Source organism: Nansenia antarctica (genome assembly GCF_963989245.1).
Source record: "Nansenia antarctica genome assembly, chromosome: 18".
Taxonomy (NCBI): Eukaryota; Metazoa; Chordata; class Actinopteri; order Argentiniformes; family Microstomatidae; genus Nansenia; species Nansenia antarctica.
The window spans coordinates 16,350,333-16,416,530 of NC_137691.1; the positions used below are offsets into that span (position 1 = coordinate 16,350,333).

At 47.3% G+C, this 66,198-nt stretch overlaps 1 protein-coding gene across 1 annotated transcript; it reads right to left on the minus strand.

The window, feature by feature from the left end:
• Positions 1-44,983: 44,983 nt before the first annotated feature.
• Positions 44,984-57,265, minus strand: LOC308173024 (uncharacterized protein; the record flags this gene model as incomplete). The annotated part of the gene is made up of 6 exons (XM_080547990.1): positions 44,984-45,010; positions 50,069-50,275; positions 53,423-53,530; positions 53,896-54,804; positions 55,782-55,894; positions 57,130-57,265. 6 exons carry the CDS (start codon positions 57,263-57,265, stop codon positions 44,984-44,986), a joined length of 1,500 nt encoding a protein of 499 aa, XP_080404116.1.
• Between the last annotated feature and the right edge of the window lie 8,933 nt (positions 57,266-66,198).

A 66,198-nucleotide genomic window follows, 5' to 3' on the forward strand; every position in this document is an offset into this window, starting at 1 on the left:
ACGTACTCCAACACTGTTCCTCCCCCACATTTGTTAGATTGGCCTCTAGCCTGCGTGTACAGATTGTTTAATGATGTTTTTTTTTAATGTGATTTTCTTATTTTTGATGTTATGAAAGTTTAAAGGTTGAAGAGCCTCAATGTAACAAACAATAGTTTTAACATAACTTACTTTTACTCATAGTTTGTAGTCTCAGTGTTATGTTTGTATTTCAGTTCAGCTGTGTACGTGTTTTTGTAGTCCACTAAATCTAGGACTACAATTCCCCAAACATCTAGCCATTAGGTGACATATTTGACACGTGTGTTGTGTGGTAATAAAGTGATGTTGTTTGAACCTTTTATACTCCTGCATTCACTTGTCACTGCTTTATGTCAATAAGATAAGAGCAACCGCAAACAAAATAATATCCATGGAGCAAAACGGTGGGATGGCACAAAAAAACTGAAAAAATACACAGATACATAGCTTTGAGACAGAAATGTTGTTATGTTTTGATATGTTTATTGTGTTTAGAAGTGCTAACCTGGGCCCTATTCCATGAAGCTCGATAAAGGTCTAAGCCTCGATAAAGTTTTAAGCCTCGAAAATGTTAGCTTGCGTTCGGTGCCATCAATGTGGCTCAAATAATTCGCTGCTTGGTTGAGCTCCTTCTGAGTCAGATATAATTAGCCTGGTCCCGACCAGGCTAAAACACAGGCTATAGTCATCCGTGCGTCAAAAAAGGCTCACAGGCGGAAACTAAACCCTGAACGAAAGTTCCTCATGTGTCTTTTAGGAAATATTAGTTCCCACTTCACATGAGATAGATAGATTAGATAGTTTGACTATGTGATAGATAGATAATTTGATATTTTGAAAGTGTGATCGATCGATAGATAGTTTGATTGTGTGATAGATAACTTGATATTTTGAAAGTGTGATAGATAGATAAAGAAAAGAGTGTAAAAAAAAAAAGAAGTAATTGTCTCAACTTGCATTGCCGTCATGACAGCGGTCTAGCTAGCGTAGTGGTTAAGGCTGTGGACTCGAGTTCCAAAGGTTGAGAGTTCGAGACTTGACTAAGTCATTCATTTTTTTTTTTTTTACATTTAACCGAAGATTTCATGCAAAGGTTTCAAACACCATTGTAATCGTGTCAGTTCTTGTAAATTAGCCTGCACCATAATTTTATAGCCTACAATACTTTTTTAGATGAGATTTTAGATTAGATTCAGACAACGAAATGCAGTAAAAAGTGCGCCTGAAGAGGGATTCGAACCACTGATATAAAATGTCGAATAAATCCTATGGCAGCAGTCAATACCACTAGGCCATTGTGGCGATATGATGGTTTGTAGCCTGCTGCGGATATCACCACAGTAGTAATATTCATTTATTAAAATATGAACATATAACAATAACTGGGGCTAGTATGACCTACGCATTTAATCGGTCAGCAATTTCTTGCCAAACCATTTCCCTCGCCTTGTTAATTGCGGCAGTATTGCACTATTTTACATCTTATTTTTCCGTCTTCATAAAAATCAATAATTCGGAATGCTGCGCAAATGTAGTACCCCTGCAGAGTGGAGTATCTTCATTTCGACAGATCGACACTTCAGGGCTTTTTATGTCTGCGTGCACGCGCCCATATCGAAGATTTGTAAGCCTGTCTTCTGTGAACACTGATGACACAAGGCTGATCCTCATTCGAGGAATCACCTGAGGCTTGAATACCAATCTCGAGGTCCCTGAGCGCCGCATTTAATTATAGCGCCGCTATATTAAGCCACCGTTAGTGAAACGGACCCCTGTTGTCTTCCTTGTTGTGTTATTAGTACCAGATGCTGTCTGCTGGGGAAGTGACAACTCAGCCCCCCTCAGAACTGAGCCAGAGCTTTGCTTTGGGTCTCGCTTCTCTTGCTCCTCTACCAGCTTCTAGAACAGCCGTGCCTTTTTACCTCCTAAATGACCCCCTCTTTACAATGCTAACCTGCTACTTTCACACAACCACCACTAGTTGGCCGCTTGTAAACTAGCCTGCCTCCTACACAGAAAAACTGCAAAATAGCTTTATACTAGCTTATCCTGATGTGATTTTGAAAATGTAAGGATACTGGGTGGTAGAACGCACATATCTCGGACAAGTCATGAAAGGAGGGTCCTGAAATGTGATCAAAGTGCAAAGATATCACATTTTTCTTTCCTCACAGGGGGGTCATGACCCCTCATGGCTGTTCTAGTGTTAATAACCTGAGGAGACTTAGTTTCATCACATTGTGTGTCCTTAGGGGTCAATGCTTGTGAGCCTAGCAACTCACGTGTGTCTTTATTAGTGGTTAATTAGTAGAATTGACATGACAAGACACAGCTGTGTGTCACCCCTCATGGCTGAAACTCACTTGATCCATATTCTACAAGTGTTGCTGAGTACAGTGGTAGTAATCATGTTTATAGCCTTGGAAATATGTTGGTGTACAGTCCATTATGGGTTCCCTATGCAATCTAGAGGTGGCACTTTTAACTGTTGGGACGCAGGAAAGGACCAAGAATACTTTGTATCACACCCCTCAAGGTTGAAACTCACTTGATTCATGTCCACTTGATTCATATCCACTTGATTCATATTGACTTGATTCATATTCAATTGATTCATATCCACTTGATTCATATCCACTTGATTCATATTGACTTGATTCATATCCACTTGATTCATATCCACTTGATTCATATCCACTTGATTCATATTGACTTGATTCATATTCAATTGATTCATATCCACTTGATTCATATCCACTTGATTCATATTGACTTGATTCATATCCACTTGATTCATATCCACTTGATTCATATCCACTTGATTCATATTGACTTGATTCATATCTACTTGATTCATATCCACTTGATTCATATCCACTTGATTCATATTGACTTGATTCATATCCACTTGATTCATATTGTCTTGATTCATGTCTACTTGATTCATATGCACTTGATTCATATCCACTTGATTCATATCCACTTGATTCATATTGACTTGATTCATATCCACTTGATTCATATCGACTTGATTCATATTGACTTGATTCATATCCACTTGATTCATAAACACTTGATTCATATTGACTTGATTCATATCCACTTGATTCATGTTGACTTGATTCATATTGACTTGATTCATATTGACTTGATTCATATCCACTTGATTTATATCCACTTGATTCATATTGACTTGATTCATATGCACTTGATTCATATTGACTTGATTCATATCCACTTGATTCATATTGACTTGATTCATATTGACTTGATTCATAAACACTTGATTCATATTGACTTGATTCATAAACACTTGATTCATATGACTCAGTACTCAGAAACACTTCTAGAATATGAGTCAAGTGATTTTCAAACTTGAGGGGTGTCATACGAAGTATTCTAACACATATTCTAACATGATTACTACAACCATGTTTAGCCTTGGAAGATTATAGGTTTACAATCCATGATATGTCCCCTATGCAGTGCAGCAGTCTTTCATCATGGTCATTAGGATACTAGAAGAATTATAAACCCTTCAATGAATGAATGAATGCAAAAATAATACAGTCATAGAGTAGGATTATATTGTAGTGACTACATTATGGGTTCATGTTCTCCTCTTACTGTTGGTTGTGTAGTGGGAGGGAACCAGTTCTGGCACTAGGGGCAGAGGGGAGGATTATTAACGTTGCAACTTCCTGTTTAGACACAAGAGTTTTGGTGATCGATTTCCTGGTCCTGTACGGAGAGTACAAGTGTTATTTTGATTAAACAGTTATCATTACGTTGCCTACGTCTTTCCTTTTTCCTCCGGCACTACACTGGTGACCCCCGACGTGGATTTTTGTTAACGTAATTGTGTACAAAAACCAGCGAGCGAACATTACAATCCTGCGAAATGTCCGGGCGAGGAAGACGTTCAAACCAGCGGCAGCCATCACCATCCCCTGTCAGGGTAACGCGTGGTGCGCACACTCCCACTCTCAAGCTACCAGAGTTCTGGGACTCAACGCCTGCTGCATGGTTTGCTATTGTAGAGGCACATTTTAACAAAAGTGACATCGATGACGACGACGACCGGTACAACCATGCTGTGGCAATGTTGGGCAGCTCCACCGCAGCTCGAGTGGTAGGTTTTTTGTCTGCTCCCCCGACGACGAACAAATATGAGCGCCTCAAGGCCCTGCTTCTAGAGACATTTGAACTGTCCACTGCGGAGAGGGTGCGTCGCCTATTTGCCATGTCGGACTTGGGTGACGAGAGGCCTTCTGCGCGCATGGAGAGGATGCTAAACCTGCTCGGTACAGAAGACCCCATGATCCTCTTCACAGAGCTGTTCATGCGCACATTGCCAGCTCAAGTTAGGATGGCGCTGGCCAACACCGCCATCATGGAGCCCCGCGCCCTGGCCAGGGAGGCGGACCGGTTCGTCTTGGCCATGCCTCAACGGGCCCCCGACCTGCTCGCTCCCGCGGCCGCCCCGCCACCCGACCGTCGCAGGAGAGCGAAGGATGACGCCAGACCTTCTGGCCAGCAGGGTAACGCTGCGGGCCATTGTTTCTACCACGCCACTTTTGGCGCCAAGGCCAAACGGTGCCGCTCACCCTGCACCTTCGGACCGACGGGAAACGGCGGGGCCGGCACTCAGTAGTGGCCCTGAGCGCTGGCGTCACCAACAGGCTGCTCTTCATACAGGACACCGCCTCTGGTCGCAGTTTCCTTTGTGACACAGGTGCCCAGTGGAGCATCATTCCGGCAGAGAGATCGGATGTGGCGAAGGAGGAGCGTGGTCCGCAGTTGGCAGGCGCGGACGGCACACCTATCTGCTCTTATGGCACTAGGGCGGTGGACGTGTGCTTCGGAGGGCAATGTTTTTCGTGGGATTTTGTCATAGCGGCTGTCACATTTCCCCTCCTTGGTGCGGATTTTCTGTGCGCCCACAACCTGTTGGTGGACGTGGGGAACAGGCGCCTGGTCAACTCACAGACTTTCGCTTCCTTCGCCTGTACGCAGGGGGAGGCGGTCTACAGCGGGTGGTCCAATACGCTCGCCGAAAGTGACCAGTACCTTCGGCTGCTCGCCGAATTCCCCGACCTTACCAAGCCCACCTTCTCCGCGCCCACGGTGAAACACGGAGTGGAGCACCACATCGAGACCGAGGGGCCTCCCCTCCACGCCAGGGCCAGGCGCCTCAACCCGGAGAAGCTGGCCATCGCCAGGGCGGAGTTTGCGCATATGGAGCAGGTGGGCATCGTTCGGCGCTCGAGCAGCCCATGGGCGTCTCCCCTGCACATCGTCCCTAAGTCAGACGGCGGGTGGCGCCCATGTGGGGACTACCGCCGCCTCAACGACGCGTCCAAGCCTGACCGCTACCCGGTCCCACATGTCCAGGACTTTTCAGCGAACCTGGCAGGCAAACGCTTCTTCTCCAAAGTGGACCTGGTACGGGGGTACCATCAGGTGCCGGTGCACCCCGAGGACGTCCCTAAGACGGCCGTAATCACGCCATTTGGACTCTTCGAGTTTCTGCGGATGCCGTTCGGCCTGAAGAACGCGGCGCAGACCTTCCAACGCCTCATGCACTCGGTGCTCCGGGACCTACCATTCCTCTTCGTCTACTTGGATGACATCCTCGTCGCAAGCACCACGGAGGAGGAGCACCTGTCCCACCTCCGGGCCCTTTTCACACGGCTCAGCCAACATGGGCTGATTGTCAATCCGGCGAAGTGTGAGTTCGGACGGAACACCATCGACTTTCTCGGGCACCGGGTCTCCGCAGAGGGGGTGACCCCCCTCCCCTCGAAGGTGGAAGCTGTCGCTGCTTTCCCGCGCCCCAGCACAATCAGCGAGCTCAAGGGGTTCATCGGGATGGTAACCTTCTACTATCGCTTCCTCCACCACATCGCTCACATCCTGCGGCCTCTGTACGATGCCCAGAAGGGCAAGACTCTGAAGCAGCCGGTGGACTGGACGGCGGAGCGTGTCAAAGCCTTTCAGGACACCAAGGCGGCCCTGGCCCGCGCTGCCATGTTGGCCCACCCCTCGCCCTCAGCACCCACTGCTCTCACCACGGACGCCTCTGACTTTGCTGTGGGAGCGGTGTACGAACAGTGGGTTGGGGACGCCTGGCAGCCTCTTGCATTCTTCAGCCGCCAGCTGTCTCCCAGAGAGCAAAGGTACAGCACATTCGACAGGGAGCTCCTCGGGCTGTGGCTTGCTGTCAGACACTTCCGTTTTTTACTGGAGGGCCGCGAGTTTACGGCCTACGTGGACCACAAGCCACTCGCGCACGCCATGTCCAAGGTGGCGGAGCCGTGGTCCGACCGCCAACAGCGCCAGCTCGCCTACATATCCGAGTTCACCACAGACATCCAGCACGTTGCTGGGAAGTCCAACCAGGTCGCGGATTGTCTCTCCAGGGCGGTGGTTGGTGCGGTCCAACTGGGTTTGGACTACGCGCGCATGGCTGCAGACCAGGCCGCCGACCCCGCCGTCCAGGCTCTCAAGTTGTCGGACACAGGACTGCGCCTAGAAGAGGTGGTTTTCGGTGACGCAGGGGCCACGCTCCTGTGCGACGTCTCCATGGGTCAGCCACGACCGGTGGTCCCCGCCAACTGGAGGCGCCCCGCCTTCGAGGCGATACACGGCTTGTCTCACCCTGGTAGGAAACCGTCCTCACGGCTGGTGTCAGAGAAATTCGTCTGGCATGGGCTCAAGAGGGATGTGAGGGCCTGGGTAGACACGTGCATCGCCTGCCAGCGCGCCAAGGTGCATCGACACGTCAAGGCCCCCCTGGAGCAGTTCTCTGTGCCTGAGCGGAGGTTCGATCATGTAAACGTGGACCTGGTAGGGCCGCTGCCCCCCTCGCACGGATACACCTATCTCTTTACCATGGTGGACAGGACGACTCGCTGGCCGGAGGCAGTTCCGCTCTCCTCAACGACAGCCCCCGACCTGGCCCGGGCGTTCATCGCGGTGTGGGTCTCCCGCTACGGCACCCCTGCTGATCTCTCCTCTGACCGTGGCTCACAGTTTACTTCAGAGCTGTGGGCAGCGGTGGCGGAGAATCTGGGGGTCAAGCTCCACCGCACAACCGCCTATCACCCGCAGGCGAACGGGCTCTGTGAGCGTTTCCATCGATCCATGAAGGCCGCCCTTCGAGCCAGCCTCACGGACAGCGACTGGCTTGACAAGCTGCCGTGGGTCATGCTGGGGCTCAGGACAGCGCCTAAGGAGGACCTCCAGTCGTCGTCCGCTGAGCTGGTGTTTGGACAGCCGCTGCGGGTCCCCGGTGACTTCATTCCCAAGTCAACGGAGCCCTGGTCCGCCGCCGCTCAGCGCGCCTCCCTGCTGGACAGCGCCAGGACCTTCGTCCCGGTCCCGACTACGCAGCATGGTGTCCCTACTTCGAGGGTGCCCCCGGAGCTGCACTCAGCGAGGTTCGTTTTCATTCGTCATGATGGCCACAGGACTCCACTACGTCCTCCTTATGACGGGCCTTTCCGTGTCATCGAGGCCGGAGCCAAGAACTTCATGGTTGACATGGGGGGTAGGCCTGAGTGTGTGTCCGTTGATCGCCTCAAACCGGCCCACTTGGACCTTGAACTGCCCCTGGACTTGGCCCTGCCACCGCGCAGAGGCCGGCCTCCAGTCCTACCTCCCCTGCCGCGCCCTGGCCATTCCCCCCTCCGACCCCGACAACCCCCCGCAGCTCGCGAGCCCCCGGTCGTCACTGCCCCCCGTCCTTCCCTGCAGGAGGACGTGATGGGCGATGTCACGCCTCCTCCCGCACCTCCTGACTTTACCTACGATCGTAGGGGCCGGGCCATACGCCCTCCTCGCCGTGAGGATTTCCAATATTGAGGTGAACACTGGGGGGGCTGGTGTAGTGACTACATTATGGGTTCATGTTCTCCTCTTACTGTTGGTTGTGTAGTGGGAGGGAACCAGTTCTGGCACTAGGGGCAGAGGGGAGGATTATTAACGTTGCAACTTCCTGTTTAGACACAAGAGTTTTGGTGATCGATTTCCTGGTCCTGTACGGAGAGTACAAGTGTTATTTTGATTAAACAGTTATCATTACGTTGCCTACGTCTTTCCTTTTTCCTCCGGCACTACAATATACATGTTTATTTCCAGATGTAGTAGCATATAATTTGGGTGACTTCATCCATAATGTAGTATTATTTCTAAATGCTTAAACAAGTTTAACGTGGGCGCTTTTAAGTGGGCGGAGTTCCAGAACACAGCTCCGGAAGGACCCGGTGATGACGTCATCAAAAGACGACACCGTGTTGATAACAACTTTCATTCTAGTCCGTCGAGGCAGCTCGCTTGTAGGAATGAGATGTGATTTCTGGATGATAAGACATCCGACAGGGCCGTTTGGAGCAGCGCCGGTATCTCCACATTGGTGAAAACGCAGAAATGTAAGTAACACGTGTTCGTAGCCAAGTCTTGCATTGCATTGTTTCTAGTGATGGCGAGATGAAGCTTCATGAACTGTTGAAGCTTTCCATCCAATTTAGGTGGTGGGCCGAATGCGTTTATCGCGAAGTTTATCTTTTTCCATCTACAGAGTAAACGATCTCTTACATACGATACTAAGTAATTCTCTTAAGTCTATAACAATTTTGTTTGCAGCTGTATTATGTCGGAGATTTTCACAAACTTATTTTTTAATAGTCTGTCTGCTCAGGCACATCGCTGGTCGCTCTAGTTGATAAACCAATCAGAATTCTAGTACGGCTTCATTAGGACCCCGAAATGTAAACAATGGCTGTTAACCCTAGCAACTGACTGGATGTTAACCCTAGCAACCGCGGGGAAATAACGAGATGTGATGAATTATCATAATTATTATGGAGTGTTGTATGCATTTAACAAACCGAACGGACAATATTATAGCATTTTCAGATGCAAGTTGGACCAAATTTGTACATTGTTCTCTACAGTGGGTGAATCTTCACACTGCAGAAAGCCAAATTGCAGAAAGGGCTGTATTATTATTATTTTTTATAACTATAGGTATTATATATATTTGGGAGGGGGGGCTCCCCTGGTGCTAGGAAAAAAAATACTAAAAACAAGAAGGGAAAAGAGCTGGTTTACATAAATAAAGGCTATATACACTATCCACTATACCAGGGGTGCTCACACTTTTTGGAACCAAGATCTACTTTTCAAGTAGCCAGTCTGCCAAGATCTACCAGTCTAGTTTCAACATCGCAAACGTACATGCACGTACTACAAACACACACACACACACACACCAGTGTTTCCTCCAGGAATTTTTACAATGGTGGCGGGTAGTGCTGACCGCGCGCGCGCAGCGTGCACGCGCATGAAACGCGCACGCGCGCTCAAAACAACGACGTAATTTCAGCCAAAACTCGAGGGATGGCCCAAAAAAATAAAATGTTTTCCTGTACTTCTCCCGTGTGTCTCTTATTGTCTGTGTCTGCATGTTTTTCCAGCATGTAATTCCGTTGTCAATAAAAACAAAAACACTGATCTGACGTTTTTTTTACAACGTTATTACTTGTCACTTTAAGCCCAGGAGGGAGTTAGCGATTAGCGATGTTTAGCTTAGCTTAGTTTAACAGAAGTATCTTCACTTTTAACATGACTTCCCGTGGTCGTAGAGGGCTGGTCGACGGCTTAAAATGACCGTGTAGACCTGTAAACCTTATCCAGCTATAGTCTTGTGTTTCTACCCCGGGCATAGCCGGTGTTATTCACGGACAAACACTCCTGTTAGAGTGGTTCTAGTACACTGGACATAGGTAACACATAGAGAGGCTTCTCCTCTCTCTCTCCATCCTACACTACACTACACTACGCATCCTATACTACACTACACTACGCTAGCTCGCGGTGTTCGGGTGACAGCCAGGGCGCGTTCGTAAATACGCTCTGGAAATCTGATCAGCACTCACGGAATGCCTCTTGTCCAATCAAATGACTTGGTCCCTTTATGACGTTGAACCCAGTGTGCGCTCCGGGGCTCTCAGAGCGAATTTACGAACGCAGCCTCAAGTTCAATACTCGCGACACACACGGACTGGTCCAGTTTCAGCGCTTGTGGGTGTGTCTAGCGCTGTGAAGGTCTGAAAAGCGGCCTAAATCTTTTTTTTTTTTTGGGGTTGAGAAATCTGAATGGTGGCGGAGGAAATTCCATCGTGGCGGTCCGCCACGATGAAATGCATGTAGAGGAAACACTGCACACACACACACACACACACACAGTTCCCAGCCTGCATAGTAAACTCACAATACACTTTCCCTCTCTCTGTCACACAGCCACAGGAGAAGACCATCACAAACCCTCCCTCTTTGCTATTCTCGCTCACACACATTCACACACACACACACACACACATTTGCCAGTCTGCATAGGGAGCCATAGCACAAACCCTCCCTCTCTCTCTCCCTCTCTCTCTCTCACTCTCTTACACACACACACACACACACACACACACACACACACACACACACTCACTTTCTCTCACTCACACACTGACAGCCAGTCTGCAGTACCATAGCCAACTACTGATCCAACAAACAGAAAAGTAAACCAGATACAAAACAGGTAGTTCCCTAGTTTGAAAGGAGGAAATAAATGCATTTCTCTACCTTAGTGGGAGACCTGGCACTGGGAGGAGGCAGCTAGTTTCTAATAGTCAGGGCTGTAGGAGCTGGTTGCAAGGTGTCATCAGCCACTGTGGATCTGTCATCGAAAAGGCAATCTGCAGCCTCGAGAAACTTTTTTCACAATTTCGCCGTCTTTGAATGACTTCTTGTGTTTAACAAGAACGCGACTGACGCGATAAGAAGCTATCGTTGCAGCCGTACGTTTTCGCTCTTTTGCCACATTTCCCTTCTTCGAAATAGCCATCGTAGATTTGCTGATCAGACAGACGCATTTCCAATATCACATCGTGTAAAAAAGTCCTCCTCCCATTCTGGATGGAAGTTATACGTTATTGGTTTCTTACTTGGTCCAGCTTCCCCACTCATTTGTATAGCCTTTATTTAGTATTATATAGTAAATAGTAGAAATTGGAAGGCTAACTAGGTAATTAGTCCCGCCGGTATTTTGTATTTTGTAGTTGGTGCTGTTGACTGCGCATGCGTGGTGAACCGCGTGTTAGGTGTAGGTGAAAAGATCAGATGTCAGACTGGCTTACCTGTACGTCAATCAAGTGGCAAAAGCCATAGTGAGGATGGATGATAGAAAAACATATTTTTTTTTTTTTCCCGTTTTGTTCAATGCCATGCGATCTACCCATACTACCTTTGCGATCGACCGGTCGATCGCGATCGACGTATTGGGCACCCCTGCACTATACTATACTATACAAATAAAACACTGTGCTGTACTCTATGCTATGCTATACATATCCTAACATTTCCTATCTCTGAACCTTATGTACCCGAGGGTTGTCATATTGCACATAGTATTATTGCACATTCATTTAAAGTGTCGCAGTTTGCAGGTTTGAAATGTTCACAGTTGTGTTTCAGTATTGCACTTGATTACAATCTAGTAGCTGCCATCAAATTGTCTAGATTGTTCAGGGCCTAGAACCTAGGTATTTGCTGTGTTCAGGGTAGAAGCTGAGCTTCAGTCTATTTGTCCTTGCGGACATGGTCCTGAACCGCCTGCCCGAGGGCAGCCGAACAAAGTGTTCGTTCCCAGGGTGGGATGGGTCTCTGGAGATCTTGGAGGCCTTCCTGAGGCAGCGTGTGTTGTACAGCTCTTCCAGAGAGGGGAGGGGGGCGCCGATGATCTTCTGGGCCGATCTCACGACTCTCTGTGGCTTTGCAGCTGGAGAACCACTATAACCACAATATTGGCTACCATAGACAATGCTATATGCAGTATGCCAACATACGAAACATTGAAAGAGCCCGCAAGAGAAGGGAAAAATCAGTACAGGAGGCTGCAGGTGTGTTTTATAGCAATATAAGTTATTTATAAGAACAATATGATATAAACAAGCTAAGATTAATATGACATGATATGACATGAACATTATTAACAATATGATATAAACAAGCTAAGATATGACATGAACAAGATATGAACAAGGCATCAATGGGTCAGGGTCAGCCCTGCCAGGTCAGGTCCAGAAGATGTGCAGTGCAGTCCAGGGCTGAGCATCTGGGGTTACCTGGGGAAACAGATTAGGAGAGTTGTAAATAAACTAGGCTATAACTTTGGAAGCATTACTATTACAATGCATAGAGTATCATATGTCTCTCTCTCTCTCCCTCCCCCCCCCCCCCTCCCTTACAATGTAGTAGAAGCAGAAGGTCAAACTGAAAATGATACACCACCAAAGCCTAGACTTCTCCGCTCAAAGACTACCACTACGTTCAGCCTAAATAAAAAACCACATCTTCTTCCCGCCCAGTGCATAATATGCAGACGGGACAAATATTTCAGTTTTAGAGCTTGGGAGATGCACATGCAAATCTAACAACCTACCATGTACAGACATGTGTCTGTGTTTGCACTGCGAAAACACACTAGTGTTATAAATGTTCTCTAAACACTTGAATCTTTGTCTAGTCTCGTCAATTATAGGCAAGGCAAGTGAAGATACATTTAGTCTTGGGTTTTGTCTTACCAGCTCACCTCGTAAAAGTGAGACGATTGACAATATCAAAAACATGCTTGCACACACATATACTGTAACATACTCACACACAAGTTAATGTTACTGGTCCCAATTTGGCACAATTATTACTGAAATGATTGAGAATAGACATAGTTGACATTGTTAACTTAGCTATTGTACCCTTTAAAGTTAGATAGCTTGTTAATTCATTAGCTTCACAATCGCGGGTGACGTTTGGTTGGATTTTTCACTAAAATAGCATATTACAGTGGTGCAAACTTGTCACCTTTAGGTGAAATTCGCCGTTTTTACCTCAAAATAGGTGACCTACGTGAATCATGCAGATCTGCAAAAAAAATATTTGGGGAGGGGGGGGGGTGGTCTACATCTCATCTCATCCAAGTCACATGATGCCCAAGCTAACATCTTCCTGTCTGCTAAACTCTGCTGCAGTTGAAATAAAACGTCTTAAAAAGTTCTTAAGATGGATGTAGAAACATAAGAAGTAATCAAATAAAATAACATAGAAGTTACTGTATGTCTATGTTGCGATAACTTCTCAACAGGAATTTACAGGGTTCGTTCAAACTATCGTAATTCTTGAACTATATGTGCAATCGAAAAAAATCCAACAGTTTCTGAAAGCACAGAAGTTGCACTCTCTAGCCATTTAGGGTTATTACGGTAGTTCACCAAAAAAACAAATGCACTGACCTCAAAGTGTCATGGAGTGATTTGAAGAGAGGCAGTATTTTAGCGGTGTTTTATACTTTAGTGAGGTTCTGTACATACAGTATATGTTTGTGATTGTGAAATGTCACAAAGACCATCTAGGCTAGGGTAACCAATCCACCTAAAAGTTTCATCGAGGACGACAATGTAAGTGACGAAGGACTGATTTCTTCTTCTGAACCAGGGTATGGAGGTTAGTTCTAGCGAATTTACCTAGATAGAACATCGACATGCTAGAAACACATAACTACACATAATTAGATGATCATTATAAGTATTTAGTGATTGTTAAACTGTTGTTTATTATATCGAGTGGGTACTTTACAACTTCAAGTTTCGTGTTATGAAAAAAACGAGTCGGCGAGTGGTTTGCCCTAGGCTGCGTTCGTAAATTCGCTCTGGAAATCTGATCAGCAGTCATGGAATGCCTCTTGTCCAATCAAATTACTTGGTCCCTTTATGACGTTGAGCCCAGTGCGCAGAGCGAATTTACGAACGCTGCCCGAGACTGTCTCGGGTCCCCCTTTACCTCGCTTTTAACCTGCTGCTACACTGCTTCTATAACATCAGGATCAGACAAAGGGCGAGACTTTCCATTTTTTTTTTTAATGGCTTCTGTGTGCTTTAGACTTGCGTAGAATTGATTTTATTTTTATTTAAAAAGTCCGACCGGAAAATGTATTATTGTCGCCAGACCCACTGCGTGGGAATACGACGCGTGCAGATGAGAGACAACATATAAAACAAAACTTATCGCACACTTATTGCTCGTGTAACATTGGTTAAGCTGTGCCCAAAACCCCGATATTTTGCCACGTGAAATGATAAGACAAGAGGCCTCGATACGATAATCGCCGTAGGAGGCGATTCGACTGTAGGCATGTGAAGTTAGAATTTCTTCAAACTTGCAGTGGGAGCAACGGTATGTGTGGTTTAGTAAATATAGTGTGTGTGTGTGTGTGTGTGTGTGTGTGTGTGGACCTCCTGTGAGAGGTGTGTGTGTGTGTGTGCCATATCTCAGTATGTAGGCTATGCAGTGTAAGTGAGTGTGAGTAAGTGTGTGAGTTTATTCTGTTATTTATGCTATTATATCTAATGTGTTGAGAAGCAATGGAAATGAATCAAGAAATTGATAGAGTAGGCTAACTTACATTATCATTGTTCTATATGCCACAGAACAGATCACTCAGCATTGCTAATGAAAATAATCAACGAATGTGAGTCTAATACCAATACTTGCTCAATAGGTCTTAAAATCTATTAAAAGTGGTCTTATAAAGGTCTTAAATGTAACTTGTTGAAACCTGCAGGAACCCGCATAATTATTTTGAGAACAGGTTGCTTACATTAATTATGAGGGTGTTAAGGTCAGGGCCATCGCTACTTACACGCGCATCATTGTTAGACCACTGTTAATGATAGAGCTAACCATCTACGGGCAAAAAAAAAGTGTCACCTTTTTGGACCATCACCAGTTTGCACCCCTGATATTAGAACATGTTTGTATTGACACAACATGACATGGACTTGTTCATTAATATGTGATATGAATTAGTATGACGTGCAAATCTTACCTGAAACATTACTTGACAGTAAAGTTATCCGAAACAACTCAGTCTTCTCGTCTTTCCAGATAATACGTTGTTTACTTCCTAGTTCCGTATTTTGAAGGAATATCATTGGCAGACGTCAAGTCAGGTGACGCTTTAACGGGTTTTGATTGGTTAGCGGCATAGTAGCCCCAATCATTCTCCTTATTAACTTATGGATCGTAAGTTTACTTTTCATAAAACGTTGATCGACCAACGTCTACCAACTGACGGAAACATGTTCCAAAAAATCAACTAGTCTGTAGTTGTAGATCGATCATTTCACAAACGAAAGCAGATAGACAGCTTCGGCCCACCGCCTAATTGCGTCACACATGGGCCGAAGCTTCGTGTTGCTTCATTTGCTCCACTGCGCCATCAAGTGGACAATAAATGTCTAGCAGGCAGAGTGATAATGACACCGTGGCGTTGGTGTGTGAAGCTTTGAATAGGCTAGGTGCACGATCTCCACTACTTCCTGAAAGGCACCTTGCATGAACATATCCTGTCTCACTCTATTGGTTTAATTGATTAATCAGCTGTGCGGTAAACTGTTGGAACACACAGTGCACAGCTGATTAATCAATTAAACCAATAGAGTGGCCCTATCTGAATAGGTATGTGCACGATGGAAAACGCTCTATTTTATTATTTGTTCTTCAGCTTCTTGATTAGTGTAAATGGGCACAAATATATAAATATATACGTTTGTTAGTTTTACTGTATATAGGTATAATGTATATCTATATATTTGTATCTATATTGGTGAAATTACTGAACAAAATTTGAAATGTATCTGTGACTGTTTGTGCTTCATTTGTTTTCTATACACAGCTCCACCTCACAGCTACTGTTTCTGAACCCAAGTCCACAGAGTTCCTGCTGTGGTTCTTCAGTCCAGAAAAGCACAACGTGGGGTCCAAAGATGGTGGCCGTGAAGCTGGAATACTGCAGTCAAACACTGGAAGTCAACGTGGTCGTGAAAGAAGAGGAAGGAGGGGAGGGAGTGGAGGAGAAAGAAGTGATGGTGAAAGAAGAAGTAGAGGAAGAAGGAGGAGAGGATGAAGAGATGGTAGATGTGATGGTGAAAGAGGAGGAGGAGGTTAGAGGAGAGGAGGAAGAAAAGAAAGATGTGATGGTGAAAGAAGAAGTAGAGGAAGAAGGAGGAGAGGATGAAGAGATGGTAGATGTGATGTTGAAAGAGGAGGAGGAGGTTAGAGGAGAGGAGGAAGAAAAGAAAGATGTGATGGTGAAAGAAGAAGTAGAGGAAGAAGGAGAGGATGAAGAGATGGTAGATGTGATGTTGAAAGAGGAGGAGGAGGTTAGAGGAGAGGAGGAAGAAAAGAAAGATGTGATGGTGAAAGAAGAAGAAGAGGAGGAAGAGATTAAAGATGTGATGGTGAAAGAAGAAGAAGAGGAGGAGGAAGAGATTAAAGATGTGATGGTGAAAGAAGAGGGAAGAGAATATGAAGTTGTGAAAGGAGAGGAAGGAGAAGAAGAAGAGGAAGTGGAGGATGAAGATGTCATGATGAAAGAAGAGCAAGGAGAAGATGGATTGGTGGACACAGATGGTGAGGATGGTGAGTTCATGTTCTGTATTTGGTAGGGTTGTCCCGATCCGATACTGATATCGGATATCGCTGCGATATTGGTCCTGAATGCTGGATCGCGGATCGCACCAGAAAAAAAAGGCTCCGATCCGTGTGCCCGATCTGGTGTGTCACTCACGTGCATGACCAGGGCGACTGTTTTGGTCGCATTTGCGAGTGAATATATTTCTGTGCGACTTGGAAATACATTCAATCGCACCAGTGCGACTACTGCTGAACTACTGTCATGCGCAGTCAAACTTATGTGTATAAGCGATGAGGGAATGAAAAAAGGTGAACAGAAACGCGTGTCGCAGAAATGCTTCACGCGAGTCCTATATGCGCTTCAAATGCGCATAATGGTTACAGCTCCGGTTTCATTACAAAGAGGTTAACCCTATATGTGCCTGACATCTAACAACATTCAAATGACTCTAACTTCATATTTTTTCGGATTTCAATGTATGACACATCATTTGAAAGCTTATGATCCGTAGTTCCAATCCACAACACGTCGCATTTGTTGCTTTAATAAAGGCTGGCAGTCTTTAATTTAACTGTTGTTGGTGTGGACTATATACTGGGGAGGTATTTGTTATTATTCAGGGATAAAAAAAAATACAAATATCGGATCGGTATCGCAGATACCCGAAGCCCAGGTATCGGTATCGGTATCGGTAGTGAAAAAGTGGGATCGGGACATCCCTAGTATTTGGTGAAAGCCAGACCAGATTAATGAATAGTTCAAAGGGTGCTGGCAGATATTTAGCGGTGTATGCAATCAGACATTTATTTTCATTTTTATTTTCCCCACGATTTCCTCCATAGCAGTTGTTGATTCAGTCAAACTAAAGTTGTTACAATTTCTCTAACTTCTATGACTGATCATGGAACAACTGTTGAGCAAGACAGTGAGTGACAGTTAAACTAGGTACAACGTGAATACTCTTAAACTGAAACGTTAAACTTGGATTCTGTCTACGTTTGAGAGAATATGCTTTAAATCAATTGTTAATGATAAAACATTGATACGGTATCCATTTGTTGTAATATCTCTGTAACTCTCTGAACACTTCATGTTCCCACAGCGTGTGCAGACTCCCGAGATGTGGTGTTACTTCTGGCACTGCTGAGTCTATGGAAGCAGCACTTGTTCTCATGTTGTTTCTAATCCTGTATATGTTCCTATTCTTACAGGAGAGAGCTCCAACCCAGACTCAGACATGGAGCCCAGCTCCACCGCATCAGGAAGCCATAAACAACACAGACGGAGGAGGAGGAGCTCAAGACAGAAGAATCACCACTGTTTAGATTGCAGTGAGAGTTTCATTTGTCCAACTCACCTTAAATCACAACCACAGACTCAAGGAGGACAGAAGACTCACTCTTGTCTTCAGTATGGAAAGAGATTTGGTCATATGAGCGATCTAAAGAGACACCAGAAAATACACACAGGAGAGAAGCCATTCTGCTGCTCCCAGTGTGGGAAGAGTTTCAGTCAGGCAGGACACCTAAAGAGTCACCAGAGAAGACACACAGGAGAGAAGCCATTCTGCTGCTCCCAGTGTGGGCAGAGTTTCAGTGAGGCAGGATCCCTAAAGAGACACCAGAGAATACACACAGGAGAGATGCCATTCTGCTGCTCCCAGTGTGGGCAGAGTTTCAGTCAGGCAGGATCCCTAAAGACACACCAGAGAATACACACAGGAGAGAAGCCGTTCTGCTGCTCCCAGTGTGGGAAGAGTTTCAGTCAGGCAGGAAACCTAAAGAATCACCAGAGAACACACACAGGAGAGATGCCATTCTGCTGCTCCCAGTGTGGGAAGAGTTTCAATGTGGCAGGACACCTAAAGAGACACCAGAGAATACACACAGGAGAGATGCCATTCTGCTGCTCCCAGTGTGGGCAGAGTTTCAGTCAGGCAGGATCCCTAAAGACACACCAGAGAATACACACAGGAGAGAAGCCGTTCTGCTGCTCCCAGTGTGGGAAGAGTTTCAGTCAGGCAGGAAACCTAAAGAATCACCAGAGAACACACTAGTTAACACGACTGCTCCCAGTGTGGGAGATGTTTAAAGGAGACAGGAGCCCTAAAGAAGAAGGGGGGGTCTGCTGGCTGCACCATCATCTACTGTATGTTCATGTGCTTGTTGATCGGATCAGGGAGAAGGTTGTGTCATGACATGAGCCTTTTCTAGATCATCTTCTCTCAAATCCTCCTGTCCTCTTCTCATACCCTCCTCTCCTCCCTCATCTCTTCCTCCTGTCTCCTCCTTTCCTCTCCTCCCCTCCTCTCCTCCCATCCTCTCCCTCCTGGAGAGTGAAGCAGGAATCGAGGTCGTAGGAGTTGAGATGTCCTTGTCCCCTCCTGCATCATGTCACCGCCCCTTCCACCCAAATGTGGCCTTGGTGTTTAGAAGCCGAGTGTGACTGAATACTGGTATGTTGTTATGTTTGCAATAAATCCTCCTAACGTTTCAGCTGGAAGACTGAGATGTTGTACATCACATTATATTAACCAACTACGTGTTTCATGTAACACAATATGCTGACGTGTAATTCATTTAATTAAAGAAAACACTACAGTTAATCTCACTACTGGTTTTATGTCACAATGTAGCAGACGCCTTATTACAAAGCGACTTGCAATCGATACATTCGACTAACCACTCAGTATAACCCACACAGAATAACCTCCTAATTGTTTCGTACTTCCTCTCTCATCTATTCATCCGCTCTTTCATTTAGATTAGATTACATTAGATTAGATTGAACTTTATTGTCATTGACAGAGTTACAATTGGTTGGGTTTGTTTTGGACAAATCATGCTCAAGATACCTGTCACATGTCTTTGTGATGTCATAATGTAATATTATATTATTTTTAAATTATCTTTATTACATTCTATTAATGTTTTATTCATATTTTTAGCAGTTCTCTTTTACCCTTCTAATTCCTACTTAGTTCCATAACTGCTTATGTTACCAGTGAAGACAAGAGCAGGTGATCTCCAATTGATAGCGGGTTTTATTGTGTGGCTCTGTGCGTACAGACAGACACGCAAAATGAGAGAAAATCATTCCCCTTATGGAGGGGAGAGTGGACGGAGGGGGTAAGGCCAGGGTGCTTTTCCCGTGACGTCACGCTCATCACTGTGACGCAATTGGCCCTTTTTTAAAAAAAAATCTAAACCACTTTGATGTCTGTCCGTCACAACAGAGATGACTTCACACCAGAGTTGACGGGTTGTTGCTGGGATTTCACATTTGGGTATTTTCTCCCGACAAATATAAAAAAATAAAAAAATATTTTAGTTGAAATAGGGTGATATTCTGGGCCAGATACTAACTAGTTGTGATATTACGTGGTCTGGCCGTTATCGGGCTGGTCCGAATTCGTCCAGGTCCGTCGGTGCTTGCTGGGTAGGCTACTGTACTTTAAGTGTCTATTTTATCTTGGGAAGACTGCAGTGGCGTCTCTCACAACCAGGTCCGGCTCTAGGTGAGAGTATGATTTGATGCCCCCCCCCCCCTCCAGCAAAATTTTGCCAGCCGGGAGACTTAACACACTGACCCACCGTGCCAGTCATGAAAGGTCGTTGTCAGATACAGACCATAATGATATTCTTCAATTCCTCTGTGCAGGTTGAATGAGCTGTCTGTGTGTGTGTGTGTGTGTGTGTGTGTGTGTGTGTGTGTGTCTGTCTGTGTGTCCGTGTGACTCTGTCTGCCTGTGTGTGACAGGCATGAGTAGTCACATACTTGGAACAAATCAAGAGATACTAAAACACTGGACAGGGGATTTGAACCCCAGCCTCTCGGTCTAATAGACAGGAGACTTTACACACTGAGCCACTGTGACAGAGCTGGGAGAAGGGAAAAAAATCACCTACTTGAAGAAATTCAGTCCCACATCTGTTCACAAGGCTCTGATCAGTGTAGAATCTCGGTCCTCTGTCTCTCTGTCCTATCTGATCATGTGTATCATCATGTAGTCATGTAGTCATGTAATCATATCTGATAGAATCAATCACACTGTCATACAGGCAGCAGCAGCAGCAGACACAGTCTAGAAAAAGGCAATAGGTCATTGGATTTGAACCCTGGCCTTCAGCGTTAAAAAGACAGACTGAGACTTAACACACTGAGCTACTCGGGCAGTCCTGTGGAAAAAAGACTCATCTACTTCAAGATATTTCACATGATGTCATTTCACATCTCACCATCATAGTGAAGAAGTGTCAATAATAAGAGTTGTGTTGAGCTGCAGTACAGTTTTCTGTCCACTAGATGTCACCCTCCACCTGCCTGAGGCTGGGCTCATAGGAGTTCTGTTCCATTCTGGTTCAGTGGCAGACAGACACTGGCAGACGTCCACACCAGGTTGCTTGCATTTACTACTGTAAATCTCACAAAATGGCCCCCACCTTCCCATACTGGTGATGAGGCTGGGAATGAGGTATTTTGACTTATTTAATATATTCATTTCTTTGTTTTGCCCATCTAACTATTATTTAAGCTTAATGGTTTGTCATGTTGTCAAGAGTTAATGAGTTGATGAATGTGTCTTGTACATGTTGACATAATAGCTCATCCAACAATAGACAATGTGTTTCCTATTTTCCTTATCTTGATTGGACACAGACGTGCTTCTTAGAGAGAGTGTGTGTGTGTGTGTGTGTGTGTGTGTGTGAGTGTGTGTGTGTGTGAGTGTGTGCATGAGTGAGTGTGTGCGTGCGTGCGTGTGTGTGTGAGTGCGTGCGTGCGTGCGTGTGTGTGTGTGTGTGTTGTGGTATTCAACACTTAGGAGATAAGATACATAATAAAAAATGCAGACCAATTTACACATTATACATAATTACCCACTAGCCCACAGTCTTTGCCGTGCAAACGAGAAAAACCTTCAGCAATTCTACAGCCATGTGTCCTTTCCTGCTTCTGCGGTGAGACCCTCTCCCCTCTCTCCCCTCTGGGAAGCACCAAGTATCACATCGTAGGGAGCTGGTTTCAATGAGAGCCAATGAACTCTGTTGATTGACGGTTGGAGAGCTGTAGACATGCTAACAAGCCTGTCTGGAGGAGGACACAGGGGGGGTGGGGGGGGGGCACTTGGGCTGCGGGTGGGATTAGAGCTAGGACTGAGGTGTCGGTGGGACTAGGAGTAGGACTGGGACTAGGACTGGGACTGGGACTGGGATTGTAGGTGGAGCTGAGGTGGAAGTGGTGTGTGTGTGTGTGTGTCTTTGTGTGTGAGTGATACTGGCAGCATCTGTACTAACCCTACACCCTCTACAGAGGCTTTGGATTTCCTGTCTGTTACTAACCCAGACCCTCCCCCTCTCCCCTCTGAACTGTCTCACTGGTAGTGTGTGATACACAAGCGTTTGTTCTTATATTACATTAACAGTTTCTAACATCAACTTTGTTTGTTTTGTCTCTTGTATTTTGTCATTATCACATTCATGTCAGCTATTATCGATCATGGCCCAGCATCAGTTATGAGCAACAAGTAGCTACATCAGGTGCATCACCGTTACACTCTCCCTGAGATGATGTTGGCCACTAGGGGGAGTGCTCTCCCTGAGATGATGTTAGCCACTAGGGGGAGTGCTCTCCCTGAGATGATGTTGGCCACTAGGGGGAGTGCTCTCCCTGAGATGATGTTGGCCACTAGGGGGAGTGCTCTCCCTGAGATGATGTTGGCCACTAGGGGGAGTGCTCTCCCTGAGATGATGTTACAGGCCACTAGGGAGAGTGCAACCTCCTGCTGCTGCAGCCTATGATCAGTCCACTCTGCTAGTAGGTGTGTCAAACAACATTAACCATGGGTTAACCAGGTTCCATTACTGACAGCCCACCCAGCCAATGCCTAAAGCAACATCTAATTTAAATCTCTTGAAGTAGAAGTGGAATTCCATCAGTAAATTCCTCCGCTCTTGTCGTTCTAGAACTCCGACGGCTGCTACTCTGGCCTGGGCAGCGTTCTAGAACTCTGGCCTGGGCAGCGGTGTCAGTAGCAGGCTGTGGACCTGGGGAGATTCTTCATCAGGGAGTTCTACACCGTCTTTGACAGACAGAACAACATGGTGGGTCTGGCCCAGGCAGTGTAAGCAGAACCAGACACACCTCCACAGAGCTCAAATATCCCCTAACAATAAGTCCTCTAATAGAGAGTAGTATGTTTTATTTGATTCTAGAAACTATGGAGAAGATCAAAGATGAAAAGATGTGCATAACTGCCTATGAATTAAATATATTTGAACATTGCAAAAACATTGTCTGTGTAATTGATTTTTTTGGGTGTATGGGTGATCTATGTATCTGAGAGCTCATGTAGTGGGGTCACAGTACAGTCAAGAGACCATCTTTGCTTGCTGCCGTTAAGGGCAGAGGCAATAGAAATCACTTGTAGTCTTTTCTAACAGACCAGTTATTTTGTATCTGAACAGGCACCAACATTAGGCTGTATCTTTTGACTTTTCAAGCTCTTTCGTTGAGGTAGAACCGTCCTCTTAGAGGTGGAACCTTTCTGTAATGTAAGAAAAAACTGGGAAAAGCAGGGAAGTTGGACGGATGCTGGTGGTATTCCGCACTGCAGCTGTGCTGCAACTGCTTACAGTTATTGCTGTAGAACGTGTTACCTTTCAGAAGGACGCAACAAGGTGACCTCACTGACAACTTACTGTAAATTGAGTACGCCTACAGTTGAATGATTGTAGATAATCATGATGAGACTCGCCATGCCGAGGGCTCTTGTGTGCAGCGCTGGTTCAGCCCGTGGATCAGTATAAGGTGTTTATCAGAACTTCCGTGTCATCCTTGTGGGGGATACCTAGTGTTCTAATTGTCTTATCTGTCTTAATTTGCATGTCCCTCCCTAGCCAGAAACTCGCAATGTTTCATTGGCCTGTTCTTCATAATCCAAGGTCCATGATTGGCTGTATTAGCTGCCTTTCCAGCCGCCTTTCTCAGCGGGGAGTTTGATATAACTTGATATAACCCTCAAACGGGCCTCAGCGGGACCGCCCGGTCACCTCAGACAGAGAAGATCAGCAAAAGACACACAGATAGTGTCAGATAATACCATATGGACATATGATGAGATTTTAGAGTATAATGTTGTTATTGTGCATTGAATAAGAGCATTGAGCATTGACTGAACAGAGCCAGAGTACAGCATGGCCTCTCCCCCCCCATGTGAAATCTGATTCTTTTATTGGCGTTAACCAATCACCGCGAGGCTCTCTGCATATCTCTCATGCTGCACTGCGGCTCCGTTTGAGGCAGAGACTCAATAAGAACATTATACTTTACAAAATAATAATATGTCCATACGGTGACTATCTGTGTATATTTTACTGATCTTCTCTGACTGACGTGATTGCGGGGTCCAGCTGAGGCACGTTTGAGGGATATAATACTAAGTACAAGTCTGTTTTATCCGAACTGTGGTAACCTAACTAATGAATAATGGGAATGCCATCCAGGATTCAAGTTAACCTTATTCAAGAACAGGTGTGTACAACGTGGTACTCCGGGCACTGCCTGGCTTACTCTGGTACCCCGGCTATATAACAGGTAACTCCAGCCCAACACCTCTGGGGTTCCCCTACTGGCGTGGGGTGGTACTACAGGTAGTCTAACCAGGATATCACATCTCTCCCCCCTTAAGCTGAACCTACCACGGGACCTGAGACACAACATACACAATAAAAATATAATTATTCTTCCCTTGAAAAACTAGGAAGGTGGGTAGACTGTCACCTTCCCAGCAAGCTCCCAGAGCGCATTCTTGCTCTTTCTTGAGGGAGCTCACTTATTCTACAAAGTCTTTCAGACGAGCAGGAGTCTGTTTTGTCCTCATGGAGCGACGTAGTGCCAATGGAGGCTCTGCTCTCCCGTCCAGCATAGTGTCAGCAGGAGGCTGTTCAGGAACACCTGTAGGGGCTGTTACTCTCTCACTGACTGGAGTGGTAAGGACAGTATCCTCCGGCAAGGCCTCTGATGAATGTCCTGGATCTGGTAGGTTGATAGGCTCTGTAGTCTGCTCAGATGTAGTCGTGTCGCTGGTTGTTGTTGCGTAGCGCTTCCTGATTTGGTCGACATGTCTCCTTGTGGAATGTCCACTACCTGTCTGTACTGTATACGATACAGGTCCTGTGCTTTCCTCAATGATGGCTGGTATCCACCTTGGTCCATGGCTGTAGTTCCGGAAATACACCTCATCCCCAGGAGAAAAGCTCCTCCACTTGCTGTGTGCGTCATGTTGTTTCTTCTGTTTCAGCTGATTCTGCCTGATTTTTGTCTTCACATCTGGCAGCAGCAGATCCAGTGTGGAACATAATCTTCTGGACATGAGCATTTCAGCTGGTGCCAAGCCAGTTGTTGTTTGTGGTGTGATTCGGTAGTTAAACAGAAATCTGGCTATTCTTGTCTCCAAGGTCTCTCCCTTCACCTTCTTTATCCCTTCTTTGAATGTCTGTACTGCTCTTTCTGCCAGGCCATTCGATGCAGGGTGGAATGGTGCGGATGTCACATGCTGTATGCCATTCTGCTTCATGAACGCCTCGAACTCAGCACTTTTGAAGCATGTTCCGTTGTCTGATACCAGCATCTGTGGCAAACCGTGTGTGCTGAAGCACTGTCTGAGCTTTTCGATGGTTGTTTGACTGGTCGCTGTGTTGGTTGGATACACATCTATCCATTTTGAGTGCGAGTCCACGATGACCAGGAACATCTTTCCTAGGAAGGAACCTGCATAGTCGATGTGGAGTCTGCTCCACGGCGTCTCAGGCCACTCCCATGGGTGTAGTGGGGCACAGGCTGGAGACTTCCTGCTCTCTTGACATGCCTGACAGGACCGCACTTCCTGTTCAATCTCCATGTCCATTCCTGGCCACCATACATATGAGCGTGCTAGGCCCTTCATCCTGGATATTCCCGGGTGTGTGTGGTGTAGCTGCTTTAATATGGCCATCCTTCCTCTCTTCGGAATGACCACTCTCGCCCCCCAAAGCACACATCCATCCTTCACACTCAATTCCAGCCTCCTCTGACTGTATGGGCTGACTGATGGGTCCACCTCTCTTGGCCATCCCTTCAGGCACCACTCATGCACCTGGGAGAGTGTTTTGTCCTTGGCCGTCCACTGCTTCACCTGAGCTGTTGTGATCGGTGGGTCATCCATGACCTCTATCATGAGCACTTTGTCTGCATCCTCCTCTTCTTCGGCCTGGGGTAGGGGCAACCTGCTCAACGCGTCTGCATTCGCGTGATCTTTACCTGGCTTGTACACTATTTTGTACTCGTATGATCTCAGCAGGACTGCCCACCTTTGCACTCGGGGCGACCCCATCTGTGGCACTGGTTTCTTCTCATGAAACAATGATATCAATGGCTTGTGGTCAGTGCTGATTGTGAACGTCCTTCCATAGAGGTACTTATGGAACCGCTTAATCCCGAATATTATTGCTAACCCTTCTTTGTCGAGTTGTGAATAACCTTTCTCTGCAGGTGTCAGCGTGCGTGACATGAACCCCACTGGTCTCTCACTTCCGTCTTCCATCACATGTGAGAGCACGGCGCCCACTCCGTAGGGTGAGGCGTCACACGCCAGCACCAACTCTTTGTCAGTCGTGTAGTGCACTAACACTTTGGCTGATTGGAGTAACTGTTTCGATTTCTGGAAAGCTTCTTCCTGTTCTCTGTTCCAGGCCCATGACACACCTTTTCTCAGCAGATGATGTAACGGGGCTAGGTGTGTGGCCAGGTTAGACATGAATTTATTATAATAATTTAACAAGCCCAAATATGCTTTCAGCTCTGTCACTGTGTTTGGGGGTGGGGCTTCCTCTATGGCTCTCACCTTGCTCTCCACCGGATGTAAGCCTTCAGCATCGACCTTGTGTCCTAAGTACTCGACTTCATCCTGCAGGAACGCACACTTCCGTCTGTGTAGTCGCAGACCCGCTTCTTTAAGCCGTCGGAGTACGTTGTCCAGCGTGCTCAAGTGCTCTGCTTCATCTCTCCCGGTGAGTATGATGTCATCCAAGTACACTGCTACTTGGGGCAGGCCCTGCAGTAGGCTCTCCATCATTCTTTGGAATATTGCTGGTGCTGATGATACTCCAAATGGTAGCCTATTGTAGGTGAACAGGCCTCTCTGTGTGTTCACTGTTAGGTACTTCTTTGATTCCTCCTCCATCTCAATTTGTTGGTAGGCGTGGCTTAAGTCAAGAACTGTTTTCCTCCCGCCAGGGCATTGAAGAGGTCCTCGACACGGGGGATTGGGTATTGTTCTAGAGAGGATGCGTTGTTTACTGTGAGTTTGTAGTCCCCACATATCCGGACCGCACCATCTGGCTTCAACACAGGGACTATGGGTGCTGCCCACTCAGCATACTTAACTGGTGATATTATGCCCTCCTTCAACAGTCTGTCCAGCTCCTCTTCCACCTTGGACCTCATGGCATATGGAACAGAGCGAGGGCGATAGAATTTTGGACAGGCTTCGGCAGACACCCGAATTGTTGCTTTCATGCCTTTTAACATGCCTAGCTCTTTTTTGAAAACTTCCTCATTTTTAATGAGTACTTCCTGTAGTGTTTGTGCCTCTGTACTCACATTCTTTATTTCATCTTACTTCAGCTTTATGGCTTCCAGCCACCCTCTTCCTAATAAGCTAGGTCCCGCACCTTTCACTACTACTAGAGGTAATGACTTCACCTGCTGTGCATGTCTCACCTCCACTTCTGCTACACCTACTACACTGATTTGTTCACCAGTGTATGACTTCAGTTTGAGTTTGGTTTGTCTTATTTGGGGGCGTTGTTTTTCTCCCCACGTCTCATTGAACTTGCTCTCATTCATAATGCTCACACTGCATCCTGTATCAATTTCGAAATTTACTGTCTTCTTGTTTACTCCAATATGTATAACAAAAGGTTTCACTTTCTGAATCGTTGTTTCCGTTTTCAAGCAGGTTAACGTGAATGCCTCCTCTGAATCAGAACTCTCATCCCCGTCCTCTGCTCTCTCGCGCACATTGTGGGAGCGGTGTGGACGTGCGCCCCTGTGCTCTGCTCTGGGTGCGTTGTTTACACTGGCGCGTGCGTCATCTCTGCTTCTATTACGGCAAGCTTTAACTATATGGCCTAATTTCCCACAACCGTGACACTTGGCATCTTTAAACTTGCACTCACCGGCACTGTGTTTTGTCCCGTGACATCGGTAACATTCTCTCTGTCTCCGGTTAACATCTTCGTAACGTCTCTCGTCCTTCCTCCCTGGTGCGCCCTCGGTCCTCACCTGGTTACACGCGGCTTTAGCCTGTAGGTCGTGAACGTTTCTGCTAGCGGTTTCTGCAGCTACAGCAAGTTTGTATGCTCTCTCAAATGTCAAGTCCGTTTCAGCTAGCAAACGTCGTTGAATCCGATCTTCATTTATCCCGCACACCAACCTGTCCCTCAGCATCTGTTCTAGGGTAGCACCGTAGTTACAATCCTGGGCCAACTCTCTTAGCTCGGCTACGAATGCACTGACGGTCTCATTAGGCTGGCGAGTGCGGGAGTCAAATGTATACCTCTGGACAATTTCACTGGGTTTCGGACTGTAGTGATTTTTCATTAACGTCGCTAGTTCCTGGTACGTTTTCGAGCTAGGCTTCTCTGGACTAAGTAGGTTCCTCATGAGTTTGTACGTGGCTGGCCCCACTACACTGATGAGAATAGCTCTCTGTTTATCCCCATCATCTATGTCATTTGCCTCAAAAAACTGCTCCAGTATCTCGCAGTATTCCTCCCATGTCTGGTCCTTAGCTTTGTAGGCTGATAGGGTCCCTAGCAACGCACTCATGTTCCCGTTACCTTAAATCCTCCGTTGAATCTTCCTTTGTCCACCGTAGCTCGTTAGCTCGCTAGCTAGCAACAATCCGATTCAGTCCTACCGCCACCTTGAACTTGAACTCCCGTCCAGCATACTCGTTCACTCGGGCTCTTGACTTCGTGTCCTTATGTCCCTCCAGTATCCTCGTCGCCAATATGTGGTAACCTAACTAATGAATAATGGGAATGCCATCCAGGATTCAAGTTAACCTTATTCAAGAACAGGTGTGTACAACATGGTACTCAGGACACCACTGCATCCGATATCAGTTTCTCTGGTTTGTACTATTTATAGGTAGGCTATGTGTTTGAGTGAAATAAACAGTTTGCGAAGCAATTCCAGCAGGTGGGGGTGCAGCCCAACGAGGGGCCGCGGGGAGAAGAACGGGGAGTGACATAGAACACATAGAACAGGTAAAACACAATAATTTGACAATGATTTGCCAGGGCAAATGTGTAACTGTGTTATGTAATATAATGTTTCATAGGATAGAAGGCATACTGTATCTTGCAATCCTTTATAACCATGAGCCTGAATACCACATCAATGAGCACATTATGCAGAAAACAAGCACCAGACGATGGCATTAGTTTGGGGGGTGGGGGGTGGCAGACACAAACAATGGATGCAGGTTATTCAGAGGATTTGTGTTTAATCAAAAAGATAATAAAATGCTTCGGTAGGATTACAAAACACACTGAAGTGGGGATTATCGTGGCTTTCAAATTCTGCGAATTCTTTCAAATGTCTCTGATCAATGTGGCAAGACGTTGAGACTGTAAAAAATGTCGGACCCTCTCCGTTCTCCTCCACCGGTGACATCACTGTGGTTTGGACTTCACAGCTGCTCGGAGTTTAATGTACATTTGTTCAAAATTCTGAAAGGAAATTGGTGACAAGGTTAGTGTTTCCACCTGATACTCATAATGGCATGTAGGGCGGGGTGGTAGAGAGAGATGTAGGGCTGGAGGATAGAGAGAGATGTAGGGTTGGGGGGTAGAGAGGGATGTAGGGCTGGGGGGTAGAGAGGGATGTAGGGCTGGGGGGTAGAGAGAGATGTTGGGCTGGGGGGTAGAGAGGGATGTAGGGCTGGGGGGTAGAGAGGGATGTAGGGCTGGGTGGTACAGAGGGATGTAGGGCTGGGGGGTAGAGAGAGATGTAGGGCTGGGGGGTAGAGAGAGATGTAGGGCTGGGGGGTAGAGAGAGATGTAGGGCTGGGGGGTAGAGAGAGATGTACGGCTGGGGGGTAGAGAGAGATGTAGGGCTGGTGTTGTGAGTTCGACTGTAGATTTGGAGGTTGTGAGTTCGACTGTATGTCTCTCTGTCTGTCTGTCTGTCTGTCTGCTGTCTGTCTGTCTCCCTGCCTGCCTGCCTGTCTGCCTGCCTGCCTGCCTGTCTGTCTGTCTGTCTGGCTGTCTGTCTGTCTGGCTGTCTGGCTGTCTGTCTCCCTGCCTGTCTCCCTGCCTGCCTGTCTGCCTGCCTGTCTCCCTGCCTGGCTGTCTCCCTGCCTGCCTGTCTCCCTGCCTGGCTGTGCTCTAAGCCTTAAAGAGGATTTCTACGTGGGTCCTGAGCCTGACTGACCTGGCCTCCTCCCCTTGCTGCCGGAGTCCTTGTTGAGCATCTGCTGGTGGACCTTCCTCTGCTCCTCCTGCTCCTCTATCTTGGCCTCCTTGTGGATCTGCTCGATGGTCTTGGGGCCCTGGTCCACCCGCCTCGACACCCAGTTGTGCTGCACCGCGGACCAGAGACCAGAAAACCACCACCGTTAGAAGACGCGCACGCATACACATGCACACACACATACACATGCACACATACACGCACACACACATACACGCACACACATACATACATACACGCATATGCACACACACATACACATACACATGCACACACACACACGCACGCGTACACATGCACACACACACACACACACACACACGCACCTGTACACTCACACACACACACACACACACACACACACACACACACTCACCAATCGCAGGTCGATTATGTCCTGCAGCATAAACCGTATCCGTGACGATGTCTTGCGCTCCTTGATGATTTTCTCCATGTAATTGAAGTAATGGTCCATGCGTGGCTAGGGTGAGAGAGAGAGAGAGAGAGAGAGAGAGAGAGAGAGAGAGAGAGAGAGAGAGAGAGAGAGAGAGAGAGAGAGAGAGAGAGAGAGAGAGAGAGAGACAGCGAGGGGTCAAGGGTAATTTCCCAAACCATCAACACAACACCGTCATCTTCCCACCAGCTCCTCCAGCAGGACAGCAGGACAGCAGCCACAGCCATTTCCTCTCATTACACCCAATTAAGCAACTGTGCAACTTTTACGACTTGGAAGAGAGAGAGAGAGAGAGAGAGAGAGTGGTTCTGTTGCTCTACTGCCCCCCCCCCCCGAGACCCAACAGAGCCTTTTAGGGGGGGCACGATGGAACAAAAGACAGAGCGGTGTTCGAGTGCGTTTCCTTAGGTTAGAGGTATTATAACTGTCAATTTATAGTATATATATATTATAGTATATATATATATACAGTATATATAAAAATATATATTTAAAGCCTGATCTTATGACGGCCAAAAGCAAGCAAAAAGGGGGTCAGCGATGTTGTGAAAACACAGTGGTGTGAGCAGATCAATAGATGTATTTACTCTATCGACCGACATAAAAAAAAAAAAAGGACATTTGAAATCTATTTTTAAACAATAATAACAGTGAGCTATAATGTCTGGTTCCTTTAGGGAAATCAAAATCCCAACTCAGTCAGGAAGTCCAGAACAGAGGGAGAATCAACACCGGCGGAAATGAAGGAAAAAGGGATGATGTTACCAGTTCTCAGTTAAGTCTGTGTGAAAGTGAATCCCATGAAAAGGGACAAACAGTTGCAACAACTTTAAACTGTAACACAATGGGCCCGGTGTCCCAGACAAGACGTAAGCCTAATCCTAGACTAAAAAAGCATCTTCAATGGAGGTTTTACATTGAAAGTGTGATCTAGTCGAGGACTAGGCTTAAGCCTTTAGTCGGTGAAACCAAAGTGTCCTAGCACCAAACAGACGTTTTCCGGCCAGCACGTCTTCAGTCCATCTCTTCTATGCCCCCCCCCCCCCCCCCCTCTCCACACTGCCACAAAATCCACCAAACCAGGAAGCACCCTAACTGGGGGAGGGGGCTGGATGGATGGTTGGTTCCTCATCCACCATAGCTGTTGAAACAGCTACAACTGAAAGCAGCTATGTGAAGGGAAACCATCTATCCGAGCCAGCATAGTGCGTTGCGGAAAAAAGTTTGTGCGGTTTGCCTAACCATAAACACTGCGTAAAAACCCTCTCCAAGACATGACTCCCTATATCAAACGAAGAGAACCATATTTTCATTCCATGTCTCACCACCACCACCACCACCACCCTCCTCCTCCCCCCCCTCCCCAACGCCTCACAACTGTGTCCCCCCACCCTGTCCAACTCACCCCTGCCGCCCCCTCCCCCCCATGCCTCACACCCCCTATCTAACTCCCCCCCATGCCTCACCCCTGCCCCCCCCCCCCCCATGTCTCACCACCACCACCACCACCCTCCTCCCCCCCCCCTCCCCAACGCCTCACAACTGTGTCTCCCCACCCTGTCCAACTCCCCCCATGCCTCACCCCTGCCCCCCCCCCCCCCCCATGCCTCACAACCCCTATCTAACACCCTCCCACGCCTCACCTTGGTCTTCTCAAAGTCCAGGTCCTTGCCGATGGTGGAGAACAGCCTGCAGAGACACTCCAGGGACTCCTGGTCGTGGTTCTTCAGCAGCTTCACCACGCAGTCGTGCATGATGGCCTCCGTCAGCATCTTCAGCTTGAACAGCTCGCCGATGAACTTGAACTTGTTGCCGATGGACCGCCGCCGGGCCTTGTCCTTGGCCTCCTCCAGCTCCGCCTGGAGACGCTCGCGCTCCCCAGACTGGACCGCAGAGAGAGAGAGAGAGAGAGAGGGAGGGAAGGAGAGAGAGAGAGAGGGAGGGAAGGAGAGAGAGAGACAGAGAAGGAGAGAGAGAGAGGGAGAGAGAGCGAGGGTGAGAGAGAAAGAGAGAAAGAGGGAGAGAAAGAGAGGGAGAAAGAGAGACAGAGAGAGAGAGAGAAATGACCAACAATTAATATTGTGTGTGTGTGTGTGTGTGTGTATATGACAGCTTAGTGCTCTGCTGTTGGGGAGTGTGTGCGTGTGGGCATGTGTGTGTGTGCGTGTGTATGTGTGTGTGTGTGTGTATGACAGGTTAGTGGTCTGCTGTTGGGGAGTGTGTGTGTGTGTGTGTGTATGTGTATATAGCCTCTTTCACTCATAGTTCCCTGTAATTTCCATGGAATCCCAAGCTGTGTCAACCGGGCATTTTCGCCGTTCACACATGAGCCAAATGCCGGTAGATACCCGTGTCGCTCCCTTTCACACGTCGGCAATTTGCCTGGTGGCGCGATCTACTTGAATCATTGAATTCAACTGGATATAGAACTGGAGCGGGACAGGCGCGTGGGACTGCCATGTACCATATATGTATCTGCCATATCATACCTCCGTTTTATATTGAAAAATATGATGATGAAATTTGGGACGGAGGTATGATATGTGGCAGTCTCGCGTGCCTGTCTCGTTCCAGCGAGTCTACTGTTTCGCTCCCCAACTAAAGCACTTGATTACCGTTGAAATAAAAATACTATACTAGTCCATAAGCACAGTATGGGAGAACTTGGTGATAAGCATAATACCAGTTGACTCAATTAGACTTGCTATGGGCTCTGCGGGCTCTGCGCGATGCAAGACAGCTGAGAGGAGACGGTGTGTGTGTGCACTGCGTCTATACCCCAAAATGTACATTTGATAAGTAAAAGTAAGCTAGCTAAGTTAAGTAATCTAGATATCTATGATTGGAAACGAAGTACTATCCAGTTAGAATTATAGAAGATCTAGTTGTGTTTTCCTGCTGGTCTCGCTGCCTGGGGTTTGAACAGACTTTGGGATCAATTACAACTTCTCCATATAGGCTACATTAGAACTTTGCATCCTTTGAAAAAAATGGTGGGATGTAAGTATCTTGTAACTTTGCAGACAATAGCAGAATATAAATAGTTTAGTTTATGTTCAACTGGAAAAGGTAGTGAGCACAGATTTTCGTGTTTTGACTTTGCTGGGAATTACAGGGAACTGTGTGTGAAAGAGGCTTTACAGCAACCCGGGACTTTCCATGGTCTCGACCAGGGTAATTGCCCGGGTGGATTTCCCTGGTCAGTCGCATTCACACATACGTCGACCCTGGAATTTGCATGGAATCTACTGGGAAGGCCTGTATGTGTGAAAGGGGTGGGGGGGGGGGGGGTGCGTGTGTGTATGACAGCTTAGTGCTCTGCTGTTGGTGTGTGTATGTGTGTGTGTGTGTGTGTGTGTGTGTGTGTGTGTGTGTGTGTGGCGTACACACCTGTGCAGAATCCAGCTCCAGCTCCTTCTGCTTCCTCTCAAACACCTTGTCCCTCTTGTCCCTCTCAAACTCCTTCTGGCAGCGGTTCAGCAGCAGCTTGCGGAAGTTGACCGTGGTGCTGGGCTTGTCTGTCATCGGCACCTTGAGCTGCAGCAACAACAACGACGACAACAACAACAACATGTTGGGTTCAGGGGGCGTTGAGAAAGGTGGGAAAGGTTGAGTGAGAGAGATAGATAGATATTAGAGGATAGGAACAGAGAGAGAGAGAGAGGGAGAGAGAGAGAGAGAGAGAGAGAGGGAGAGAGAGAGAGAGAGAGAAAGAGGGAGAGAGAGAGAGAGAGAGAGAGGGAGGGAGGGAGGGAGGAGAGAGAGAGAGAGGGAGAGAGGGAGGGAGGGAGAGAGAGAGAAGGAGAGAGAGAGAGAGAGAGAGAGAGAGAGGGAGAGAGAGGGAGAGGGAGAGAGAGATGGCGACGACCCGAGACAGGAGAAAACATCGTCAGATTGTTTATTGAGAAAGGTGAGAAACGTTGAGTGAGAGAGAGAGATAGATATCAGCACATTTTTGGTATATATACGGTCCCGGTTGGGAATCAAACCCGCAACCTTAGGCGTTATGCTTAGCGCGGTGCTTTAACCGGAACCGCCGGTGTGTGACGAAGAGGCGAAGGGTGTGACGACGGGAGCTTGCGTACCGTTGCTAGGCAGCGACAGAAGTAGGCCACGGAGAAGCTGGGCTCGTCGATGGCCTTCTCGAACACCAGGTCGATGACGCCCTTCAGCCGCTCCTCCGTGTCGATGGTCAGGTCCGTCACCTGCTTCATCAGCTGGTTGAACATCTGAGGCGTCAGCTTGTTGAGGATGCTGCGGACCTTCCGGAACAGCTCCTGTGTGGAGCGGGCGGCAATAACACGGAATGACAACGATGCACGACGATGTTTAGTGAGGTAAACATTTTCCTCCTCACACTCCATTAACTACTCAGGACTGGAAAGACTTCAGTCGTAACAAGGACCGCTGAGAGCTATTTTTGTGATGTGTGTGTGTGTGTGTGTGTTTGTGTGTGTGTATTTCGATTAGGTTTACAAGGGTGTGTGTGAGTGTACGTGTGCGTGTAGTTAGGTTTACAAAAGGGTGTGTGTGAGTGTGTGTGTGTGTGTGTGTGTGTGTATTTAGGTTAGGTTTACAAGGGTGTGTGTGTGTGTGTATTTAGGTATACAAAAGGGTGTGTGTGTGTGATGACACAGTCTAAACAGGGCTGGAGGCCCTGCTGTGGTTGAGTGTGGTGTCTGTTTGTGTGTGTGTGTGTGTGTGTGTGTGTGTGTGTGTGTGTGTGTGTTCCTATAAGAGTGTATCCATGTCAGTCGTTTTTTAAATACTCTCGGCCCGGTATTTAAAAACGTTTAACCTGCATCAGATCGATCCAGATTATTGTTAGCTATCCAGGATCAGATCGAGCTGCCTGATTTCCCCCCTATACGACTCATAATCAGACAGCAAAAAAAAAAAGCAAAAGAATCGTAAAAGTTCTGAAATACTGGGCCCTGGTTGGTTCGTCCAACCAGGTGAGATTCTCCAGAACCAGGACTGGGTATCAGTGATCTAATGTGTTGGGCTTAAAAAGGCCTAGTCTAGGTGGTCTGCCCGCCTCTACCTGTGTTTTCACCACTTCCGGGTCGTCCGAGGGGGTCTGGACCTTCTGGCCGGGCTTCCAGGCGTTCTCCGACTTCTTCAGCTGGACCTCGTCATTGGCCGACACGTTCAGGATGATCTTCCTGGGCGGGGGCCGCCGGGCCCCTCCCCCCATGTTCATCATCTGGGAGAGAGGTAGAGAGAGAGAAGGAGGGAGGGGGAGAGGGTAGAGAGAGAGAAGGAGGGAGGGGGGGTGGGGGTGGAGGGAGTAGAGAGGGGGGAGGGAGGGAGAGGGTAGAGAGATAGACAGAGAGAAGGGAGGGAGAGGGGGGAGGGGGTAGAGGGGGGAGGGAGGGAGAGGAAGGGGTAGAGAGGGGGGAGGGAGGGAGAGGGTAGAGAGATAGAGAGGGGGGAGGGAGGGAGAGGGTAGAGAGATAGAGAGTGAGGGAGGGAGGGGGTAGAGAGGGGGAGGGAGGGAGAAGGGAGAGGGAGGGAGAGAGGGAGAAGAGGGTAGGGAGAGAGAAAGAGTGAGAGAGCAAGTAAGATTGAGAGAGAGAGAGAGAGAGAGAGAGACACACAAACAAACAAACACATACCCACATCAACATCTGCATGGCATCCCTTCCCGCAAAGGCCCAAAAAAATCCCTGAATCTCCTCAAATTAGAGCTTTGATTTGACGATTTTTCATTCTCTTTTAGATTTAATCTATGCCCTTTTAAAATGTGGCCGACACCAAAAAACCACAACTTCTCCTCACGGCACGACCGCACGTTCACCATCACTTATCTCCCCGGTCGGAACCCAAGAATGTCTTTTCTTTCTTGTTTTTCTCTTTTTTTTTAAATTGATTTACTACAACATCAGAAGGCTGAGATTCAACAGAGAGAGAGAGAGAGAGAGAGAGAGAGAGAGAGAGAGAGAGAGAAAGAAGGGAAAGATATAGAAAAAAATTAAGATAAAGTATAATTACATGAGCGTGGATGTGTGCGTGACTCACGGCGGCGCCGCGGCCTCCGACCAGCTGCCTGCCGCCAAAGTCTGCGAAGGCCGGGGTGAAGTCGGGACCCCGAGAGATCACCCTGGAGTCCACGGACCCCCGTACCGGCACCTTGTTCTGGTTTATCTGGGGGGGGAGAGAGGGGGAGGGAGGGAGGGAGGGAGGGAGGGAGGGAGAGGGAGGGAGGGAGGGAGAGAGGGAGGGAGAGAAGGAGAGAGAGGGAGGGAGAGAGACAGAGAGACACAATGAACAGGCCAGCAGGGGGAGCAGTGAGAAGACAGCAGTGAACCTCTACTCTGAGCCGGGGGGGGGCGGGACCGGCCAGACCCTCCCCTTCCTCCCCCCTCCTCATCCTCCTCAACCCCCTCCCCCCCTCTCATTAGGATCTAACCCACTGGTGCTCTAAACGCTAACATGTCATACACATTAGATACTGTAAATAAACTACCTCACTGTACTCATAACTGTATGTGTGTGTGTGTGTGTAGACAAACTCATTACTCTGGAGGGGCTGCTGAGAAAAAATCTATCTACATGTTTATTGACTGAATAAGCCAGACTCATGGAGTAGTTTGCTCCTTACAAACAAAGAGTTCCCCTCTGAGGGAGGAAGAAGACAGCTTCCATTGCTCCCATATTCCACGTCTCCGTTTTTAGAGCTCAATATTGACTGAGCCATATTGGTAGAGGGTTCAGGGCCTTCCTCACTGCTCTGGCTGACATACAAACACACACACTGTCTAAAACACACTCACATAGACACACTCACAGACACACACACACACACACACACACACACACACACACACCTTGTCCAGCACTACATCACTGATCTGAGGCAGTCCCTCTGGCTTCTGCACGCAGGCGGGCGTGAACTGGAAGCCCAGCAGGAAGTCCCGGTTGTACTGGCGCTTCCCATTGGCCTCGGCCAGATCTAGACCAATCAGGGAGTGAGGGAGAGGGAGAGGGAGAGAGAGAGAGAGAGAGAGAGAGAGAGAGAGAGAGAGAGAGAGAGAGAGAGAGAGAGAGAGAGAGAGAGGGAGAGAGGGAGGGAGGGAGAGAGAGGGGGAGAGGGAGACAGAGAGAGGGAGAGGGAAAGAGGGAGAGAAAGAGAGGGAGAGAGATAGGGAGAAAAAGAAGGAGAGGTGAAATGAGGAAAACTAGTTAGGTACAGAATGATAGAAGTCTAACTCTAAATTAAGACATTCATTCAAATCAGTACAAACAAGACAATTCCACAACCTTCACAGTGGTCAAGGTCATGTGGAAACAGTAGGGGAGGGGCGAGGAGTTTACGCTCATGCCAATAGCTGTATAATCTGTATAATTAACCCGTCTCATTAACCCTTTTAGACCTAATTATATATTCATATTTTCATATGTGCATTTGATTGGCTATTATTAAATGAAAGCATAATGTATCACAACGGCCAACATCACAATTACAATCTGACAAACAACAATTTCAGGCTGTCCACTTAAAATTGTACAATACTGTTCCTATAGACCATCTTAAAAGTCATACTACTAAAACTATTAAAACAACCTCTCGACTAAGACTCCATTAAAAAAAACTTTCAACAACCCTTCCCTCCCTCCTTCCCTCCTCCCTCCTTCCCTCCCTCCCTCCATCCCTCCCTCCCTCCATCCACCCATCCCTCACTCCCTCCACCCCTCCTTCCCTCCATCCTCCCATCCATCCCTCCCTCCCTCCCTCCCTCCCTCCATACCTGTAGTGGGACTCTTCCTAGAGAGGCTGTGTGTCTGGGGCTCGGGGGGGCTCTTGCCCTCGGCTGAGACGGGCGCCTCCGGCCCCGCTCTGAGGGGGGCCTCTTTAGTGTCTGAGGGCCCGGGGGCCCTGGCCGCCTCGCTGGCCTCCGCTGTGGCCTGCACGAGTGGCGGAAGGCCAGGGGGAGGGGCCGGCCCGGCGGCGGGGGTGGGGCTGGCGGCCGGCGTGACGGCGGGCACCACGGCAACAGGTGCCACAGGCCTTTTCTGGATAGCTCGCAGCTTCTCTACCTCACTAAGGAGCCTTGAGCATTCCCCATCACCGCTCGCTTGGCTGCTGCGGAGAGAGGAAATGTCCTGCTCCAGCCTTGACTGTACAGCTGGGAGTTCCATGCTCTCCTTAGCCAGGGAGGAGGCCTCTTTGCCAAGCTCTTCCAGCTTGGTAGACAGACACTCTTTTTCTCCAGCCAAGTCCCCCTTTGCCTGGTCTCTCTGCTTCAGTTCAGACTTCAAGGCCTTAACCTCTGCATTCAAGGCTTTTATTTCCTGTGCAGCATTGTTAAGGCTGGAAGACATCTCATCCATGGCCTTGTCTCCAGTGAGAGATTGTTGAGTAAAGTCCTGTACTTTGGCTTGCAGTTGGACTTTCTCGTCAAGCAGACCCTGTTTCTCAGCTATCAATCCAGTGTGAGTGGCCTTAAATTGTTCTACCTCTTTAAGCAAGCGATGTTGTTCAGAGGCCACTGTATCTCTTTCAATGCAAACAGAGGCAACCTCTGCCTTCAGATTGGATTCAGACTCCAGGAGAGTAGTCCTTTCATGTGTCACAGTTGACAGTTTTGTCTGTAAGTCCTGTACTTCTTTAGAGAGGGCATCCTTAGCAGAGGTCAGTGTATGTTGCTCATTGGCTTTAGCCTGCAGCTGAGATTCAAGAAGCTTCTTTGCCTCTGCAGATGATTCTGCCTGGCCTTTGAGCTCCTCCCTCTTAGTTTTTGATAGCTCCTCCCTCTTAGTCTCCTGCTGCTGAATCTCTTGCTGGTACTTCAGGAGGACCTCATTCTTCTCTGTATTGACCTTTTGAAGCTCTTCAATTTGGGCTTGGTGCTCAGCTTCAGCATTCTTCAGGCTTGTGTTTTTGACCTGTGCCTCCTGAACAACAGCTCTCAGATTCTCCACCTCTTTGGACAGTGAAGCCTTCTCTCTATCTAACTGCTGGTTTGTGGTCAAAAGTTTATCTTGATCTTCTGTGAGCTTGTCCCTAAATGTCAAGAGTTCTTCTGTCTTGAATGAGAGCTCCTTGTGACAAGCCTCAGAGGCAGAGAGATTGGCCTGTACATCTGAGAGCTGCTTCTCAAGATTCTCCTTCTGAGCCTTGAACGTAGCACTTTCCTTAGATATACAATCCAGAGCTGTGATTTGCTTCTGCAGGTCTGCAGACAAACGCTCAACGTCCTGCTTGGAGGAGTCAAGTTCAGCAGAAAGAGACTGAGGGAAAAAAGTTGAAAGAAAAAGGGGAAAGGTGAAGTGAACACAACCAAAAATGAAGTAAAGCAAATGAACAAAAGTAATAAAATGCAACTGGAAGGGTTAAGCTGGTGCAAGCATAAACATTTTGGTGAAAAAGATACCACAGCAGACACCACCCTGAACTTACAACAAATACATTGAAAACAGGGGTACAGCAATCAAACATTTTCAATTGAGAGTATGGGTTTGTGTGTGAATTATAATTGTGATGGCAACTCTTTTTAGGTCTATGTTAAAGATTTCTCAAGGACCAAAGTGTCTACTTTTCCATTACTTACATTTTGCATGTACGTAAAACAGGATAAACACTGACTAAACCAGGAGAGCAGTTCATGGGTTGAAATATCAATTAGCCTTTTCATATGGCATAATGCATACTGCATCCAAAACACTATGCTAAATGATCAGAGCAGTTCCATTCAATCAATCAAGATTCTTAAGAAGTTGAGGTACAATTACAAAACAAACTCACAAGTCACACATACGTTTATCAAACTCCATCTATAAGAGCAAGGTGGTCAACTAAAACCACCACCAAGCATCAGTTTATAGTACCCCTGCTTTCAAAGTAGCCCATAAAAAAAAAAACATAGCCACACAGAAAATGCTGAAATGAAGATGAATATTAGGACCATAATTTGCTGGTTGTTAATTGTAACATAAACATGAACATTTATGATTACTGCTAGGGCATTTGAAGGGACGAGCTGGGTTCCAACATTCATAAACATTTTCTCACACCCATCCTGACCAAAGGCACATTTTCTTACACACATCCAAAATATGTAGTAGAAGGAAGCAGGGTGAGCAACCTTAATAAAATATGTGCAATGACATTTGTAGTATAAAGTGTATATACAGTGCCTATAGAAAGGCTACACCCTCTTTGAACATTTTCATCTTTTTTTGCCCCAGCGGCTGGAATCGAAATACATTAAATTAGGATTTCTTTCACACTGATCTACACAGCCTACTGGACACTTACAAAGTGAAGTAAAGACCTGTTTGCAAAGGTCTACACCCCCCTTGCTGTGGCGCTCCTAAAATTAGCTAAAATGCAAACATTTATTCAACAATTTATTCAGATGAATTGAGTCCATCTGAGTGCAAGGATAATAGTTCATGTGATATCGGAATGAATATCATTGTCCTTGTAGGGTCCCCGATTTTAATAGAAAACAATTACACACTGTGTAGATTAGGATGTCACTACCAACTCAGCAAATTTCTCAACTTTCTCTTGACCCCTGATCAAGTGACAAGCACACCCATAACATGATGCAGCTACCACTATTCTTCACATGGGACAAGGTGCACCAGTGTGCTGGGTTTGCAATAATGCTTTGTAGTAAAGCCAAAGAAACACATTTCTAGCATCACTTGAATTCATTGTTGCAAACACAATTATTGATTTGCATTTGAGCCACAGCGAGGGGGGTCTTTTACAAACAGGTATTTATTTTATTTTATTTTATAAATTACTACTACAAATATTTAGAATTTGTATTTCTGTATTGCTGTCTAGATCAGTGAAACAAAGACAATAAAATCAGATTCCAGGCTCTGAGGCAACAAAATGTGAACATCCTGTATGTCTATAGCCACTACATGTGGGAATCACAGTTTGCATTACAACAATCAAACATTACTTAACAGCACAAAACATGGCCATTGCAGTGTTTCCTCGAGGATTTTTCATATTAGTGGCGGAGCGCAAATTTTTCGCGCGCAGTGTGCACTGGCGCTCAAAACAAAGACGTAATTTCACCAAAAACTAGAGGGTGGCAACAATTATAATTTCTTAAATAGCGGTTAAGTCATTAAAGCCGAGCAGGTGATTTTATATAGAAGGTGATCAAATACCAATATATCCTACAGCTGCAGCGGAACATGCGGAAGGCGCATTACACACACACACACAGAGAAAGATCAATACGAAGTAGGCCTACATGAGAGTACACGCACAAAACCGGCTAACGTTACTCATTAACTGTTTACACAAGTAAAATCACAGTGTGACAGTCAGATGGAGCATTCGGTAAACAACAACAGCATGGTAATGCTATCAGTTGAGTTAAAGAAAACCAACTCTTACCTTTGAGGACACCAACATGAGCCCTGCTTACCCGTACCTCCGCCGTTCTGTTCGTGGTGATTTTAGAGGCAATAGATTATTTTTGCCCCGCGCATATTGCTATGAATAGTTCGAAGCTAGGTGCTTGCACGTTAGGTGCGAGAATGCTCGGTTAACCCATTAGCGGGAACATTATTTGTTTCACAAAATAGGCTGATTTAGTTGACCATGAACATCAGAGACATACATTACGAATGTTCATTTAAAATACTCTATACTGAGCACTGGTATAAGAACATGAACCAGAGAACAGCAGTAAATGCAATAACCCACAGTCGTCGCTGATGATGTTGCATTTTCGATTAGGATACGGGATTAAAGGCACCGGCGACGGGCTAAAAGAGAAATCCAAATGTCCCGCTAAATTCGGACCAATCACCAGTGGCGTAGCGGACGGGCCCGCAAGCGACGCACCGCGGGGGGCCCCAGCCACTAGGGGGCCCCCTAACATTGGATCCAAATTTATTTTTATTTTTTTTATAATTAAAAAAAATATAAAACAAAGAAAATAAGTGGCCCTTCATTGTGTCAACCTTAATTTTAATATATAGGCCTATATTTAAAAAATATATACATAGTTAGCCGTATCCAATAGCAACATGACTTTGACGTCACACGTAGGCAGCGAGACACAAGGAAAATGAGCAAGCGAAAATACAATACAAAGTACAATAAGCATTCTTTAGGTGGTGGTAGATTCTCTATTCGGACATTATAGCCGCTATATGTGGGACTGTCGGTCCGATATTGTAAAAAAATCAAATAAAAATTTATGTTTACGGAAATACATGTCTCAAGTATTATCTCGGCGGTTAGTCGAGTGAAAGAAAAACAACATACAGATGATAATTCACACAATATAATACCACGAAAGCGTACAGCACTAAACAATAACATTTATTTGGGCAGCATCATACTCAAACTCAGGCAGAAGGGCAGGGTCCGGCCAGGTTCACAGTCACAGGCTGTCAGTGCATCATACAGGTACATAATTCAGCATGGTTAGTGTAACCAGGGAGTAGCTAAAGGACTGTAGAATTTAGGAAGGGCTGGTTATCTAACTAACTCGGAGCTAAATCGGCAGTGTAGGAGGATACAGGCAGGGGGCGCCAGCAACCCTTTAGACTAGCAGTACTAGCATTAGCATTAGCATTAGAATTAGCATTAGCATTAACATTAGCTAACAGACAACTAAACACACAGTAATGTAGCAAAGATGAACAAACACATTTATTTAGACAAATGATATATACATCCCCGTATATACTCCCTCCCAGCCGGCCACACACACACTCAATCACTCACTCACACGCAGGGCCTGGCCTGGAAAAGGCTTAGAGTCCCGGACTGAAAGGAGCGCGTTGAGGCCTGGTTGGAGCTCGCATGTGCTTCGAGGAAGGCAGCAGACAAAGGGGGGGGGTGACGTAGCAACTCGAAGGGAAAGGGGCTTCTTCGTAGTCCACGACGAGGTGTGAATGGCTCAGGTCCGGTGGTCCACGGTCGGTCGCAATCCACCTCGTGAAGGCGACGGCTCTGTCCAGCTTGGGTCTCGCTTGGTCCAACGTTAGCAGCCGGCGGCTGGCAAGGCTGGCTAACGGGGACACAGCTAACTGGGCTAGCGCTGCCAACTCAACGAACTCCGAACTCCCGCGGTGCTGCGGGTAGCCCGTGATTCACTACTAACAGTCAATGCCAAAGGCAGGTCTCCTCCGACACTCAGAGTCTCCCGTTCTCCTTGTGGACTGTTGAGAGATGTTGAATTGCTGCTGTAAGGTTTGCCCTCTGTCACAGTGGTAAACTCAATAATCACTCTTCAGGTCTTCAGCTTCAGCACGGTGTGCGTTTTACTGACTCCGCCATCTTAGATCGACTTCTCGTTTTCTCTGCTTCTTCTCACTCTCGTTACTCTCATCACTCTGACGCACAGACCACTTCCGTCCCTATATATACACCAACCGAACATACATCCGGTCACGTACGCCAACCATACATCCGGTCACGTACGCCACTCAAAACCACGCCCACTAAACTGGCGCTTACACAATACTAAACAAATCTAAGACAGAACTTATACAATTACAATAACAATACATACACCTTCATGAAAACGTACATGAACAGTATGGAAAATAATAAAGGAAATAACAGGGGCAAAAATAGGGCTGATTCGGGGAAACTAACTGGCTCTAAATTGTGGGCCTTCATAACAGCCGCCCCATGAAACCCTCGGTTTCATTTAACTATGGAAGGCACACTGGCTAGGCTGCTCTAGCAGCGTGAGGTATGAGGTGATAGTGTCCTTTGTAATTTGAGGGAGTTTCTCCGCGGCAGAACGGACATGCCGGTGTCGTCCATGAACCTCTGCGGGGTCTTGATGACCCGCGAGGACCGGGCGCTGACCACCGGCATGATGAAGTGCTTTATGTGTTTGGCGAACTTTGATTTGCCCGGCTGGGCGTCGAGGGAGTCCGACGTCATGTCTTCGTCGTCCACGGTGTCCTCTTTCACGTCCTGCAATAACAGTTGTTGAGTCAGGTCCATTTCCACCTGCTTCGACAACGTTTTAGGCCGGGATCTGGGTCTTTTCGACCCGAGGAATTTAAGGCTTGAGGTGGGGACCTGTTTTATGGTTTCGCTAACATCGTCTTCGACGCCGTCCGGACTTGCCCCGCCTTCGGGCGATATAGCCTGACGTCTTAACCTTTTCTCTCCCGGTTTCTGCTTCTGTTTGCACCACTTTCCTGGTAAGTTCCTTCGCCTTTTCTTGCCGTGTTTGAACGGACTTTTACGGATGCGTGGTTTCGTGTCTTCGGCTACGGGGTCGTCCAACAACACCACAACTCCGCTGCTCTCCGTTGGCTCCGCCTCTAGCTCCGGCTCTGGCTCCTCCTCCTTCACCTTCAGTTGGGTGTAGGCCATGGCCACAGGTGCAGGCAGAGCTAGCTCCAACTCAGCGGTCAGCGGAGTATCGTCCGGCTCTGGCACCGCCGGCGTCTTCCTCCTTTGAGCTGACCTCTTCCTCACCGACAAGCTAGTAGATCTTTTCCTCCTCGGTTTAGACAAAGGGCTGGTAGATCTTCTCCTGCTGGGTTTCGAGACAGGGCTGGTAGATGTTCTCTTCACGCCCTGGACTTCGATACGCACTGTCTTTGCTTTAAGGAGGTCTATGGCGTAGACGTCCTCCTTTGACCGTACGTAGAGCTTCTCATTCTTGTAGGGCGCAACGTCTAGCGTCCACAGCTTCTGGACGTTGTCTAGTAGCGCCGCATTCATGGAGTCCACACTGGTGTGAAGGCAGTTGATGGTCTGCACTTCTTCAGTTCGGACATGGAGGGATGACGTAGCTCTCCCGTCTCTATCTCTCCACTCGGTAGCGCCTTGGAGGGCCCACCCAAGCGCAGTCTTAACAGCCATCGGGCAGCCTCGTGGTCCTCTCAGCGGAGGACGGAGCGACACGATCAGTGCAGCGTTGTCCGAGCCGATGAGAAGGGTTGGCTCCGCTCCTTCTATCGGATGTAGGTCTACTCGCCGTAGGTGGGAATATCTTGCGCGTAATCTCTCCAGGGGGTAGTCGTAGCGGGAGAGCGCTAGCTGGTCTGCGGTGAAGACATTCTTAAGCCGATATCTGTCCGACGGCCGCCCCGCCGGGGAGATAGAGAAGTTGATTCTCGCCCCGGTGACCTCTTTACGGTCGCGACGTATCGTGCGCAGAGTCAGCTTCTCCTCAGTCCCTTGGAGCCCCAACTGGCGCACTGCCTCCTGGAGAAGGATGGTCCGTTCCGACCCGTCGTCTAGAACGGCGTACGTGTCGTACACAGCGTTGTTGTGGTGAAGTCGGACCTTCACCACCTTCAGTAGGACCTTGGAGCCGCTGCTCTGGGTTGGGTCTAGATAGTAGACAGGTGTTTCCTCTTCCGGTGCGCTACCGGACCTAGGGCTTCTGGTGCCCTCCGTGGACCTGGCGAGGGAGACCTCGTGTAGGATGTTGAGGTGGACCTCCTCACAGCGGTTGCACTTTCTCCTCAAGGTGCAGTTCTTAGCCAGATGGTCGCGCCCACAGTTCCAGCACCTCTTGTTCTCCTCGAGCCACCTCTGCTTGGCCTCGGTACTCAGGTTGTTGAAGTTACTGCACTCATTGAACCAGTGCTCGCTGGTGCAGTACGGACATGGCGGTGGACCTCTCCGTCCCTTTTGAGGGGGTTGAGAGGAATCCTTTCCTTCAGGTCGGGCTTTCCTCTCTCTCCGAGGCTCCTCCTCCGTGTGCAGCACTCCTACTGGGCGTCCTCTGTTCGAGCTCGGCCTGTCCCAGCGGTCTCCCTTCTCCCTCTCCTTCTTCGGCTCAGCGTAACCCATGGCGTCTACGTTGGTGTCATGCACTTCCTCCAGTAGGAACTCCGCGAAGGCAGCCATGCTCAGACCCAACTTCCCGGGGTTACGAACGCGCTGCTGTCGCCGGAACCTCTCCTGCCGGAAGCGTGGGATCTTGCGGAGCAGCCGCTCTACGTTGGAGGTGCTGTTGATCTCGCTGGCGCCAGCTGGGCCCTGCGTCTTCAGCATCCCAACCAAGGTGTGCACGCGGAGCGCGAAGTCATCCAGCGCCCGTTCATCCTTGATGGGGGCCTGCTGTTCGAGGGCTTGCAGTTCAGCAAGGGCGTGGTTCCAGGGACGACCGTAGCGGGCATCCAAGTCGGCGAGCGCTCTGGTGTAAGGTGTCGGTGCGGAGGCATGGGCCAGAACCATGTTGTGGGCTCTGGGGTTCCTCACATGCTGAAGGAGAATCGCATATTTGTAGGACTCTGAGCAGGAGTCGTCCAAGAGCGTGTCTAGGCAGATGCGTAGTTCCACATACTGGCTCCTGTCCTCGTCCTTGAAGAAGGGGAACTTGGGTCCCTCCACCTGGGGAAACATCCTGTAGTGGATGATCGGGGCTGGAGTGACGGTCTGGGTGTCCGGCCTGCATGCCTTTTGGTTCACTGGAGGACCTAGGGGTGTGCTACGCTCTTGGGGAATGGCTCCCCTCCCGGGCAGCGACGCTGGCTCCCTCTGGGCCGCGTAGCGGTCGGGTCCCTGGTCCTCTTCCTTCAAGGTGGTCAGCTGGGCCTGTAGTTGGACAGTCATGGCGGGGGTCATGGAGCCATCGGCGGGGGGTTCAGGCGATGGCACTCGAGAGGGCCGTGCGGATGATGCTCTGGAGCTACGGGCCGACGGAGCTCTGCTGATGCACACGTCGCGCATGGTCTGCATCACTTCCGCCATCGTCTCCGCGTGCAGTTGCTCTCTCTCCATCTGGAGGCGGTCGCGCTCCATCTGGAGGCGTTCACGTTCTAGCGCCCCCTGGCGCTGCCTCTCCGCCGCGCGTTCCGCCCCCTCCATCTGGAGGCGCTCGCGCTCGAACTGGATGCGTTCCCTCTCTAACGCCTCCTGGCGCAGTCTCTCCGCCGCACGTTCCGCTCCTTCCATCTGGAGGCGTTCACGCTCGAACTGGAGGCGTTCCCGCGCTAACGCCATCTCGGCCTGTTGGCGCATACATTCTGACAGCGCGGCACTACTCCCTCTGGAGTGCATGCTATCCGCCCCAGAGGCAGAACTGCCCACGGAAACCCTGGACCGGGAGGAAGCCACTGAACGGCAGGAGCTAGGTCTCGAGCGCGCCGTACTGGGAGGCAGATCGTTAAGGCTGAGGCCCTCCCTCTTCCGCCCGCAGGCGCTGTCAGACCGGGCCTCTCCTTCCTGCTCTTCCGTTTCTACGGCAAAACCCTGCTGTTCTGCCATCTCATCCTCAGGCTGGTGCTCTTTGATGTCTGTCTCGTCTGGTTGGCTGCGCTCAGCCATGCTATCACTACACAACCTATCCGGCTCGAAGGACCAATTGTAACCAGGGAGTAGCTAAAGGACTGTAGAATTTAGGAAGGGCTGGTTATCTAACTAACTCGGAGCTAAATCGGCAGTGTAGGAGGATACAGGCAGGGGGCGCCAGCAACCCTTTAGACTAGCAGTACTAGCATTAGCATTAGCATTAGAATTAGCATTAGCATTAACATTAGCTAACAGACAACTAAACACACAGTAATGTAGCAAAGATGAACAAACACATTTATTTAGACAAATGATATATACATCCCCGTATATACTCCCTCCCAGCCGGCCACACACACACTCAATCACTCACTCACACGCAGGGCCTGGCCTGGAAAAGGCTTAGAGTCCCGGACTGAAAGGAGCGCGTTGAGGCCTGGTTGGAGCTCGCATGTGCTTCGAGGAAGGCAGCAGACAAAGGGGGGGGGTGACGTAGCAACTCGAAGGGAAAGGGGCTTCTTCGTAGTCCACGACGAGGTGTGAATGGCTCAGGTCCGGTGGTCCACGGTCGGTCGCAATCCACCTCGTGAAGGCGACGGCTCTGTCCAGCTTGGGTCTCGCTTGGTCCAACGTTAGCAGCCGGCGGCTGGCAAGGCTGGCTAACGGGGACACAGCTAACTGGGCTAGCGCTGCCAACTCAACGAACTCCGAACTCCCGCGGTGCTGCGGGTAGCCCGTGATTCACTACTAACAGTCAATGCCAAAGGCAGGTCTCCTCCGACACTCAGAGTCTCCCGTTCTCCTTGTGGACTGTTGAGAGATGTTGAATTGCTGCTGTAAGGTTTGCCCTCTGTCACAGTGGTAAACTCAATAATCACTCTTCAGGTCTTCAGCTTCAGCACGGTGTGCGTTTTACTGACTCCGCCATCTTTGATCGACTTCTCGTTTTCTCTGCTTCTTCTCACTCTCGTTACTCTCATCACTCTGACGCACAGACCACTTCCGTCCCTATATATACACCAACCGAACATACATCCGGTCACGTACGCCAACCATACATCCGGTCACGTACGCCACTCAAAACCACGCCCACTAAACTGGCGCTTACACAATACTAAACAAATCTAAGACAGAACTTATACAATTACAATAACAATACATACACCTTCATGAAAACGTACATGAACAGTATGGAAAATAATAAAGGAAATAACAGGGGCAAAAATAGGGCTGATTCGGGGAAACTAACTGGCTCTAAATTGTGGGCCTTCATAACAGTTAGGCTATATATAGCTGTTTCTTTTTCTATTCTACTATTCTATTCTACTTCTGCTGTCTGCGTCTCCCTGGGTATTCCTAGACCAGATGGCAAACAGTAAAGACATGCCACAATATACCAGGACTTAAGAAACGAGATGTCCAACAAAGGATTTGACTAACCATGGCCAATTTTACGCAACAAGTAGACTCTGATGCAGCGGAGACAGGGTTGCCAGATGGGCTGGTTTTTGGTGGATTTAGAAGTTTTTAGATTGGTTAGGTTGGAAATTCTCAATCCCATCTGGCAACCCTTAGCGGAGAGTCTACAGCTTGTATGTTTACAGATATCACGCTGCTATGCACACCACACTTTGAAAAAAAAGTGTCAAAGTGTCTAAAAAAGAAATAAAGCTTGTACTTTTCTACTTATGATACATTCTACTGATGTAGTCTACCATTTGGTTTTAGTTATTGCTCTCACTTGTTTGTACCTTTTGCTAAGTCAAGCATTTAGAATGTAGAGTGCATATTGCGAAATTTCGCAACGTCAATAACGCATCGGCCTCTAAAAAACGCACGTTTTTTTTTTTTTTTTTTTTTTTACTCCGTTGCGAAAGGGCCCCCGCCGCCACCTTGCGGGGGGGCCCCGGGATTTTGCGCTACGCCACTGCCAATCACAAAACTGTTTTGAAAGCGCGTCGCGAGAGCGATTCAGTCTCGATTGCAGTGCGAACACAAACGACGAGGTTAATTGCAACATTGTAACATATTGTAACTAACTACGCCCTAAATCGTAACGAAATGTAGGTCTGGAAGCGGCCTAAATCTAGCTTCAATCTGCTTTTTTTCTGTTCTCCGGTCATAATAACTCGCTGCCTTTCTGCGCAGCCTGAATCAAAGTGGACTGTCTGAATCAATTAGTGGCGGAGGAAATTCATTCGTGGCGGCCCGCCACGAATAAATGCATATAGAGGAAACACTGCATTGGTGGATATTTGGTACTAAAAGGCAGCACCTCCACAGAATCTGTGATTCTAATACACTGGAGACAAACAATATGATGCTATGATAAGTTGGTGCTTACCCGGGCCTTCTCCTTATAAGATTGCAAGTCAGATACCAGCCTCTCCAGCTCCTGGGTTTTCTCCCTGGAGATGCTCAGTTCCTGCCTCGCCTTGTTAGCCTGACCCTGAAGCTCCTGTGCATGGTGCTCTGAGGCCTCAGACAGGGCCTTCTCCTGAGAGGCCTCAAGCTCCTTGGCCTGGGTCTCACACTGCTGCACATGCTTTTCCTATACAATGCATAAGAAGAGAGACATTTTAACTAATTACATCACCAATTGTTAGGAAAGGGACAGGGAGGGAGAGAATGATCAGGAAAAGGTCTGGTCAAGTCCCTATAATTTATGTGTTATAGGTTAATATGTGGCAGCACTCAAGAAAAGGCATTTCTAATAACATTCAAAGCCATTTCGGTAGTCTTCACCAACCTCTTATTGTCCCTGACTTTCAATGTTTTATCCAGATCATCACTCACCAGGTCAACAATTTTCTTCTGCAGGCTGTTTAGCTGACCCTGATGTTTGTCTGTGATCTCCTTCAGCTCCTGGTCCTTCCGGCCCAGTTCCTGCTGTTGTTGCTCTTCAGAACGTGCCATCCGTTCCTTCTCCTCTGCCAGTTGGGTCTGTAACTCCTCTAACTGCCTAGGAAAAGGAGGGGGAGAGGGGGATAACTAAACTACTACTACAAACTAGAGGCTCATTCTATGGAACAGTTTTAAAGAATGATAGACTGAATATTGATCATATCGATGGCCGAAACGCAAAACCTCCTATCTGCAAAATGTTCTGATTTGCGGTTTTCACTTTAAATTAAAGTAAAGGCCGATTTAAAGTTCTGCGTCGAATTTACGTGCGTAGCTTACATAATCTACGTAAGGGGTCTCGCACTTTACACTTCTGCGTAGGCCACGCTGCAATTACACCGTCACATCGCTAGGTGGCAGTGTGTTTTCTATGCCCCTGTGCTGTGCCTCTTCCGGTTAGGAACTCAACGGAGCTCAAAGCTCAAAGCGGCATAATAGCGATCTTTTTGTTGTTATGCTTGTTGTAAATAAAAGTTCTATGATGCATTGAAATGACACTAAACTAAGATAATACGATGGTTATCATAATTTTTCAAATCTTTATTAATGAGTAATTACAGAAAAAGTAAATGACATTTCTGTCATGGCTTCCGCATTTTGGCCGACGAGAGAGTCGGAATCATGTGCTACCAAGCGGACCAATCACAGAGCTTATGGTTGCGTAGAAACTGACGCGTTCTTAAATTTTTGGAGATGTGCGCGTCAAGCCTCTCCGTAGGCAAGGCGGGCCCACGCGGGCCGACACAAGGCTACGGCGTCGATTTTACGCAGAAGTTTAAATCGGCCTTCAGGCTGCACATGATAAGTCTGTCTGTGAAAAAGTGAATTTTGCAGATAGGAGGTCTGAAGTGTTGAAAAACCCACTCAATATAACAAATAACAGTTTTAGAATCACTAAATACTTATAATTTGTGAATTGGATTCACTGTATCGCCAGCCGTCCTGTTCCTAGGCTACTGGGTTAGAGATACATGGCTTTTAAACAAACATGTTTTAAAATGTTCATGTTCAAAAGCAAGGACTGTGTGATCATCTAATTATGTGTAGTTATGTTGATGTTCTATCAGCGTGTTCTGATGTGCTAAACATGCAGTTACATGTCAGTATAGCGATGTTTTCTTTTTAGCTGCTAGGTAGCTCAACGAGATGATACCAACATTCAAATAAGCAAATCTTCTTCAACTATTTTTCAATGTATGACACATCCTTTGAAAGCTTACAATCTGCACTTTCATAATCTCTGAACTGAAAAATTACCTTGCCCTACTTGGGGACTTTTTCACCAGACCATGTCACATATGGAGACAAAATTAACCTCAGTAAGACCTGATAAACCAAGATAGAAATATGGTGAGACCTACTTTAATATAGCAACTATCACATGCTTTATGAGCAACATCTTACTATTTGAGATGAGCATTAAAACTACAGTACAAGTACAAGATGAGTAATTTGTGAATATTTTGTATTCTGTTCAGCAAGCAATGTAAAGACACTTCAACATCACCCAAGATTATACAACTGTAATTTCTTAAATAACACTAAAGGCAAGTCAGGTATCAACATTTGTAAGATAAAAATGTACGTTTCATTGTTCTACAACAGAGCAAATAACATTTGGATTGGCATGTTTGAGGACACACCTCTGCTGAAAATGCAATGTACGAGAGACTTCATCAGAACATTTTTGGGCTGTTAAAGGCATGTACCTTTCTTTTTGAGTGAGGTCTTCATTCATTTTGGTGAGCTGTTCTGAGCGATCACCTGTTGACTTCATCATGTCTGAGATGTCACTTTTGAGTTGGGCCTTGTCCTTTGTGATCTGATCAAGTTTCTCATCCCCAGCCTTTAGCTTCCTCTCCAGGCCTGAATGTGAGAAACACAATTAAATCTACTAGTCAGTCCCTGAACAAGAACACACGCCGTTTTGTTACAACATACGCATATTTCCCACACAATGGACATGTCAGTAAAGACAACTTTCCCACACAATGGACATAAACACAACTTTATCACCAAGGAGAGCAATAATGGTGATATTTTGTGATTTTTTTTATCATCACGTGTCCCCTTTTTAACCAGGCATATTCACACTTACACCGGTGTTTTATGGAATGAAAAATAACCCATAAGGAAGACAATTCATTGGAATTTACTCACACTTTACTCAACTAGAACAAAAAAACAATGTCACATAAATGGTGACTTGTACTGTGTGTGTGCTGTACGTTAAACACCACAATTCTGGCCAAAGCTCTGACCTGCAAGTTGGCTCCTTAGAGCCTCTGATTCATCGGAGAGAGATGTGCATTGCTCCTCCTTTTTGCCAAGCTTCTCAAGCAACTCTGAAAGAAGGAGTTGAATTCAGATTACTTCATGTATCTACAAGTAAGATCTGTCAAACAAAAAGGGTATGAAAGATCAACCCAAGTAAATACATTTACCTTGCATAGTTTGTGTTGATTTAATCTTCTCATCTGTGCTTTCTTCCAGTTTTTGTTTCTGAGGAAATAAAAAAAGTTATTAGTATGTGTGTGCATGCTGGAATGTGTTGTTCTAAGACACACCTCAAAATTACTCACAATTCATAATGAGACATCCAAGTTATGCTTATACTAAAGACTGAAATTATGGTTTATCCATGATGATATAATAAGTCAAAACCTCTATAGGCATCTAGCCTCTTGAAGAATGTGTCACCACCATGTGATGCATCTTTGTAGCACAACATTGCATTCTTTGTAGCATTCACTAGCATGCTGATGATGCTATGCTCTTCCTTACCTGAGCTTACCTTAAGTCCTATCCCAACAGTCATGCCACCCATGCCCAACCCCTGGCTCCTCACCACCCTTCTGTAGGCCCCATAACTCACCAGCTCCTGCTCCAAGGAGCTCTTTTCCTGCTGAACAGAGGTCAGGCTGTGCTGCACAGAGAGAAGCTTCTGCTGCTGTCCTTCCAACTCAGAGCTTAACTCGTTGAACTATAGCAAAGGCCAGATAGTGACACCATGCATGGACATGGAGGACATTTTGAAGAAAACAAAATGACAATAAGTAAACAAAATAAATATGGAGGAAAGGGTAATAATGAATAAAACTAAATTCAAGTAAGGGATTTGATGAAAGGGATAAGCTATAACAGATAGTATCATACAGATGTATTCCATGATCAATTGGCAAATGTGTTAGTTATAACATATGGGATTGGATATACATTTGGAGATTGAAATGGTGATTGACAATGGGAAGATGGATGTAGGCCCACCTTGACGCCCTGTGAGCGGGCCTGGCTCTGGGCCTCCTCCAGCTGGGTCCTCAGGCTCTGGAGCTCTAAGTTACTTTGAGTTTCCTGGGAATTCAGGGCCTCCATAGCTGCCACCTGCTCTTGGGCCTCTCTGGCTCTGTCCTGGACCTGCTGGACTAACTTTGCTTCGTTGTCTTCCAGCTCCTTTACCTTCATCTCAGCAGCATGCAGTTTGCCCAGCACATCCTCCATCTCCACCAGGTGCTGCTCCTCAGCACTCTCCACACTGGTCCGCAGAGACTCATCCAGATGCTCCTTCTCTTCTGACACAATCAGCAGCTGTGATTTTAGCTCCTCTGTCTCCTGTGCCAAGACTGCAGCCCATGCCCTGTGCCTGGCCCCTGCCTCCTCCAGCGCTAACTTGTGGTCCACCTTCAGCCTCTCCAAGGCACTCTTGGTCTCTACTAGCTCTGTCGCCTGGGCACCTTCCCCTTTGCTGAAGGACACCTTCAACCCCTCCATTGCTTGTTGGTGAGAGGCAATGGCAGATTCCAGCTTAGAGCGCCACAACTCTATGATGTCTGCATTTTCCTTCTCACCTTGGCTCAGGCGCATTCGCAACTGCTCGTTGTCACCGGAGAGCCTCCCGGATGAAGCCTGAAGCTGGGCCAGTGCTTCACGGTGGGCTTTCTCTTCAGCCCCCATCCTCTCCTTTAGCTCAGTCAGCTCACCCTGTTGATTGGCTTCCTGAGAGGCCAGCTGAGCTCTTAGTGTGATCACCTCCTCAAGAAGAGGTGAGGCAGTGGAGTCAGCACCCTCAGAGACCTGTTGGGACTCCAGACGCAACCGCAAGTCGGCCACTTCCCTTGTCCGCAGAGAGAGGTCCCTCTCCAGCTCCATGATGCAGGACTTCTCGGACACCGTGGCAACCTATAGGACAGGACAACTCTGGCTCAAAAAGAGTGTGTTCTGTATACACTTGCAAGACAAGGTAACTGCTGAATATCCCTGGCATCGCGCAAGTCTTTGAGGAAGGGTCTGTATTGAGTTTAAATAGGGCCCTATACAAACACGTGGCAGAGAGGTCCATCATAGCAGTAGTATAAGTACATCAAATGACACTCTAATCCCACATTTGTAATAGGATGCCTGTTCCTAATGTATTGTGCTGCCCTCTAGTGGATATAGTTTGGTGGTACCAAAGTTCAAAACACCAGAGGTGTGCTGTGTGAGAACTGATATTATCAGTTCTCACACAGCACACCTCTGGTGTTTTGAACTTCACCCCCCAGGAGCTGCAGTGTCTCCTGGTTTTCATACTTCGAATTAGATCTGGAAACCCAGACGTGTACACTCTCAGTGATTCATTACATCAATTGAAAAAAGAAAACCAGCAGAGACTGTGGCCCTTAAGGATTGCAGTTGAATGCCCTTACCATATTGGTTGTGATACACCTAAGGGAGGAACACATTGGCTAGGAATAGGAGCAGGAGAAAGACTTGCAAGAGATGGGGAACCCCAGATAAGCAGGCTGGGAGGGTCAGGTGTCTGAGACACAGGATAACTGGGAACAAGGGGGGGTTGGGGATAGGGAAACTGACTGGCTACTCAGCAGCACCAGCATCGGGGCTTAAAGTGGGGGAAAATGCTGCGCCTGAAACTTTTTCTTGGGGAGGGGGGTCACAGTTTGAGATATTGGGAGAGCGGGTACAGAAGACAGCTTCTTGTCTCAATGTTTAAATGCATTAATACTATTTTATAGTCAATACAAAATATATGTCTCAATGTTAAAATGCATTAATACTGTTTTATACTCAATACAAAATAAACGTAATGCTTTGTACTACTAACATACATACACCTAGACTAGAGACTGTCATCATTCTCTCCTAGTGGGAGATCTTACCTCACAGATGAGGACAGTGGGTGAGTCTTCGTCTGGTTGACCGAGGTCTGGGTTTCTCACAGGGTGGGTCAGGACACACGCCTCAGTCACTGGCAGATCCTCCACGGTCAGGACTAGTAATATCAAACATGATTATGTTTATTGGTAGGGTTTCTAGAATGTTCTACAGGCTATATAGGTGGTTCACAACAACACACAAGTGTTGTAATCATTTCTGAACTAATAAATGCACTCTATTATAGTGGGTTGATGTTATGTACTGTAATGTGATTTGTAAAATTCGAGCCATGCTTGCCGTAGCTAAATTACCGTCCAACTTTGTCCACTCGGTGGACTAGAAGGAATAATGACATTGACATTTCATGAGCTTAGAATGATAAGGTTCTATCCAGTGGCGTACCGAAAATCCCGGGGGCCCCCCGCAAGGTGGCGGCGGGGGCCCTTTCGCAACGGAGGTTTAAAAAAACGTGCGTTTTTTAGAGTCCGATGCGTTATTGACGTTGTGAAATTTCGCAATATGCACTCTACATTCTAAATGCTTGACTTAGCAAAAGGTACAAGTGAGAGCAATAGCCTATGACTAAAACCAAATGGTAGACCACATCAGTATCATAACATAAGTATCATCATCAGTAACATCAGTAGCTGAATGATGTACCTGTATGATGCACTGGCAGTCTGTGACTGTGAACCTGGCCGGACCCTGCCCTTCTGCCTGAGTTTGAGTATGATGCTGCCCAAATAAATGTTATTGTTTAGTGCTGTACGCTTTCGTGGTATTATATTGTGTGAATTATCATCTGTATGTTGTTTTTAGAGAATCTACCACCACCTAAAGAATGCTTATTGTACTTGTATCCATGTTGAGAGTGAATGACACAGGGACAGACAATCAGGCAGCAAGGTGCACCGAAGCGAACTGACGCTGAACCCCTCATATAGGGCTTTCACACCGGCAAAGAACCGTGCCGGTTCGCGTTCGCATGCCAGCTGCAGTAACACTGGCCTCCACAGTGGTGCTGCTAGCAACAGGTGCATCAACGACGTTTGTCCCTGACCCAGTGCTAATCGCATCCCTACCCGTTAGTTTTCGAAGCTGCATTGGGTAAAAGAAAAGACGACATTTTTCGAAGTTTCAAAAAACAAAAACAAAAAAACATTTTTCGAAGTTTCAAAAACAAAAAAACAAAAAACATTTTTCGCCACTGGTTCTATCTCCGTTTAAGGTAGTTTAGAGATATTGAGCATCAACGTTTTTACATTCCATTATGTTTTGTGAGATGTTTTATTAATTACTAACTAAAACATGTCATGTTGTTGTATATCCACTGGCTAAATGTAACCTTACCTTCCTCCTCAGTGATAACAGGGGCCTCTTGAGAGCCCCAGGTCTTACAGATGTAGTATGAACCAGCAGCGGCTCCTACCAGGCCAGCCGCGATGACAAATTCGCGTCTTCTCAGCTGGTTTAGAACAAAACTCATCTTTTAATTAATCGTCTCTTGTCTCTTGTTTAGCTTCTTACATCTCCTACTGTCAGAAGGCTACTGAAGTGAAAGACTGTCTGAAACGGCTTTGCTATGTCACCTATGATGTCACAATGTACAGATCTATGTTAGAATTATAAGGTTCTATCTCCATTTTTGGTCATTATTATTATTATTTTTTACATAATCTGATCCATTAGGTGTTTATTAATGCCTGTGTGGTGTTATTTTTAAAATGTTTATCTTTTTCCATCTACAGAGTAAACGATCTCTTACATATGATATTAAGTAATTCATTTATTTGTTTGCAGCTGATTTTCACAAACTTGTTTTTTAATAGTCTGTCTGCTCAGGCACATCGCTGGTCGCTCTAGTTGATAAACCAATCAGAATTTGAGTACGGCTTCATTAGGACCCCGAAATGTAAACACTGGCTGTTAACCCTAGCAACTGACTGGATGTTAACCCTAGCAACCGCGGACAATATTATTATTATTAGTAGTATTAGTATTAGTATTATTTGTACATTGTTCTCTACAGTGGGTGATTCTTCACACTGCAGAAAGCCAAATTACCAAGTTAAATTCCAGATGTGCCAGCTAATATTGGCTACCATAGACAATGCTATATAATAATAATAATAATAATAATAACTTTATTTGTATAGCGCTTTTCCTGCAAACGTTGCAGCTCAAAGTGCTTTAATCATTATATAATCTTAATTTAATTATTTTGTAACTTAAATGCAATATTAAAAGCATGGGTTTTTATAATCTTAATTTAATGATTTAGTAAAGATGGGTTTTTAGTCTTGACTTGAACATATTATCTGAGGTTGCATCCCTAATGTATATGCAGTATGCCAACATACGAAACATTGAAAGAGCCCACAAGAGAAGGGAAAAATCAGTACAGGAGGCTGCAGGTTTTTTATATCAATATAAGTTATTTATAAGAACAAGATGATATAAACAAGCTAAGATATGACATGAACAAGATATGAACAAGGCATCAATGGGTCAGGGTCAGCCCTGCCAGGTCAGGTCCAGAAGATGTGCAGTGCAGTCCAGGGCTGAGCATCTGGGGTTACCTGGGTAAACAGATTAGGAGAGTTTTAAATAAACTAGGCTATAACTTTGGAAGCATTACTACTTTTACTATTGTTGTGGGAACAGTGAGGAAGATAGACATTGGGGAAATGCTGGTCTATAGTCTGGGACCCTTTTCTGCAGCAATTGCGAACATAGATGGCTCTCTTGTGAAAACTGACAAAGCCAAATTAATGCACTTTCTAGAAGGATCAGTAAATCCACCAGCCACAGTTGAAATCCCTGATGGCTCAACCTGGGTGTGGGATGCAATGGCACTAGTACAGGCTATGAAACCCCAAGATATATTTGGAAGATTTGCCAACAGTGCACTAATGTACCTGATCAACACAGCCAAAGTGAGTAAATCTAAAGTGGTGCATTTTGTCCCTGACACCTACAAAACACTGAGTATAAAGAACGCAGAACGAGGTCGACGAGCAACAAAAGGATGTCAGTTGACAACAATATATTCAGCTGACCAGAAGACACCAAGACAATGGTCCAAGTTCTTGGCTTGTGGCCAAAACAAAGAAAATCTACAACAGTTTCTTTTTGAGACATGGTCCAAGTCCAGGAAAGACCAAATTCAAGACATCACTTTGATTGTTGGACATGGGTCTGAGTGTCATGTGATCAGAGTCAACAGCAGTGGCACAGAACTTGAGGTTTTACCACTGCTCACAGTGTTCTCAATACAGGAGGAGGCAGACACCCGGCTGTTGCTTCACTGTGCACATGCCTCCCAGTATAGCTCACATGTTGTGATCAGCAGTCCTGACACAGATGTGTTTGTACTGGCTATCGCTTTCTGTAAGGAAATAGGAGCAAACCTGTACTTCCACACAGGGAAAGGGACAAACAAACGCACCATACACGTACAGAGAATACACAGCCATCTTGGAGATGAAGTCTCTGATGCGCTAATTGGATTTCACTGTTTCACCGGCTGTGATACAGTGAGTGCACTGCACGGCAATGGAAAAGTGAAGGCCGTAAAAACACTCCTGTCCAACAAAGAGCATTGTGCTACTTTCCAAAAGTTGGGAACAGCTTTTCAACTGCCAACAGAGCTTTATGAGGAAATTGAGGCATTTACATGCGACCTCTACGACCACAAAGGCTGTAGGGATGTAAATGTAGCTAGGTGTCAAATGTTTAAGAGTGGGAAGTGCAATGACCGAAGTCTACCACCAAATAAGGATGCCTTGCACAAACATACTCAGCGGGCAAACCACCAGGCAGCCATATACAGGAGGTCACTTGAGAGCCAGCCAGACACCCCTCCGCCAATGAGCCATGGCTGGAAGATAGAGGGAGTATTCTTTGAGATTGACTGGATGTCACTTCCCCCAGCCCCAGTCGCAGTTTTAGAGCTTGTATACTGCTCCTGCAAAAAAACTAAATGTGTGAAAGGGAGATGCACATGCAGATCTAACAACCTACCATGTACAGACATGTGTCTGTGTTTGCACTGCGAAAACACACTAGTGTTATAAATGTTCTCTAACACTTGAATCTTTGTCTAGTCTCGTCAATTATAGGCAAGGCAAGTGAAGATACACTTAGTCTGGGTTTTGTCTCACCAGCTCACCTCGTAAAAGTGAGACGATTGACAATATCAAAAACATGCTTGCACACAAGTTAATGTTACTGGTCCCAATTTGGCACAATTATTACTGAAATAATTGAGAATAGAGACATTGTTGACATACGTAAACTAGCGGTTGTAGCCTTTAAAGTTAAATAACTAGCTTGTTAATTAATTAGCTTCACAATCGCGGGTGACGTTAGTTCGGATTCTTCACTAAAATAGCATATAGAACATGTTTGTATTGACACAACATGACATGGACTTGTTCATTAATATGTGATATGAATTAGTATGACATGCAAATCTTACCTGAAACATGACTTGACAGTAAAGTTATCCGAAACAACTTCTCGTCTTTCCAGATAATAATTGTTTACTTCCTAGTTCCGTATTTTGAAGGAATATCATTGGCAGACGTCAAGTCAGGTGACGCTTTAACGGGTTTTGATTGGTTAGCGGCATAGTAGCCCCAAGCATTCTCCTTATTAACTTATGGATCGTAAGTTTACTTTTCATAAAACGTCGATCGAAAATCGGCTGCCAACCGACGGAAACATGTTCCAAAAAAAACTATTTAGCTTATATGAAAAAATCAACTAGTCTGTAGTTGTAGATCGATCATTTCACAAACGAAAGCAGATAGACAGCTTCGGCCCACCGCCTAGGCAGGTACTTCCTGCCCTTCTCATCTCTCGAGGGAACAAACACACACAGGTTAAATAGACCAGTGGGATAACGAGTCTGATCACTGACACCTGTCCGATAGCCTACTCCCCTCCCCTGCACGGGAGAGGAAATCGGCCACGACCATCTGCGCCCCCGGCCTATGAACCACCGTGAAGTTGAAGGGCTGCAACGCGAGGTACCACCGGGTGATCCTCACGTTGGTACTTGGTATCCTTCATGCGGTGGAGCCACTGTAGGGGAGCATGGTCGGAGTAGAGGGTGAACGAGCGCCCCCAGCAGGTAGTACCGGAGGGCGCCGACCGCCCACCGAATGGCCAGACACTCCTTCTCCACCGTGCTGTACCTGCCCTCCCGCTCCGACAACTTTCGGCTCAGGTACAGCACCGGACGGTCGGCTCCCTCCACCTGCTGGGTCAGCACCGCTCCCAGCCCCCTATCCGACGCGTCTGTCTGCAGAGAAAAAGGAATGTTAAAGTTAGGAGCATACAAGACTGTCTCCCCACAGAGGGCGTTCTTAATCCTGCCGAACGCTACTTGGCACAGCTCACTCCATTGGACCGGATCCGGGGCCCCCTTCCGGGTGAGGTCGGTCAGGGGGCTGGCCAGCTCCGAAAACCCCGGCACAAACTGCCGGTAGTAGCTGGCCAGTCCCAGGAACCGCCTCACGTCCTTCCGGGTCCTGGGTCGCGGGGCGGCAGCGATCGCAGTGGTTTTGTCCACCTGCGGTCGCACCTCTCCACCGCCCAGGATGTACCCCAGATACCGGATCTCCCCCCGCCCGATCACGCACTTCGCCGGGTTAGCCGTCAGCCCCGCCTGCCTCAGCGACTGTAGTACCGCAGCCACCGTCTGCATATGCTGCGGCCAGGCGTCCGCATAGATGACAATGTCATCTTGTAGGAGTTGGAGCGTACAAACGAAAGGGAGACTTGGTGCCAGTATAAAGCCGACTGTGTCGGCGTTTATTTAACTGATGACATAGCGCCAATAGCAACGTACAAACACTTCCTTATATGTTACCTGTAACCCCATACGTCACACCCCAGTGACCGGCGTTAAAGTGCCCGCACACAATTCCCCATAACCAAACACACAGGTGAATTATGTACATCATAGATCATAGTATTGTCCGCTACAGACCTCCCCCCAGAATTCACCATAATTGAGAACAGTCACCATTGCGGGGCCCGGATCACCCGTCCAAAACGGCTCCGTACAACCGGAGCAGGGACTGAAAGTTCAACAGGGGTCTGCTTATGAGGGACAGCAGGTGTTTTTTTAGAGGCTTTGCGGTGGCGTGGGGGCATAGCTGGAGGGCGGCCCCGCCTCGGGGGCCGAGCCAACCCCACGGGCTGGTCCAGATCCACGTGAGCTGGTTTAAGTCTGTCCACTGAAATGTAATCTGGCTTACCCCCGATGTCCACCAGAAAAGCCTTGTCTCCAGCCTCCAGAACCCGAAACGGTCCGTCATAGGGCGGTTGAAATGGCCCTCGGTGGGCGTCATGGCGGATGAACACGTACTCTGCCGTTTGCAGGCAGGGTGGCATATATGACTGGGGTAGCCCATGCTGTGAGGTGGGTACAGGTGCGAAAGCCTTGGCATTATCCAAAAAGTCGGCTCGCTGTCTGAGCGCCGACCAAGGGACCGTGGCGTTAAGGACGAAATCCCCAGGAACCCGTAGCGGCTGTCCATAGACCAGCTCGGCGGATGACGACCGAAGGTCTTCTTTAGGGGCGGTCCTAAGGCCCAACATGACCCACGGGAGCCTGTGGACCCAACCACTGTCCTTGAGGCTAGCCCGAAGTGCAGCTTTCAGAGAACGGTGAAACCGCTCACACAACCCGTTGGCCTGTGGGTGATATGCGGTAGTGCGGTGTAGCTTCATCCCCAGGCCTCCGGCAACCGCACTCCAGAGCTCAGACGTGAACTGTGGCCCCCGGTCAGAGGAGACATCAGATGGGGCACCGAACCGGGCGACCCAAGTGCCAACGAACGCCCGAGCCACCTCAGCAGCCGTGGTAGATGATAGTGGAACGGCCTCCGGCCACCGTGTGGTTCTGTCGACCATTGTGAGGAGGTAGGTGAACTCATGAGAAGGTGGCAAAGGCCCCACCAGGTCCACATTGACATGATCAAACCTCCTTTCCGGCACTGAAAAATGTGGGGCCTTCGTATGTCGATGCACCTTAGAACGCTGGCACATGACACAGGCATCTGCCCACTTTGAATGTCCTTTCTAAGCCCGTGCCAGACAAACTTAGCTGCCACCAGTTTTTGAGAAGCCTTCCTCCCTGGGTGGGACAGGCCATGAATAGCGTCGAAAACCTGTCGTCTCCACTCAAGGGGCACGACGGGCCGTGGCTGCCCAGTGGACATGTCACATAGGAGTGTGGTCCCGGTGTCGTCGAAGACCACGTCCTCCAACTTAAGCCCTGTGACAGCAGTCCTGAGGGCCTGAGCATCTTGGTCAGAGGCCTGATCGCCTGCCATGCGGGCGTAGTCAATGCCCAGGTGAACCGCACTGGCGACCGCCCGTGAGAGGCAGTCAGCAACCTGGTTGTCCTTCCCTGCAACATGTTGGATGTCGGTAGTAAACTCAGAGATGAAGGAGAGTTGGCGCTGCTGACGGGCAGACCATGGCTCTGAAACCTTCGCCATCGCGAATGTCAACGGCTTATGGTCCACGAAAGCTGTGAATGGCCTGGCCTCCAACAGAAAACGGAAGTGCCGAACGGCGAGGTAGAGGCCCAGGAGCTCCCGATCGAAGGTGCTGTATTTCCGTTCGTTAGGGCGGAGCTGCCGGCTGAAAAAAGCGAGTGGCTGCCAAGCTCCCTTCACCCACTGCTCATGCACCGCCCCGACTGCATAGTCAGAAGCATCCGTGGTTACGGCAATCGGTGCATTCGGCGAGGGATGTGCCAACATAGTTGCCCTAGCCAAAGCTCTCTTAGTCCCTGTGAAAGCGTCGTCCATCTCCACAGACCAGCCGATGATGTGCTTGGCGGTCTTGCCTTTAAGAGCCTCATACAAGGGCCGAATATAACCAGGCTGCTCGGGGAACAAAGCGGTGGTAAAAGTTCACCATGCCTAAAAACTCCTGCAGGGCCTTGATTGTGAGTGGACGTGGAAAATCCACGATAGCGTTCACTTTTGAGGGCAGGGGCACTGCCCCGTCGTTAGTGATGCGGTGTCCAAGGAAATCGATTGATGTCAGTCCGAACTGGCATTTGGCTGGATTGATGATCAGGCCATGCTGGTTAAGAAACCGACCCTAGACCCGGATACCCTCGCAAACTACAGACCCATTTCTAACCTCCCGTTCCTCTCCAAGGTCCTGGAGAAAATAGTCGCCACCCAACTCCAACATCACCTCAGCAGCAATAACATTGCAGAAAAATTCCAGTCTGGTTTCCGCTCCGCCCATAGCACTGAAACAGCACTGGTCAGGGTGACAAACGACATTCTCATGGCAGCCGATACCGGCTCTCCTTCTCTCCTCATCCTCCTGGACCTCACAGCCGCCTTTGACACCGTCGACCACACCATCCTCCTAGACCGCCTTCACTCCACTATCGGACTCTGCTACACTGTTCTGGACTGGTTCACATCCTATCTTTCCGAACGCACCGAGTGCATCTCCTTGGGAGGTGCAAAGTCCCGGACCCAGCCTGTCACCTGTGGTGTCCCCCAAGGATCCGTACTTGGACCCACCCTCTTCACCCTGTACATGTTACCCCTCGGCCGTGTCATCAGCAAGCATGGTATCCCCTACCATTGCTATGCTGACGACACACAACTCTATATTAAACTGGACCCAATCCCTCAGTCAACCTCATCTGCACTCACCATCTGCCTGGAGGAGATAAAGGCGTGGATGAGAGTTAACTTCCTTCAATTAAATAGCTGCAAAACAGAAGCCATCCTCATCGGCACCCCTCACCAGGTTAAATCATCCCCCATAACAAGCATCACTTTCTCTGGACAGGTTATCCCTCTGTCATCCGTCGTCACCAACCTTGGTGTTCGAATGGACCCCCACCTCAACTACGAGGCCCACATTAAACACATATCCAAAACGTCATTCTTCCACCTTAGAAATATAGCAAAACTCCGCCCCACCCTGTCTTTGCCCGATGCCGAGAAGTTAGTCCATGCCTTTGTCTCCTCCAGGCTCGACTACTGCAACGCACTTCTCATCGGGATCCCTAGCAAGAGCCTTCAGAAGCTCCAGTACATTCAGAACAGCGCTGCTAGGATCCTGATGAGAGTGCGCAAATACGATCCCATCACACCCATCCTCCACTCACTACACTGGCTTCCCATCTCCTCTCGGATCATTTACAAAATCTCACTGTTAACTCATCAATGCATTCACGGCAACGTACCCCCTTACCTCAAGGACCTGGTCAAATCCCACAGCCCCTCCACTCGCACTCTCCGCTCATCAAATGCAAACCTCCTCAAACCCACCAAAACCCACCTCCGCTCCATGGGAGACCGGGCCTTCTGCTCCATCGCCCCCGAACTGTGGAACGCCCTCCCTGCCCACCTGAGAGCACCACAGTCGGTCGACTCTTTTAAGAGCGGACTTAAGACTCATCTTTTTAACAAAGCGTTCCAGTAGCCAGATTTGTATTTATTTTTTTCTTTAGTTTTATGCCATAGTGTCTTTTTAACCTTTCTGCTTTTGATGTTTTTAGTGATCTTTATTGTGTTGTGCTGTTTTTGTTTCTTTTATTGACTGTAGCACTGAGATTCTTGAAATGTAAAGTGCTTTATAAATAAAATCCATTATTATTATTATTATTATTATTATGCAAGGAAATTCTAAAATGATTTTTTTTTAAAAATCATACCAAATACTTCTACTACAATCATTTAAACAACGGTGCTTTCTCAACCCTCACCATGGCTTGTCTCCGACACTGACGTAGACGCCATTTCTTTTTTTTTCCTTTTTTTAATAGCTTTTAATTTGAAACAGAGAGCGGAAGTGTTGATAAAAAATAAAAATAAAAAAGACATATTTACATTGAAACTGTAGTGTATGTTGCTGGTATGATGTCTTTCTTTCTTTCTTAATTCTTTTTTTAATTTTTTTATTACTGATAACATTTTATTTAAAAAAATAAAAATAAATAAAAAATCTTTATTTTCAAATATGAATGACATTTTAAAATGTATGGACATCTTTGTACATTGTGTTGCAATCTTCTTATGTCAAATGTGGATTAGAAAAGACAAATGTCAATGTAGTTTATTTGTACTTAAAACACACATGGTGTGGGCCTGTGCTACTGAAGATGGGGGTTGTATGACGATCACATGCTCAGGACACTGACTGTCCTTCTATGGTCAGCTGAGGAATGACTTCCTGGAATGAATGTAGGCCATAGTGACATCACAGGTGACTGCCCCTTTTCACATCTTGACCATCTCTACAATGAAGGTGATAGGCCATGGCCTGTGACTGTATTTGCATATTGTGTATAAATAAGGGTGTGGGGCCCAAGGGGGGGCCTCTTTAACCACCCCAGCCCCACAGAGGAGAGCAGACCAG